Source organism: Aquarana catesbeiana, linkage group LG02 (assembly GCF_042186555.1).
Source record: "Aquarana catesbeiana isolate 2022-GZ linkage group LG02, ASM4218655v1, whole genome shotgun sequence".
In the NCBI taxonomy this organism is placed as follows: Eukaryota; Metazoa; Chordata; class Amphibia; order Anura; family Ranidae; genus Aquarana; species Aquarana catesbeiana.
Window position 1 is genome coordinate 256760934 of NC_133325.1, and position 72089 is coordinate 256833022.

The following is a 72089-nucleotide window of genomic DNA, read 5'->3' on the forward strand; positions in this document are numbered from 1 at the left end:
GTGCGGAGTCAAAGAGCCAGCAGGTGTTCACCAGAGCCTCTAGTGGTGAGGATGGACTGCGCTGCAGTCTGGCTCCAGGTCACGGCCCCCAGGGTCTCACAGCTCACGCTCACGGTAGACTACAGGAGAAAGAGGAAGGAGGCAGCAGACTGGAACAACAAGGATAGTAAAGGGATAAGCCAAGGACGAGGCGACTAGCAGACAAGGATAAACATAGAACACGCCAAAGGTCGGGGAGACTAGCAGACAAGGATAAACATAGAACATGCCAAAGGTCAGGGTCACAAGCAGACAGGGATAGTCGAGAACTGGCCAAGATCGGTAACTGAAATCAGACGTAGGAGACACAGCAAGTAGCACACGAAAGCTAAACACACAATGGTTGATCAGCAAGGTTGGCTTGCAATGGACAGGTTAATATAGTGTTCCTAATTAGAGGCTGAGGTGGAGCTATGCTGAGGGAAGTTTATATAAGCAGCCAGGTGAGAGTGGCTGGCCTCTAAACGTAAACACATGGAGGAGAGGTAAGCTGACAGACAAAGATTACTGCATAACCATGACAGATTGGAAGAAAGTGTTGTGGTCAGATGAGACCAAAATTGAGGTCTTTGGCATTAACTCGACTCACACATGTTTGGAAGATGAAAAATTCTGACTATGAGCCTGTGAAAGCCATCCCTACAGTCGTATGGTTGTTGGAGCTGTTTTTTACACTAAAGGTAAAGACTAAAGGTACAGACCGATATTGCCGCATTGAGGGGCTAATGGATGTGGTCATGTATTATAAAATATTAGATGATAACCTTCTTCCCTCAGCCAGAACACCGAAGATGGGTCATGGATAGGTCTTCCAGCATGGAAATGACCCAAAACATACCGCCAAGGCAACAAAGGCGTGGCTCAAGAAGAAGCACATTAAGGTCATGGAGTGGCCTAGCCAGTCTCCAGACCTTAATCCTATTGAAAATGTATGGAGGGAGCTGAAACTTTGCATTGTCAAGCTACAGCCAAGAAACCTCAAGGATTTAGAGAAGATCTGTAAAAAAGTGTTGACCAAAATCCCTCCTGAGATGTGTGCAAACCTGGTCACCAGCTACAAGAAATGTCTTATCTCTGTGCTTGCTAACAAGGGTTTCTCCACCAAGTACTAAGTCATGTTTTGCTTGGGGATCAAATACTTATTTCGCTCACTGAACTGCAACCTAATTTATAGCAATTGTATAATGTGTTTTTTCTGGATTTTTTGGTTGATATTCTGTCTCTATCATTTAAAATACACCTATGATAAAAAATTTAGACCCTTCATTTCTTTGTAAGTGGGCAAACTTACAAAATCTGCAGGGGATCAAATACTTATTTCCACCACTGTATGTATTCATGTGAGTTAGAGACCTTAAGCCTAGTACACATGGGTTGAATGTCTAGTGGCATCGACTGGTTCAATAGAAACCGTCCAACATTCGGGTCATGTGTACTGGAGCTGGTCCAATCAGTGCTCTCAGCCAGTGACTGAGGGTGCTGACTTGAGTGTTCTGGTGGGGGGGTGGGGTGTCCCCTTGTCAGAACACAATAACAGAGCAGGGAAGACAGCTGTACTAACATTGAATAGTTAGTACGGCCGCTCCTCCTGAGCTGTCAGTTTTTTGTTTGTTTTTTAATTCAGCCCTGTTGGGGCTGCATACTAGGCTTTAGATTGTAAGTCTCTTTGGGGCAGGGCCTGATGTGAATGTATAATATATATGTGAAATGCTGCGTAAATGAATGGCACAGTAAAAATAAATACATTTTTAGAAAGGGTCCTATGCTGCTTTGGTGCAATTTGGCCTCATAGAATATGCAAACTGCCACCAAAAACGCACTGCCAAATCATGTCAAAATTGCATTGCAGTAGTATGAATTGAACCTAAGTGTATGGCGCATAAAACAATCTTTTAAATCTTCCAATCGACAATACCATTGTACAGGGCCTTCTTTAATGTGGGGTAAATGGGGAGACTGCTCTAGACCCAGTCATTGTTGTGGGGCCCAAAATAGATACCCCTTGATCCCAAATTGCCCATACTTGCCAACTGCCATGGATTTCTGCCTATCCCTATGTTCTTGCTATACAAATTAGAGCTGCAGTCGGGACAGCTTACAGCCATTTCTTTCTTTTCTATATGCCCGCTGTATCTCAGTATTAGGGATTGCTGCCCACATCGAGAAATTTCCCCCCCCTGTACCTCCCCCTACCTCGCTCCCCCAGCAGTTTTTCAGGCACAGGCACTATCCTGCAGGAATAAAGGGAAATTCCCTAGGTGGAGCCTGATGGCTTCTGCTGTTTGAGTGGGTGGGATGGGGATGTGCCTGACCTCCAAGATCACCTGGAAGGTTGTGGTGTGACAATGAGCTTAGCAGAGGGAGACAAACCAGTCCCTCTGGAGGTAAAATCATCTTGTCATACTTTGTGGATTAGCTTGCAGGCATCCCTATGCTAAGTCTCATAAGTTACTGCAGCTTAGCATGGAAGTGCTTTGCTGCCTATTAGCTGATAAATGGTAAGCACTATGAGAAATTGGGCTCATTAATGATTGTCACTGTCTCCAGGTTTTAACTGCCCCCCTGGTATATGCCCTCCTGCTCGCCTTGGTGTTTGCCCACCTGACCTCCACTGGTGTGTGCCCTCTGAGACCTTATACTGTGCCCTCCTGACCTTACCTGATGTGTGCCCACCTGATCCTCCCTGGTGTGTGTTCTCCCAGCCCTCCTGAACCAGTGTGTACTCTCCTGACCTGCACTGGTATATTCCCTTCCAGCCCCGGTACTATGCCTTCCTGACCCCTCTATTGTGTGCCCTTCTGACCCCCTGGTGCATGCCTTCCCTACCCCCCCATCCCCAGGCGTGTGCCCTATCGACCCCCCTGGTGTGTGCTGTCCTGACCCCTTTGGTGTGTGGCGGTGTTGGTATGGTACTGACTCTATGTGTGCAGACATGTTTCTGGTGTGTCAGTATAATACTGACTCTCTATGTCTGCGGACAAGTTTCTGGTATGTCAGTATGGTACTGACTCTATATCTGCGGACATGTTTCTGGTGTGTCAGTATGGTACTGACTCCTATGTCTGTGAACATATTTCTGGTGTGTCGGTATGGTACTGACTTCTATGTCTGTGAACATGTTTCTGGTGTGTCAGTATGGTACCGACTCTATGTCTGCGGACATGTTTCTGGTGTGTCAGTATGGTTCTGATCCCTTGTCTGTGCATACGTTTCTGGTGTGTCAGTATTGTAGGTCCGAATTGCGGTTTGCGGGCGTTTTTTTGGTGTGTAAGTTTGGTACCTATTTTGTGTTTGCTGACATGTTTTTGGTGCATATGTATGGTACTTATTGTTTCTTTGCAGGCATGTGTTATAAATAAATGGATGGTAAAATGATAAAAATGGATAAAAGACTGGAAGCTTCAGCATCCAATCAGTAAGCTGTAATGATGTGCGGTAACCTCTATCAATCAATCAGTGAGCAATAATAATGCACAGTAACCTCTAGCAACCAAGCAGCTAGCAGTAATGATGTGCAGTAACCTCTAGCAAACAATCGGTAAATGGCAATGTTGTGCTGTAACCTCCAGCAACCAGTGAGCAGAAATTATGTGCTGTAACCTCTAGCAACCAATAGGTAAGTGGTAATGGTGTGCAGTAACCTCTAGCAACCAATCATTGAGAAGTAATAATGTTCAGTAACCTCTAGCAACCAATCAGTGAGCAGTAAGCATGTGCAGTTACCCTTTAGCAACCAATCAGTGAGTATGGACTGCAGTGGTAGCTGCTGCTCAATAATTCGGGGGGGGGGGTTTGCGGCAAACCAATGGCACTCCCCAGCGGGAGATGGACCCAAATGCGGAGAACACCGGGAACACCAGCAAACCCCCCCCCGCTGGAGATGGACAGCCCCCTTACCTTGGGAGGCAGATGTCCTGCCTGGGATGACTCTGATCTCCCCTCCTCCTCCCTCCCCTGCCCGAGTCGGGGAGTGCTGGATGGCTGAGCCACTGCGGTGAGCCATCCCTGGAGTCACAGTGGCACCTGGTGGGTCAGTCCGTCGATCTTCCCCTGCTTTTCCTCTGGCTGCGCATCTCCTCCGGCAATGCATCTCCTCCTCCTTGGCCAAACAGATTGGTTCTCCTTTTGGGCAATTGGGAAAGGGTCTCACAACACACTTCCTGATAGGCTGGGAGGAGAATCAGTGTAACACTAGCGAATATTAATTTGCTATTGTCACAGGACTGGGTGAGCTCAGAAAGCAGTGCTCTGTACCCCGAACCCACCCTTTTTTGAATCATGTGCTTCAAAAAAAAAAAAAAACCCATTGGAATCCATGCGTCCGGTGCCCTGCATGCAGTTTAGGGAGCTGGACGCATGGATGGGGGGCGGCGCCCATGCGCCCCTAATGGATGGCCTGCCACTGATGGATTGGTTATTTATGTTTACATTATTAAATTTTTTTTTGTGATAAGTCTACGTATTTGTTTCTTTGTGATGTTGGGATGGAAAGCAAAATAGTATGAAAATATTTGCTCGGGCTCTAATCAGTATTAAAGAAGGACCCTGTCATTGTATATACAATTGTTCTGTGTGTGGCTATCCTTAGACACAAGCTTATTTTCTATAAATAAAAAGTCAAAAAGGGGAAAGCCAGAGCTGTCTTTTGCACATAACAATTACACAAGGTAACCCCTATTTAGAACAAACACTCTGACATAAATATATGACTTGAGATCTAGTAGCGATGATAAATACCAAATTAGCAAATAGAACTAAGGGAAACAAATCACTGGGACTAGAAATAATAAATGAATCTCCATACGAAATTGATGTCATTGTAACTAAGTCACACTCACATAAAATTAATTAATCTAATGCAGAAACGTTCTCCATGCATTGTTTGGAGCCAAATCCATTTGCTACTGTCAGTAGACAGCATGTCCTTGCCTGCTTGCAGCAGTTGGATCTGTCTCCCTCGGTTAACATTGTGACAGTCCAACATTTAAACTTACATCTGGCACTGGCGCTTTACAAGACAGTCAGACTGGTCTGCTTTGCCACGAAACAGATTATCCTTTTACTGCCGATGGGTCATAAAACACAAGCATCGGGCCCCGGCATGTCATCTATGTGCGTGCAATGGATGATACATCATCTATATCAAGCTACAGATGGCAATGTTGTAAAAACCTAAGATTACAAGACCTCCTTGTTTTTCTAGGCAAGATGGAGGATGGGACCTCCTAAATAGGACTAGATTACAGATGGGACGATTCCATGTCTCGATCCAGGTGGAAAGAGATATTCCTTTTGCTAGCAATGGCTTCATTTTTTATTCCGGCATTCCTCGGGAAGGGGAAAACAATGCAATGTGTCGCCTTGTATCGCCATCTGTCGGCTCTCCCTGTCCTCTCTCACCCTCACATTTGGCTGTCACTGTCTGTAGGAAAAAAGAAAGACAGGATGGCTGGGCTTCATCCGGAACAAGTGTTATCTCCTCATCAGACAGCAGGCTGCCTCTAAGTAAAGGACAAAACCATGAGAAATTAGGAAAAGAGCAGCCACATATCGCAGGGATCTCATTACCCACCCATCCATCCATCCACCCACCCATCCACCACTCCATCCATCCAAACCCACCCATCCATCCATCCACCCACCCATCCACCACTTCATCTATCCAAACCCACCCATCCATCCACCCACCCACCCATCCACCCATCCAACGATCCACCCACCCATCCATCCATCCATCCACCCATCCATCCACCCACCCATCCACCCATCCAACGATCCACCCACCCATCCATCCATCCATCCATCCATCCACCCATCCATCCACCCACCCATCCATCCATCCATCCATCCAAACCCACCCATCCATCCACCCATCCATCCATCCACCCACCCACCACTCCATCCATCCATCCAAACCCACCCACCCGTCCATCCATCCATCCATCCATCCATCCACCCACCCATTCATCCACCCATCCATCCACCCACCTATCCACCACTTCATCCATCCAAACCCACCCATCCATCCATCCACCCACCCATCCACCCATCCAACGATCCACCCATCCATCCATCCAAACCCACCCATCCATCCACCCATCCATCCACCCACCCATCCATCCATCCATCCACCCACCACTCCATCCATCCATCCAAACCCACCCACCCGTCCATCCATCCATCCATCCACCCACCCATTCATCCACCCACCCATCCACCCATTCATCCACCCATCCACCCATTCATCCACCCATTAATCCACGCAGACATCCGTCCATTCATCCATCCATCCATCCATCCATCCATCCATCCACCCATTCATCCACCCATTCATCCACCCACCCATTTATCCACCCACCCATCCATCCACTCATTCATCCACCCACCCATCCACCCATTCATCCACCCACCTGTCCACCCATTCATCCACCCATCCACCCATTCATCCACCCATCCACCCATTCATCCACCCATCCACCCATTCATCCACACATTAATCCACCCATTAATCCACCCACCCATCCACCCATTCATCCACCCATCCACCCATCCACCCATTAATCCACCCATTAATCCACCCATTCATTCACCCACCCATCCACCCATTCATCCACCCACCCATCCACCCATTCATCCACCCATCCATCCGTCCACCCAGACATCCACCCACCCATCCACCCATTCATCCACCCACCCATCCACCCATTCATCCACCCATCCACCCATCCATCCGTCCACCCAGACATCCACCCACCCATGCACCCATCCACCCATCCATCCACCCATTCATCCACCCAGACATCCACCCATTCATCCACCCATTCATCCACCCACCCATCCACCCATCCATCCACCCATTCATCCACCCACCCACCCATCCATCCATTCATCCACCCACCCATCCATCCACTCATTCATGCACCCACCCATCCACTCATTCATCCACCTACCCATCCACCCATTCATCCACCCACCCATCCATCCACCCATTCATCCACCCACCCATCCACCCATCCATCCATCCATCCACCCACCCATCCATCCACCCACCCACATGCTCAGAATGCTGCTGCTGAGAACAGGGTGCTCCTGCCCCAGATAACACACTGACAGCATTCTGCATGGTCAAATCCGCAGACAAACTATGTAACGCTTAAATGGATAGCTTGTTGTCATAAATCATCTATTGCAACTTTCAAGGCAGGTGAAACAATGTATCAATTCTGCTCTGATGTCTGATACTACACGAGTCCCTGAGAGGCTTGTTATATAGCTCTGTAAAGGGCAAGTCTACAGTCATACACTGATCAAATCATACATGACCAAAGCCAGAAGTAGAGGTGGAAGAGTATTAGGGATACGCTGACATGTGCTTGGTGCAACAACTTACACAGCTTCACTGAAACTTTACATGTGGGTGACAATGACATACTTAGGTGTGGGCACATTGTTGGTTTAGATTGATATGTATATGTGTATAATTATGGCTAGACTGATATGCATAAATGTATAGGTGTGGGTAAATTGATTTGCATGTTTGCACTTGTGGGTAAATTTACATGTTTGTGTATGCTTGTGGGTAGATTTACATGTATGTGTGTACTTGTGGCTATATTTACATGTATGTGTGTGCATGTGGGTAGATTTACGTGCATGTGTGTACTTGTGGGTAGATTTTCATGTATGTGTGTACTTGTGGGTGAATTTACATGTATGTGTACATGTGGGTAGATTAATATATATGTGTGTACTTGTGGGTAGATTTACATGTATGTGTGTACTTGTGGGTGAATTTACATGTATGTGTACGTATGGGTAGATTAACATGTATGTGTGTACTTGTGGGTAGATTTTCATGTATGTGTATGCCTGTGGATAGATTAAAATATATGTGTGTGTACTTATGGGTAGATTGACATGTATGTGTGTACTTGTGGGATAGATTGACAGATATGTGTGTGTAGGTGTGTGCTGTTGGTGCATGTGTAAATGTGAGTAGTTGTTGTGGGCTCTAGATTGATGTGTGTGGGTATGTGTAATTGTGAGTAGATTGATATGTATGTGTAATTGTGAGTACGTTGATATGTATATGTGTAGTTGCACATGTGTGTGTGTGTGTGTGTATATATAGTTGTGGGTTCTAAATTGATATGTATGTATCTATGTGTGTAGTTTGGGCTCTAAATTTATATGTATGTGTGCGTGTTGTGTGTGTGTAGTTGTGGGCTCTAGACTGACATGTATGTGTGTGTAGTTGAGAGTTCTAGATTGAAATGTACATATGTGTGTAGTTGAGGGCTCATAGTTTAATATGTATGTATGTGTGTAGTTGCCAGCTAGATAGATTTTGTTTTGTACAGCATGTGTGAAGTTCTAGATTGACATGTATGTGTGTGTTGTTGTGGGCTAGATTGAAATGCACATGTCCAGTTGTAAGCTGAATTGATATGAATGTATGTATTTATGTATGTATTTATGTATGTATATACGTATGTATGTATGTATGTAGTTGTGAGCAGATTGATCTGTATGTACAGTATCTGTTTTGTTGTGGGCTGGATTGATATGTATGTATGTGTGTAGTAATAGGTTAAACGGAAATGTATGTGTGTGTGTAGTTGCGGGTTCTGGAATGATATGTATGTGTGTAGTTGTGGGTTTCAAGACTGATATGTATGTATGTGTGTAATTGTGGGCTCTATATTGATATGTATGTAGAGTATGTGCAGCTGGTGGCTTTAGATTAATAGTAATGCGTGTGCAATTGTGTTCTCTAGAATGAGATGTAATTGATATATACATATGTATGTAGTTGTAGGCCAGATTAATATGTATGTATGTATGTGTATAGTTGCAGGTTCAAGATTGATATGTACTGTATGTGTTTGAAGTTGTGGGTTCTAGATTGATGTGTATGTGTGTGTAGTTGTGGGCTCCAGATTGATATTTATGCATGTGTAGGTGTGGGTTCTAGATTGATATTTTTTTTTTCAAGTTGTGAACTCTTGATTGATACTGCATTTATGTGTGTGTAGTTATGGGTTCTAGATTGATATGTATGTGGGTGTGTAGTAGCTCTCGATTGATATGAAGGTTTGTGTAGTTGTGAGCTCTAGATTGATATGCATGTGTGTGGTTGTAAATTCTAAATTAATATGTATGTGTGTATATATTTGTATGTTGTTGTGGGTTCTAGATTGATGTGTGTGTGTGTGTGTGTTTGTGTGTGTGTGTGTAGTTTTGGGTTCTAGAATGATATGGATGTGTGTGTAGTTGTGGGTTCTATATATGTGTGTAATTATTGGCTATAAGCTGATATGTATGTCTAGTATGCGCAGTTTAGGGCCCAAGATTGATATGTATGTATATGTATAGTTGTGAGCTAAAATGATATGTATGTGTGTAGTTGTGGGCTAGATTGATACGTATCTGTGTAGTTGTGGGCTCTAGATTTAGGGTCGGTACCAGTTATAGGGTGCTTAGCTTGCTCCCTTAGGGCACCAGAATAGAAAGATTGTGAGGGAGGTAAAATTCAGATTTTTTTTTTCTTTTCGTCAGCTGTAGATCCCAATGGAGGAGACTGGCAAATAGATGTACTCCTTCTCTCAGTGTGGCCTAGCGATGTGCAGAGAGGAAGGAGGGAGCGAGGCAGAGCAGGCAGTGCCAAGAAGGCTGGAAGAAGCAGCTGCAAACTCTCACCCAGCCGAGTTTGAGCACTGGACTCCACTAATCCCCCTGCAGGGTAATCTATAATGTCTGTGCCAGCATCTGATACCCCCTCCCCGCTGCTCTAAATTCCTCCCCCCCAGTATGCCCCACCACCACTGCTCCATTTCCCCAGTGTGCTCCCTGCTCCAAACACTGCCCCCCAGTGTACCCCCCACCACTGCTGCAATCCCCCTGTGTGCCCCCCCCCAAGCTCTGCCAGTTTCTCTCTTATCCTCTCCTATCAGCTGCTGCGGTCCACAGGAGGATCGGATTTAGGACAGAGAGCGGGGGGGAGGGGGTTTAGTAAATAAGTCGTATTTACTGGCCCCTTCCTCCTCTGAATGAACACAATGAGTGATCAGAACTGATTGCTCCTGTGTCCATTCATAACTGAAGTATAGTAAACTGTATTTACTATGCTTCAATTTGTGTATAAAAGGAAGACACTCATCACAGAACACTTATGTTTCATTCATTGTCCAGTGTAGCTGAGGCTGCAGAGAAAGGGGCTTGGGAATCTTTGTCCTCAGCCCCTTTCTCTGTCTCAAAAGTGAGACATCAAGGGTCTGTTTAGACCCCTGATATTTCACCAAAGCCCCCCAACAGGGCTGTTTAGAATATAAATAAATAAAGTTCTAAAAACTGTAAAAATATATATATTTAAAAAATAATTGTAAATATAAAGTTAAGGTATTTTCACTTGTGTAGACATAAATCCTTGCACCGACCTTGTCTAGGTTGATGTGTACTTATGTGTAGTTGTGGTCTCTAGATTGATATGTATGTATGTGTAGTTGTTGGCTAGATTAATATGTATGTATGTGTAGCTGTTGGCTAGATTTATATATACTGTATGTGTGTGTAGTTGTGGGCTCTAGATTAATATGCATGTGTATGTACAATGTAGTTGTAGGCTCTAGAATGATAGGTATATGTAGTTGTGGGTTCTAGATTAATATGTATGTGTTTGTAGTTGTGGGATCTACAGTAGATTGATATGTATGTATGTATGTATGTATAGTTTTGTGCTCTAGATTGATATATATTGTATGTGTGTAGTTGTGGGTAGATGGAAATATATGTGTGTAATTTGGGTAAATTGATATGTATGTATATGTGTGGGCGTGTAGTTGTTAGCTCCAGATTCGTAGGTGGTTGTGGGCTAGACTGATATGAATGCATGTGTGTCTTGGGCTCTCGATTGACATGTATGTGTGTGTAATTGTTGGTAGATTGATATGTATGTGTGTATAGTTGTGTTTAGATTGAGTGTAGGTGTGTAGTTGTTGGCTCTAGACTAATATGTATGTGTGTTTAGATGTGGGTTTTAGATTAACCACTCACCGTCTGCCCACCGTCAAATGAAGGAGGAGTGGTGCAGTTCTCGTTCTGAGGCGATGTCATATGACGTTGCCCCAGAACGGCTGCTCTCGCATGCCCACATGCCCACCCCAATCTCTGCAAAGAGCTGATAATGCGGCTCTTTAACCATGTGATCGGCTGTGTCCAATCACAGCCAATCACGTGTAAATGCGGAAGTGCCGTTTATTGGCTCTCTTCGCCTCACACTGCCAGAGTGTGTGGCGAGGAGAGATGATCAATGGCATATACTCGCAGGGGAGACCAAGACAGGTAATCAGGGCTCCGATCATCAGTGCCCTGATTACAGTAAAGCCCCAGCAGTGACACCAATTAGTGCCCATCAGTCACATCAATCAGTGCCCATCAGTCACACCAATCAGTGCCCATTAGTGATGCCAGTCAGTGCTGCCTTTCAGTGCCCAGCAGTGCATGCTTATCAGTGCTGCCCATCAATTCCCATCAGTGCCCATCAGTGCCACCCATCAGTACCCATCAGTGCTGCCTATCAGTACCCACCAGTGCCACCTAGCAGTGCCCATCAGTGCTGCATATCAGTGCCACCTATCAGTGACCATCAGTGTGGCATATTAGTGCTACCTCATCAATGCCCATAAGTGCCGCCTCATCAGTGCCCATAAGTGCCGCCTCATCAGTGCCCATAAGTGCCACCTCATCGGTGCCCATCAGTGCAGCCTCATCAGCATACATTAGTGAAGGATAAAAAATGCTTATTTACAAAATTTACTGACAGAAACTAAGAAAAACTTGTTTTATTCTTTCTAAATGTTCTGTCTTTTTTTTGCTAGAGGTTGCTGCATATTCTTACTGCTCATTGATTAGTTGCAAGTAGTTAGTGCACATCATTACTGCTCACTTATTGGTTGCATCATCTTTTCACTGCCTGCACACCATGGACTGGGGAGGTGAGGGGACCCAATAATAAACAAAGAATTCTTAGGGATCCTATGTCTTCTGGGATCAGTGGCAATGCTGGGGGGGGGGGTCAGTGGAAATGCTGGGGGGGTTGATGGGATCAGTGGCAATGGTGGGGGAAATGTGATTAGTTAGGAGGCAGTACTCTGTGACAAATTCTGAATCATGTAAAGTAAAGCTGGAATACTTTGGCAAGTATATAGTGGGGGGTTCTACACTGACCACCAATGTAATGAGGAATTTACAATGACTCCCAGTGTGAGGGGGGATTTACACTGACCACCAATGTGAGGGGGAATTTGCACTGACCACCAATGTGAGGGGGAATTTGCACTGACCACCAATGTGAGGGGGAATTTTCACTGACCACCAATGTAATGAGGAATTTACAATGACTCCCAATGTGAGGGGGGATTTACACTGACCACCAATGTGAGGGGGAATTTGCACTGACCACCAATGTGAGGGGGGATTTACACTGACCACCAATGTGAGGGGGAATTTGCACTGACCACCAATGTGAGGGGGAATTTGCACTGACCACCAATGTGAGGGGGAATTTGCACTGACCACCATGTAATAGGGGATTTTACACCACCCACCAAAATAAAGAGGGATTTCAACTCTGAAACCAATGTAATATGGGCATTTACAACAACCACCAGTGTAAGGTGAAATATACAATGACCTCTATGTAAGGGGGAATTTACACTGACAACCATTGTTGAGGAGATTTGTACTGACCACCAATGTAAGGTGACATTTCTACAGCAACCACCAATGTTAGGGGGGATTTACACTGATCACCAATGTAATGATGAAATTACACTGACAACCATTGATGGCACAATATGGGTACCTTAAATAAATAATAATATAATAGATGAGCATCTTACTGAGACACAATGTACAGGGATAGGAACAATTGTGGACACTCACCAACAATCACTCAGGTTGAATTGGATGGACTGGTGTCTTTATTCAACCTTACTATGTAACTAATTTAATGGGGGATTTTACATCAACAACCAATAAAGGGGGTTGCTACACTGGCCATCAATGTAAGGAGGGATTTACACTCACCACCAATTTAAAGGGGGTTTCTGCATTGACCACCAATGTAAGGGAGGATTTGAAACTGACCACAAATGCAAGTTTGGATTTCTTTACTGATTACCAATATAAAGAGGAATTTCTACACTGGCCACCAATGCAATGGGGATTTACATTGACAGTTACAACTAATGTAATGGGGATTTACACTGACCACTAATGTAATGGGAATTTACAATGACCACCAATATAATGGGGATTTACACTGACCACTAATGTAATGGAGATTTACACTGACCACTAATGTAATGGGAATTTACAATGACCACCAATGTAATGGGGATTTACACTGTCCACTAATGTAATGGAGATTTACACTGACCACTAATGTAATGGGAATTTACAATGACCACCAATGTAATGGGCATTTACACTGACCACTAATGTGATGGAGATTTACACTGACCACTAATGTAATGGGGATTTGCAATGACCACTAAAGTAATAGGAGCAGTCACGGTAACCACCAAGATAAGAAGGGATGTACACTGACCACGAATGTAAGGGGGACCTTCACACTGGCCATTAGTGTGAATGAAATGATTGTACACCAAGCCTCAATGTAATGAGAAGATGTACACTGACAACCAATGTAACTGAGACATTTAACCTGTGTTCACATTTGTGTGAGTCAGGAACGCATGCAAAATTGCTTTCCTGGCACCACAGAAAAATGCTGCCCTTTAGCAGATAAGCAGCAGTGCCATTAATGACACCCTCATGCATCTGCTGAGATGTGCATATTCACATGCACCAAAATTCACGGTGCTGTAGCACTATGTTGTTTATAAATAGGGTTCCACCTCCAATTTGCTTACCTTTGCAGAACAGACTGATGTTAGGCTTAATGACTACAGTTGTAGGCAGAAATTTCAAGCATGCCCCTTTACCTCCAAAGTGGGCAGCATTCAGCAGAGGTGATGATGGATAAGACCTCAGGGGGCATGATAAACATATGAATGCCACCTCTATTTACATATCAATGCCACTGGTCCACGGCTATTTACATATTAATGCAGTCGCTATTTACATATCAATGCCGGTTATTTACATGTAAACACTGGGTCTGCAGGTGAGTCACCTGTACATGGCAATAGGGCAGAGCTGGGCAGCATTAGTAACAGTACTTCACTCTGAGATATTGGGACACAGCACGGGACTAAAACTTCAAGGGACAAGGGAGATTAAACTGGGATAGTTGCAAGTATGAGGCAGCTGCTTTGGGCTCCACAACAATGATGGGGCCCAGGGCAGCTGCCCCTTTTGCCCTGCCTTAAAGAAGGCCCTGTATATGTGCGTGTAGTTGTGAGCTCTGGCTTGATATGTATGTGTGTATGTGTAGTTTTGAGGTCTTGATTGATATGTATGAGTGTAGCTGTGGGCTTTTGATTTATATGTATGTATTTGTAGTTGTGGGATCTAGATTGAAATACAATATATGTGTGTGTAGGTGTGTGCTTTAGATTGGCATGTGTGTGTGTAGTTGCGGGTTCTAGATTGATGTGTGTGTGTGTGTGCATTTGTTTGTGTAATTGTGGATTCTAGACTGATATGAATGTGTCTGTAGTTGTCAGCAGTAAATTGATATGTGTGTGTGTGTGTGTGTGTGTGTGTGTGTGTGTGTGTGTGCAGTTGTGGGTTCTGGATTGATATGTATGTGTTTGTAGTTTATTGGTTTTATATTGATATGTATGTGTGTGGTTGTGAGCTCTAGTTTGATATGTATGTGTGTGTGGTAGTTAGTTATAGATTGGTGTGTGTGTGTGGTTGTGGGTTATAGATTGGTGTGTGTGTGGTTGTGGGTTATAGATTGGTGTGTGTGTGCAGTTGTGGGTTATAGATTGGTGTGTGTGTGTGTAGTTATTATAGATTGATATGTATGTGGGTAGTTGTGGGTTTTAGATTAATATGTATGTGTGTAGTTGTGGGTTCTAGATTTATATGTATGTGTGTAGTTGTGGGTTCTAGATTTATATGTACGTGTATGGTTGTGAGCTCTAGTTTGATACGTGTGTGTAGTTGTGGGTTCTAGTTTGATGTGTGTGTGTGTAGTTGTGCGTTCTAGTTTAATATGTGTGTGTAGTTGTGGGTTCTAGATTTCTATATATGTGTGTAGTTGTGGGTTCTAGTTTAATATGTGTGTGTAGTTGTGGGTTCTAGATTTCTATGTATGTGTGTAGTTGTGGGTTCTAGTTTAATATGTGTGTGTAGTTGTGGGTTCTAGATTAATATGTGTGTGTAGTTGTGGGTTCTAGATTTCTATGTATGTGTGTAGTTGTGGGTTCCAGATTGGTATGTATGTGTGTGTAGTTTTGGGCTGTAGATTGGTTATGGGTAGGTTGGTGTGTGTTGGATTGATATGTAATAGATGAGAGAATGTAGCAGGTTGTCAGGTTGATAAGTAGAAAGGCTGAGTGTGCTGAGTGTTGTCTCCCATCCTTCTCTCCATCCATCCCCCTACCTAGTGTCAGGCTCCTCCTCCTGTCCCCCCATCCCCCGTTCCTTTCTCCCGCTCTCCTCTCCTCTCTCCTCTCCTCTCCTCTCTCCTATCTCTCTGTTGTGTCGCTAGCTCCCCGCAATCCCTTCGTTTCTCCGCTCACAATGGGACGCCTAAAGCCGAGTGCTGCGTGCTCAGGCTGGAGTGTGGGCAGTGCGGGCCGGGGCTCCGTCTGTGTGTGAGCATTGCTGTACTGCTGCCTGTCTGTGTGCATTTGGCAGCCCAGCTGTGGAAGAGCCGCCTCTTCTCCTGCCGCCCTCTACACACTACATGCATTTGTCTGCCTTGCCGCGATGGTTGGGCCCCGGAGACTTAAGTCTGAGTGAGTATTTCCATCGGAGCAGCGATGTGCCAGTATTGTCTGCACTCCATCCTTCATTACTAGGAGCCACACGGGCTGCTCTAATGGTGCTGGATGGGCTGTAATGGTGCTGGATGGGCTGGATGCAGAAATCTAGGGCTCCAGCTCGCTGGGGGTGGGGAGGACAGCATCCTTGCTCCAAATAAGCATCCTCTTCTCCTTCAGCATCCTGGCAACCGGAGAGTTAACTCGCTTTTTAAGCGGAAGCCTTCTGTTCCCCGGTCTCGCTTTTCTGCTAAGCAATTGTAATTCAATTAAAGTTGCAACCCGACTGGGACTGCCAATGAATGATCAGTGGACATACACAGCCATGATTTGTGTTCCTTCATACCACCGCCAAGGATGACTAGATGTGGACAGCAAGCGGAAAGGTATGATACGACTTAGCTTGACATTGGCTCGCCTCTCTCTGCCTTGCCTGCTCTAGATATATGAGTTATCTGTGCCTGCTATAGATGTATGAGCCTGGTATAAATGTATGAGCCTGGTATAAATGTATGAGCCTGGTATAGATGTATGAGCCTGGTATAAATGTATGAGCCTGGTATAAATGTATGAGCCTGGTATAGATGTATGAGCCTGGTATAAATGTATGAGCCTGGTATAAATGTATGAGCCTGGTATAGAAGTATGAGCCTGGTATAGAAGTATGAGCCTGGTATAGATGTATGAGCCTGGTATAAATATATGAGCCTCCTATAAACGTATGAGCCTGATATAAATGCACGAGCCTGGTATAAATATATGAGCCTGCTATAAACGTATGAGCCTGGTATAAATGTATGAGCCTGGTATAAATGTATGAGCCTGGTATAGATGTATGAGCCTGGTATAAATATATTAGCCTCCTATAAACGTATGAGCCTGATATAAATGCACGAGCCTGGTATAAATATATGAGCCTGCTATAAACGTATGAGCCTGGTATAGATGTATGAGCCTGGTATAAATGTATGAGCCTGGTATAAATGTATGAGCCTGGTATAAATGTGTGAGCCTGGTATAAATGTATGAGCCTGGTATAAATGTATGAGCCTGGTATAAATGTATGAGCCTGCTATAAAGGTATTAGCCTGGTATAAATGTATGAGCCTGGTATAAATGTATGAGCCTGGTATAGATGTATGAGCCTGGTATAGATGTATGAGCCTGGTATAGATGTATGAGCCTGGTATAGATGTATGAGCCTGCTATAAAGGTATGAGCCTGGTATAGATGTATGAGCCTGGTATAGATGTATGAGCCTGCTATAGATGTATGAGCCTGGTATAAATGTGTGAGCCTGGTATAAATGTGTGAGCCTGGTATAGATGTATGAACCTGGTATAGATGTATGAGCCTGCTATAGATGTATGAGCCTGGTATAAATGTATGAGCCTGGTATAAATGTGTGAGCCTGGTATAGATGTATGAGCCTGGTATAGATGTATGAGCCTGCTATAGATGTATGAGCCTGGTATAAATGTATGAGCCTGGTATAAATGTGTGAGCCTGGTATAGATGTATGAACCTGGTATAGATGTATGAGCCTGCTATAGATGTATGAGCATGGTATAGATGTATGAGCCTGGTATAGATGTATGAGCCTGGTATAAATGTGTGAGCCTGGTATAAATGTATGAGCCTGGTATAGATGTATGAACCTGGTATAGATGTATGAGCCTGGCACAGATGTATGAGCCTGGTATAGATGTATGAGCTGGCACAGATGTATGAGCCTGTTATAGATGTATGATCCTGGTATAAATGTATGAGCCTGGTACAGATTTATGAACCTGGTATGGCTGGGCCTGGTATAGCTGTATGAGCCTAGTACAGATGTATGAGCCATGGTACAGGTGTATGGGCCTGGTATAGATGGCTGAGCCTGGTATAGATGTATGAGCCTGCTATAGATGGCTGAGCCTGGTATAGATGTATGAGCCTGCTATAGTTGTATGAGCCTGGTATAGATGTATGAGCCTGGTATAGATGTATGAGCCTGGTACAGATAGATGTATGAGCCTGGTATAGATGTATGAGCCTGCAATAGATGTATGAGCCTGGTATAGAAGTATGAGCCTGCAATAGATGTATGAGCCTGGTACAGATGCATGAGCCTGGTATAGATGCATGAGCCTGCTATAGATGCATGAGCCTGCTATAGATGTATGAGCCTGCAATAGATGGCTGAGCCTGGAATGGATGTATGAGCCTAGTATAGATGGCTGAGCCTGGTATGGATGTATGAGCCTAGTATAGATGGCTGAGCCTGGTATGTATGTATGAGCCTAGTATAGGTGGCTGAGCCTGGTATTGATGCATGCGCCTGATATAGATGGCTGAACCTGGTATAGATGTATAAACTCCCTATGCCTTGCCTGGTATATATGCATGAGCCTGGTATAGATGTTATGAGCCCTGTGTTCCTTGGCTGGTATAGATGTATGAGCTCTGTGTGCCTTGGTTGGTATAGATGTATGAGCTCTGTGTGCCTTGCCTATAGATGCATGACTGTGGTATAGATCTATGAGATACATGTGCCTTGCCTGGTATAGATGTATGAGGGCTTTGTGCCTTGCCTGGTATAACTGTATGAGCTTTATGTGCCTTGTCTCACACAGATGTATAGACTCTGGCTATTGCAATGCCTATCCTAGATCAATGAGCACTAGACATTGGCATGCCTTCCATACATGCATGAGCTCTGACCATTGGCATACCTGCTATTTATAGATGCATGGGCTCTGGCCATTGGTATGCCTTCTATAGATCCATGGGCTCTGGACAATATTATGTCTGCTACAGATCCATGGGCTCTGACCATTATCATGCTTGCTATAGATTCATGGGATCTGAACCTTATCTTGCCTGTTATAGATCCATGGGATCTGACCATTATCATGCCTGTCATATATGCCTGTTATAGATCCATGGGATCTGACCAGTATCATGTCTGTAATAGATCCATGGGATCTGACCATTATCATACCTGTTATAGATCCATGGGATCTGAACATTATCTTGCCTGTTCTAGATCCATGGGATCTGACCATTATCATGCCTGTCATATATGCCTGTTATAGATCCATGGGATCTGACCAGTATCATGCCTGTAATAGATCCATGGGATCTGACCATTATCATACCTGTTATAAATCCATGGGATCTGAACATTATCTTGCCTGTTATAGATCCATGGGATCTGACCATTATCATGCCTGTCATATATGCCTGTTATAGATCCATGGGATCTGACCATTATCATGTCTGTTATAAATCCATGGGATCTGACCAGTATCATGCCTGTAATAGATCCATGGGATCTGACTATTATCATGCCTGTTATAAATCCATGGGATATGACCAGTATCATGCCTGTAATAGATCCATGTTATCTGACCAGTATCATGCCTGTTATAAATCCATGGGCTCTGACCATTGGCATCCCTGCCATAGATACCTATGTGGTTTGCCATGTCTGTTTACATTGGCATGGCCTTTCTGGTTGCCGTTGGTGTGTCGGATGTGGGTGATCCAAGTTGCTGTAGGGTGATTGCAGACACGTCAGTGTATATTGCAGGGAGGAAGCCTGTATTCCATGCATAGCTATTGCTCTGACAGAAACCTGATAGCAGCCAGCCCAGCCATGCTGTCTCCCTTATTAGAGCTTCTGCCACGAAATGGCAATCACACGTAGATTATGCGTACATTGGAGGTTATTTTTATTATGTGACCGTCTCTTGGCCTTTTTTTATTTTTTATTTACCCCCCCCCCCCCCCTCCTCTTCCCGGAGGAGTACCATTAGTAACCATCCTCTCCTATAATGAGCCGCTTTAATGCTCAGGCTATTGACAATGGTGAAAATAGAGATGATCTATGCCATCCTCCTCGCTAAGCTAGTTTTCCAAGCCTGTCCAAAGTAAATGCTATTTGAGTAAAGCCTCGGCTCCCCAGAGCCCCCACGTATGTGCATTATCTGCATTTCCGATAAGCCTTGGCAGAGAATGTAATGATTAACCCCTTCAGGGGGGGCTGCAGAGCTCATGGATTATTATTAGGCTTCCCAAATGATGTCGTGCAGTTTGATCGCCCATTGTTTCCAATGGAAGAGGGGTGACAATAGCCTCGATCCCCCCCCCACCCCCCTACACAAAGTGCCATTTTGCTTGGCAGACAGTGCATGACGCCCTTGATTCTTCCTTTTGCCTCCTATCAATGACGGTGTGTTTATTTGTCCTGAAATCTTCTCTGAAAAGGCCGATCATAGGAATGTATGATGCAACGCATTGCGGTAGAACAGCCTTGATGTACTATGGAAGTTGCAGGCTCTGTTCATAGGGAGACCAGGGAGTGCGCTGTTCCATGGAGAGGTGCTGAAATAAAATAAAATAGGACGATCTAGGTAAAGTGAAGAAAGATCTGACAAGTGACAGCCATTTTCTGCATATTTATAGATCATTAGGAAGCTTTAGCACTGCAAATGTGTGTGATCATGGCGCTGTGTTGGGGGGGGGGGACATATGTTAGTGGGGATTAGCCTCCAAGAACATGCTATGTACATGCCTGGGGTGGCTGATGCTGCCGCCGTACTTATACGTGTTGTGTGTTTTCCTATGCAGGAGCTAAGATGTACCATTGCTGCTCTGCAGTCACGTTCGACCAGGACTTGAACAAGAAAATGCAGATGTGGATCCTCCAGACGATTGCATTTGCTTTGACATCCTTGGTTCTCTCTTGGGCAGAAACGATCGAATCCTATGGAGAGGTGTGTGACAATTGCCCTTGTGAGGAGCGAGATGGTATATTGTCGGTGAATTGTGAAAACAGGGGGATCATTAGCCTGTCGGAGATCACTCCTCCACGTTTTGCTATCTACCATCTCTTCTTATTTGGGAATCTGTTGAATCGGCTGTACCTGAACGAGTTTGTCAATTACAGCGGGGCTTCTATATTACACCTGGGGAATAACGACATCCAGGAGATCGACACGGGTTCCTTTAACGGGCTGCAGGCTCTAAAGAGGCTGCATCTCAACAACAACAAGCTGGAGCTGCTGAAGAATGACACCTTCCTGGGGCTAGAGAGCCTGGAGTATCTCCAGGTCGATTATAATTATATCATCTCAATCGAAGCCAACACCTTCAGCAGGCTTCACACTCTCCAGGTCTTAATTCTCAATGACAACCTCCTGTCCAGCTTGCCCAACAACCTCTTTAGGTTTGTCCCACTGACCCACTTAGACCTAAGAGGCAACAGGCTGAAGGTGCTTCCCTTTGTGGGCTTATTGGAACACATGGATAAAGTGGTGGAGCTACAACTAGAGGAGAACCCATGGAACTGCTCGTGTGAGTTAATTGCCCTGAAGGATTGGCTCTATAGCATCTCTTACTCTGCCCTAGTCGGTGACGTGGTTTGTGAAACACCTTTTAGACTATATGGCAGAGATCTGGATGAGATATCCAAGCAGGAGCTATGCCCTAGGAAACTCATCCCCACTTATGAAATGAGGCCCCCCATCCCTAGAAGTACCAACGAGTACTTCCACACCACCCCTGCGTCTGTCAATTCGGGGGCCACCATCTCCTCTTCTGTTTACAAAAACCCCAGCAAACCCAAAAGCACACGGCAGCCTGCCCGACCCAGAGTGCGGGCCACTTCCCACCACCCACCCAAAGAGAATGGTTACATCGCTTATCAGACCAAATCCCCCGTGCCTTTGGAGTGTCCTACAAACTGCACCTGCAACCTGCAGATCTCCAACCTGGGACTAAACGTCAACTGTCAGGAGAGAAAGATCCAGAGCATCTCCGATCTACACCCCAAACCTTACAACCCCAAGAAGATGTACCTGACAGGCAACGCCATTACTCTGGTCCGCAGATCCGACTTTCTCGACTCCACCGGCTTGGACCTCCTGCACCTTGGGAATAACCGGATCTCAGTCATCCAGGACCGAGCCTTTGGGGATCTGACCAATTTACGGCGGCTCTACCTAAATGGCAATTCTATAGAGAAGCTGAGCCCGGGCTTATTTTATGGTCTTCACAGCCTCCAGTACCTGTTTCTCCAGTATAACGTTATTAAGGTCATAGAACCTGGGACTTTTGACGCTGTTCCCAACCTGCATCTTTTATTCCTCAATAACAACCTCCTGAAATATTTGCCTAGCAACATCTTCTCTGGATTGAATTTGTCCAGGCTGAACCTCCGATCTAATCATTTCTCTCATCTGATGGTGAGTGGGGTGCTAGACCAGCTCAAGTCCCTGGTGCAGATCGATCTCCATGAGAACCCCTGGGATTGTACCTGCGATGTGGTGGGCATGAAACTGTGGCTGGAGCAGCTCAGCGTCGGGGTACTGGTGGACGATGTCATCTGCAAGACCCCTAAGAAACTCTCAATGAAGGAAATGCGAGCGATTAAAGCCGATCAGCTTTGCCCTGATTACTCTGATATCGTTGTTGCCACTTCTACACCTTCCGAGGAGCAGCCCCCAGAGAGCACCACCACATTTATTTATCCCATTAAAGTGGACAACAAATTGCCCAGCTCGGTGCCCTTGTCTGTGCTGATCCTGAGCCTGCTCTTGGTTTTTATTATGTCTGTCTTTGTGGCTGCCGGGCTCTTTGTCCTTGTCATGAAGAGAAGGAAAAAGAATCAGAACGAGCCAGCCAGCACCAATAACTCAGACGTCAGCTCGTTCAACATGCAGTACAGTGTGTACAGCAATAGACCTCTACCCAAAGTCAAGACCCCAGCCGGCCATGTCTATGAGTACATCCCCCACCCACTGGGTCACATGTGTAAAAACCCCATCTATAGATCCAGGGAGGGCAACTCTGTGGAGGATTACAAAGATCTCCATGAACTGAAAGTCACCTACAGGAACCACCTGGAAGAAGAAAGAGAAAGCAACATCAGGAGCCCGAGTTACAGTGTCAGCACCATTGAGCCTAGGGTTGAGCTTTCTCCTGTGCAGGATACAGATCGTGTCTACAGAGGGATCCTTGAACCCGACAAAGGACCTACCCCCGGGACTAACATTGAATACAAGTATAGCAACCCCCCACCGTTCACCTATACCCCAAAATATGAAGCAAAACGTCAGTTTCTGCATCCAGACAGATTAAGAGAAGCTGTGCTCTACAGCACTCCAAGTACTGTGTATGTGGAACCTAATAGGAACGAGTATTTGGAATTAAAAGCTAAACTCAATGTTGAGCCGGACTACCTCGAAGTGCTGGAAAAACAGACAACATTTAGCCAGTTCTAGACTCCTACATCTACACTATTATCTCTGAAACAAAGGACTACTCGATGATTTTGTTGCTTCAACCTACGGATGAAGTGCCTTGGCACAAGATTTTCAGCTGCAGCAAATTCTACTGAAAGGGTGTGCAATTTTCTTCTCTTCTCTCTTTTTTTTTTGTTTTTCTAGGACAACCATCAATTGTACAAACTGGGCACAACACTTACTGTTCGATAGCGTTCCTCCTATTTCTGCAGCCTGAGAATTAAAGAGTTGGAATCACTCCTGGTGCTAGGAGGTATCTATGAAGAATATACCATGCTATAACCCTTCAAGACAAGGGTGGGTCTAAATGACTTTTCTGGTGTTTTAGCAACCCCCTCCCCCCATGTTTAATATAAAGGTCAATTTTTACAGGATGTATTTGTATGCTCTCCAGACTTTTGAAGTTTAAGCTAAACATGTAAGCTATTTACGATCTTTATGCATCACCATAAATGGTGTGAACAAAATTCTGAAGTGCAAAGACATAGAATCTATAACTTGGGTAGTCAAAAATAATTTATTGTTGAAATATGAAATATTTTAATGTAGCACCTATTTTTATATGCACATTAGCATTTCTTCTTCTTCTTTTTTTTTTTCTTCTTCACTATTCTTGTCTTTGATTTGCTCAAATGTGTTGCACTACATAAAAGATGCTGAGATCCTGAGCTGGTATATGGAAATTTGGCCATGACAATTTACCATGTTAAAAAGTGACCAAAATTCTGAGTGTTTTATGGCATGTTTGTTGAATAGTATGGTCATATGGTGGTTCTATGAAAGGTACCTACAGAACGCTAAGCTAAATCTATAATTGGGCACTTCATAGAACTGAATAGTGAGGGATATACAGGGATATCTAGTTTTGAGAAGGAAAAAAAAATAATTTCATTTCATTAGTGAACCAAATGTAATTTTCTCGACTACTGTTGTAGCCAAATTCAAATGCACTGTACAGACTGGCGTGTGTCCTGTCACCTGGTAGGTTTGACATACAGAGATTTTGAAGCTTGTTTTATTTTCTACATTTACGTATTCTTTCTTTTCAAAGCAAGCAGCGTGCTGATGCATGTAATCAACATAAAAGATTAACATATGAGCTGCCATAGCCATTCAGCATGCATTCCTGAGACTAAGGATTTATAATCCTTTTATTTGGTTTCTGCCACTGGATTGAAATGGCACAAATTCAAGTTTTAAAGAATATCATTGTTAATGAATACAGTATGAATTGGCTACTCAGACCCTGCTGTATTCCTTAATCCTTAACGCCCAATTTGAAGCTGAGACATTAAATAATTAGGGATATTTTCATTGTTTAGAGCACATTACATTCGTTGTTTTAATTGCTATTAAAATTCCACGATTGTTTCATTTTATGTAGTGATCATATTTTTTTTCCCTCATGTAATATTTGAAAAACAGGGTAAGCTGTGACACTACACATATGCCACACACGCACGCAAGCATGCACGCACGCACACGCACACATACACCCAAGAACATCCATCTGAAATGGCACTGAGTGCAAAGTTCCTAATCAGGATTCCTTCTCCTCTGTTCATGGGGAACCCATGAGAGCATTTCTCTAGTATTTATGTATTAAAAACTTTATGATGTAAAAACTTGTTTGTAGCTTCCTAAAACATTTTATATTTTGCATTCTGAGACTTATTTCTCATATGCAATTACTTAAAGTAAACCTGTCACTGGGAAATACAGTAGAGAATGCCTTATCTGGGTGCAAGGAGGTAGCAATGAATAACAGGTGTCAGTATGTAACAGTCCATTTTTTTCAGCCTAGTAGCCTCCAAAATTGGGGTATGCAAGATAGCTTAGGCTTTTTCCCCTCTTTCTGCATCTTACAGTGCAATGTGGATGCCTTTTATTAGGTTGTGAAGGTATCTCCTGGCATCATGGGATGCAGGTAGGGCATGCCTGAACACTAATGAAAAGTGAAGAATTGCATACTGCATACCCCCGTTTTGAGGGCCTTCTGGGATTATAGGTAGTAGAATTTTGATAAATAACTAGTGTACATACTAGTACCTGTGCCTTCTTCCCCCCCACTATGGCAATTTATACTGCGTTTTCTAGTGACAGGTATTCTTTAATGAATACACTTTTCTAAATTCTTCCATGAAGATCTATTTGTTGACATAAAGTACTTTGTATTCCTGAATTTCAAATAATGTTAAAAACAGGGATATGCAACTTTTCCAACAACTGCCCTCAAAGTTACACTATTTTTATGAACTATATTGTAACAAACATCGGATTAACCTGCAACATAAATTATTCATTAGAGAAATTATATTTATCTTCATGTTTTATGCAGTGCTCTTGCACATTATCACATTTTAAACATGTTATTAGATGTATATATATAAAATAATTACAGTGATGAATAATGACATTTCACGGAAGACATTTTTTTTCTAATGCATTTTTCATTTTATTCATGTTTCTGTTGTTTTTTAAAAATGAAAAACAAAAACAAAAAATGCTTTTATATGCATCTGCTCATTGATTTATTTTTAAATCACCGGCATATTCTTTTTAAAATAATGAATTTATTATATATATATATATAAAAATGCTAATATAAGGCCAGTTAATTTTGAATTACTTTGAAAATATCACTGTTATGCTTTTTGTCTTCTAATACCATCCCACATGCAATCAAATCCTAAAATGTGTACATCATAAATAAATATCTATTTTTTTATGCACGCTTATTATTATGATTTTAATCAACATTTGTACAGTCTATACTTTTGTCTAAAGAGGATATTTACAATATTGCATATTCTGGAAAGTAAAAGGTCTTAATGCTATATGGTATTTCTGCTTACAATATAGGGGCATAGCCAAATTAAATATTCTAAAATAAAGAAATAAATAGTGCTCAACACAGTAACATATCATTAAATATAAATGATGTCAAATCTGCAACCATTATCAGAGAATTGTGTGTATTTTACTGAAATAGCAAAGAGAACACATTGATCATGTGACTATACCAAACATTTGCTGATGATATTTAGCTGATTCATGAGAAAGTAGAGACAGGATACTATAAGGCAGCTTTGTAATGTATGAAGGATGTTATTTTATTTACATTCATATATTTTGTTCAGTGATATGTACTTTATTTAATCTACAAACTTTTGGGAATTCAATGTAAAATTATATTTTAAGAAAGTAAATAATTCTATTAAAATTAAAATTGATTATACCAATCTGTATTTTAGCACTTACACTTTTGTTCATAGAGTTCCTTGAGAATCAAAGTGGCTAAATACAGAGTCTAATTTGCTCAGGGGTAATTTGCACCTTAGCTTATTTCCACTTAAAAGTTCAAAGAAATTAAAAAGTAAGAACAAGACCTTTCTCTTGAACCTAAGGTGAGCGAGCAAAAAATCCCTGAGAAATTCAGCCTCTATGGTTGGGCCTGCATGGAAAAAGTGCATATTTGTTAAAAAAAGGCATTGAAGAGAAGGTATAAATGGCAAAATTGTTTTACGGTTGTCAAATCTCACATCAAAAATGTGCAAAAGTAATTGACTAAAAACTGCAGATCTTAATGAGATTCCATGTACTTTTTTGTGCAAGGTTTCCAAAGTTGTAAGCTGTGCAGACTCTGGTGGTTTCAGACCAGATGTGATCCACTAATTGAATATCAGTGACTTAAATGGGTTGCTAATGTATTCTAACATAACGTGAACATTGGTGTGTGAATGGGTGTTTAAGTGTTTAACATATAGCAATTATAGTATTGTCCTCAGGTGTACTATGGAGGGGAAGTGATAATGTGCATGCCTTGCGGAATAAATCCTAATTTGTCTTTCACAGATGAATTTATATGGCTGTATATAGCGACCAAAAGCTTTTTAAATACAGTCATTGATCATATACCCTGTTCTGAAATTTTCCAGTATTTCTATTGAATAACTTAAATGAATTTACATGGCTTATTGTTTGGGTTGCAGTTTTGGAGTCTAGACTGTTCCAGCTTTGAACCAATTTGGTTAACCTCTCAGTTTTTTGCGTTTTTTTGTTTTTTTTGTTTTTTACACTGATCATTTTTATTATTTTAATTTACTTTGATTTAATCTTGCTAGCTGCAAAGGTTAAAGAGAGATACAGCATTGGTACTTATTTATTCCCTCTGGGATGATTGTGATATAACAAACCTGGTACTGCATGAAAGGTTTGAATAGCCCTCTATTGTTTGTGTAAAACCAAGTTACCAGGAATGGATATATGTATGGATGCTAATGTGCTTCTTGACAAAAGGAATGTTTTTGATGTGGTTCTATCTCTAATAATTGTTGTACCACCATTTTACCTCATTTTACTTTTATGGCCAACTTTATACCTACAGACTGTAATAATTGGGCAATTTAGACAAATATTGGTTAATGAATTAATCTGTCATGAGCAACCTGTTTTCACAAGTTGAAAATACATTTCTATAAGCTGTTTAGAAGAGATATACATATAGATATAGGATGTAGTGATGGCTCCCTCTGTATTGCAATCTATGTTAAGCTAAAAACCTTTTTTTTTTAAACATATTAGAGAATGGTTAAGAGGCCTGTCATTTTTTTCAGTTTGTGTTCCATTGAAGGGATCTCCTTTTATTTTCTGTCCCACAGACACAACAGGAAGTAAGAGGACTTCTGGCCAAAGCAAGGTGATATCTCCTCTTTGGTAGTTGTCAACGTAATAGCTTTACCTGCTGGGTGATGTCTCCTCATTGCCTGTTTCTGTGGCAACTAAAAAATGTTGGGTTTCCCATCTCTTTCTGCACTGAAGACAATGATCACAAAGACAAACCAAGAGGGGGACTCTCCCTAGCAGGGACACTGACAGTAATAAAAACCTGACAAAGGCTCCAATATTTCAATACCACTTTCTATTGAAAACTAAAGGAAAAGGTTTTTTGCTTAATATACATTTTAAAGTAGAACTATAGACAAAACGTTTTCTTTTTGGGTAGTGTATGGAAGGGTTATAACCCCTGTCAGTTGTTTTTGTTTTGCCATCTGTGTCCCATTGTGGGAGATTTCTCTTTACTTCCTATCCCATAGCCAAAACACAGGGAGAGGGATTAGATCACTTCTGTGAGTGGAAATCCTTCAAAATTAAGGGGATCCCTTACGCCCCCCCTCAAGTCAACAGAGATAGTGTCCTCATTGGAAGATTTCCCCTCTATTACTTTTCTGGGAACAACCCAAAATTAGGGATTTTCTTTTACTTTCAACTTCAATGGTAACGGTAAACAGGACAGATAGAAAGGGCAAATCACGCTAACAGGGACAGAGACAGCAATAAAAACTTAATAGGTGATCTAATCCCTCTCCACTCTGTCCAAAAAATAAATAAATAAAATTAATTAAAAAAAAAAATATGCAAAAGTTCTGGCTAGACAAGAACAAATGATAACACAAAACTATTCCTGCAGTTTTCCATTCCCATTGGGGTCAATTTGCTGAGCAATCTTTTCTTATCTTTATTTTGTATTTTTTATGCTGCAGACGAATTGTATCTCTTAGAGATTTATTACATTATTAAAGAATGAGATTCTGGAGGATTTCCACACTACCGTGCCTATGCTCTGATAAATTAATTTGTTCACTACTTGATAGGAAATACTGTAGTGGGACTGCCTTTTAGAAGAGGATCCATGATGTTGAAAAGTATATGAGATAGCATCAACATAACGGGCAGCACATGCACTTGCGGCATTCTTGCTATGGTGGTATCAGTCTATATGCCTGGTGAACTGGATTGTTATTTCTTTTAGAGGTAATGGGCATTTTATTTATCTTGACAAACATTAACATGGAATTTGCAAAATAATAAAACTGATTGGCAGATGTTTCTTGTTATCTGCTAAATGTAAATCAAGCCATTCCAAATCTAGTTTGAATCTTCACAGATCATTTTGCTCATCTCTACTGTTGCCTAGGTGTTATCATTCAACAGCCCTTATTATTGACACTTTATGCCAGTGGGTTCAGAAACTGATTTTTTTTTATAACAGTACTTCCTAAGGGATGTACTTTCTACTTAGCACATTTTTATAGCACATGTTTACTTTGGTTGTCTCTAACTGGAGGGAAAATATTATAACAAGAAGCATTCACAGATAAGCATATTATTGGATAAATTAGGCTAGCTTTCATTAATGCATAGTGTTATGCAGTATCTTGAAACTTGGCATGGACAGCAAATGTGATATGATATATATGATATATACCTGAAATTATAAGTATGAATATTTGTGAGCTGAATCATCTACTTGCTTCTTACATCTCTTTGGGACACCATTGACAAGATCCCCCATTGTAAACATTACCTCTCTAATATATTGTTTCCCTTCTGCTAAAACAAGTCAAATTTTACTCTCCCTGTTGTATTTTCCACACTGTAAAATAAAATAATAAAAATATGAACAGACTTGAAACTTTCTATGCCAGTTAAAAAGGAGGGTCACACACTGCTGGTATCATTAACAAGAAGCTTTGTTGGAGCCTGTTCGACAGAACACCATGGCAGAACCATGTTCTGTCTGAGCAATGTGCGACCCTCCTTTTCAAACTTGCTACTTGCTACTTGCTGCTTCATCTGCTACAGAAGTGCGAATAGGCTCCATGCCAGTCGGCACCTGCCCTTCACAGCTTAAGTCTTAAGTAATTACTAAAACCAGTAATAATTGAATGCAGGGGCAATTATTTAATATGATATAGTCTTACAGATACGATCTGCCCTTGGAGGGAAACCATAATGTTGATGCGGCCCACAATGAAATTGAGTTTGACACCCCTGCTTTAGGTGCATAGGCACACCTTTCCATTTTGGTGCTTTATTTCCCTGATGTGTTATCCATTTAAATGCATTAAAACACATCAAAACATATGTCAAAGCATGTGAAATCACATTGCCATGATTTTTAACACATTTTGCACTGCATCTCAGTGTGTTGATGTGTATTTTAACGCCAATTACAAATTGTGTTTAAATGTGTTTTAATGCATTTTCATTGATTTAAATGGAAAGCACATCAGACAAAAACACAAAGATGCATTTTTTGCCAAAAATGTCAGTTTCTCAGCTTCTATCCAATACTGAAGTTCTCAGCTTCCATCCAAGGCTGAAATACATGTTTACTGTTTAAAGCCAGCCATAGATGGTTTGAATCCTGACCAGTTCAGCAGAAACCGGCCAAGATTTGAACCATGTATGGGTACAACCTGCTTTCTGGATTTTACATGCAATTATTGCTAGTGGCTGTTATAGGCACTAGCAATAATCCCTATGCTCTCCCAGCAGGGGTGGCTTTCACCACCCCCCTGTCAGGAGAACACAATGGCTCAATGGAGGGATTCCCCTGTCAACACTGACTGTGTTGATGGGGGAATCAAGCAATTTTTTTTTTCCTGCAACTGCTGGTTGCAGGAAAAAAGTTCACTCTGTCTATGGCTGGCCTTACACACACATAAGAGGAGGTTAAGGCTCTTCGCTGCCATGGGTCTGCAGCATATCTCCAGAATTTGCAAAGTTCATGGATTGCAAATCTTTGCCCAAAAACTGTGCAGGTTGTCCTCAGAAATACAGAAAAACCTTTAATGCAGTACATAGTTTTTTCCATGCTTTTTGTTTGACAATAGTTTGCTTATTATCCCTACGAATGACCAGAACTTAATAACATGATTCACACCCATGTTAACTTTAATGGGGTTTGCTGCTACACTTGCAAAACTGTTCACTAACTAAACCTGGACAGATTAGTTCTCTAACACTAAAAATGAACCTGTACTTTGTACACACTAATGACCATTTTACACACTTTACTACTAATACAGAAAGGTTTCTTCACAGTAAGAGCTGTGAAAATGTGGAATAGACACCCTCAAGATGTGGTTCTGGCCAGCTCAGTAGATTGCTTTAAAAAGACCTGGATTCTTTTTCTTTGCATAATATAACTGGGTATTAACATTTATAGGTAAAGTTTATCCAGGGAAAATCTGATTGCCTCTTGGGGGATCAGGAAGGAATTTTTTCCCTTGCTGTAGCAAATTGGATCATGCTTTGCTGTTTTTTTTTTACTTCCTCTGGATCAACTGTGGGTATAGGATTGTGTTATGGGACTGTGTGTATGGGATTGTATATATATATTTTTTTTTTTTGGTTGAACTAGATAGACTTTTTTCAACCTGACTAACTATGGAACTATCTTAAATTCTAGCTATGGGGAAACATCTGACATTTCCTCTGTCTTTGTGAGTGAGTGGTGTCTGATTGCTGTTCCATGAAAAGGAATGTATGCAGTCCTGTGTAAAATTTGATTTGAGCCCTGTGTACATTTTAATTTGATCAGCAGTGTGAAACTTACACAGATATCTTTCACAGTCTGGCATCGGAGTTGGATAGTAAAAAGTACCTGCAGTAAAGTGAACCTGTTATATTGCCCATACAAGGTAAAGTTTGGGTTCACTTTATAGGTAATGCGGGTTCAGAGAGCCAGTGCTGATCTTCAATATCTCATTGTTTGGATTGAGTGTCTTTAGTTCTCATTAGTAGAAGAAAAAATTATGTAGAGGGAGATGATAAGGAAGGAGGACATCAAAGAATGTGTGGGTTTTTCTAAAATTAAGTTACGTGAAACCAGCCTATACAGGGGTTAAAAAAAAAGAAACCTACGTACATGACTGCTTATTTTAAACAAACCCAGGCCCACTTTACTTTATTTACCTTACATCCCCTATAGAACTTTTTTAAATTAGCTAAATACATTCCAGGTACATCAAAATAAAGGTTTGCAAAGCCTTAAGCCAGTCATAGATGGATCAAAATTCTGCTGGTTCAATAAGGACTGGCCAAATTTCAAATCATGTGTGGGAATCCCTGTTCGACAGAAGTCAATAGTTATGCCCCGTACACACGATTGGATTTTCCGACAACAAATGTTGGATGTGATCTTGTTGGCGGAAAGTCCGACCATGTGTATGCTCCATCGAACATTTGTTGTCGAACTTTCCGCCAACAAATGTTGGCTAGCAGGTTCTCAAATTTTCTGCCAACAAATTTTTGTTGTCGGACTTTCCGATTGTGTGTACACAAGTCTGTCGCACAAAAGTCCACGCATGTGCGGAATCAAGTACGAGCCGGAAGCGCTCGGTCTTGTAAAACTAGCGTTCGTAATGGAGATATCACGTACGTCTTGTACGTCACTACATTCATAATTGTTGGCCCACATTTGTGTGACCATGCAAGAGAAGCTGGAGCCAACAACTTTTGAACAAAAATCCACAGTATTGTTGTCAGAAAGTCTGATTGTGTGTACAGGGCAGTAGATTGACTTTAGTCGAACTTGAATGTTGGAAAACTTTTGTCGATCAGCAGCTGTAGGGGATTGTATTCTGACAGCGCAGAGTCCCACTGTCAGAATACAATGTCTCAGCTAGGGAGATTCTTTCATTCACCATGCTTGTGTGGATCGAGAAATTTGTTTATTTTATTTGTTTTGTTTCAATCCATTGGCTGAACGAAAAAAAAAATTACCCATTTTTGTTTCCCTTAAAAATTGGCCAAAGCCTGAGTGAAAATACCTGTCCACTGCCAGCATGATATAGAGAATGGCCCTTGTTGTCTGTGGAGAAGCAGCGACCTATTTGCAGATGTGCATCATGCCCCAGCAGAGTCAGAGTTGGAGCTCTCCAATCAGCAGGGAGCAAGCAAGAGCTTTGCTGACTGCGGATCTGTAGGTCTGACCCAGTATTGGACTTCTACAATGAGACCATTGCTTTCCTACAGAGTGGACAGGTTCTACTCTGTAGATACTTGCAGGCGGCAGGGTTTTTTGCTCAGACTATGGCTGCTTTAGAAAATTACAAACTGTAAGGCATTGAACAGCTTTTGGTGTTCTGGAATACAGTATAGTCAGCTAATTTAAAGTATTCAAGTAGGCTTTAAAATAAACCTGTCCTTAGAGATATGTAGGCTGCCATTGCTGACCTCTCCTGAAAAATGTAGTTGCCCAGCTGTCATGTTGATCCAGTCAATGAAGTTGTTTCATCAAAAGAAAATAGGCTGTTTACTTTGCAAGTGGTATTGCACTTTGCAAGGGAATATACTCCAAAGCTTAGCGAATACAGTGAAATTTTGCTTTGGAAAGGTTGCTCAAGGAAGATAAAAAAAATAACAGTTTGCTTGCATATAATTGGATAGTTAATGTTGGCAGATCTTCACTTCATTCGCTCTGAGAAAAATTCCCTTGCAAAGTGCAATTTCCCTTATATAATTAAAATAGAACTAACGGCAAACCTATTTTTTTTTTTTCATTTTGGATAGAGTAAAAGAGATTTATAACCTCTGTCAGATTTTTTTTTCATCTGTGTTCCATTTGGGAGATTCTTCTTTACCCCATAGTCAAAATGGAGAGTAAAGGGAAATCCCCCTAAAGGGGGGCCACCATTGGACATTTTCCTCTTTATTCCTGTTCTACTGAGAACCCAAAATGTTGACTTTTCTTTGACTTTCACTCTCGGTGATAATGGCAAACAGGACAATTAGAAAGAGTGATTCTCCCTAACAGGGGCACAGATGGCAATAAAAAAAAAAGACGGGTTTTCTAATCCCTCCCCACTCTCTCCAAAATGAAACAAAGCGTTTTGGCTTTAGTTATACTTTAACAGTATATTTGCCTTTAGTAAATAAACCTCATAAAGTTAAAGCATTTAAAATTTAAAAACACCCAATCTTTATAATGGGGGGTTATATAAAATAATAATAAAAATGCCATAAATCTATCCCCTATTTTGTAGACAGTATAACTTTTGTGCAAACCAATCAATATATGCTTATTGCGTTTTTGTTTACCAAAAATATGTAGAATACATATCGGCCTAAACTGAGGAATTTTTTTTTAATATTTTTTTGGGGATATTAATTATAGCAAAAAGTAAAAAAATTGCTTTTTTTCCAAATTTTTTTGTTTATAGCGTAAAAATAAAAACCACAGAGGTAATCAAATACCCCCAAAATCAAGCTCTATTTGTGGGAAAAAAAGGACGTCAATATTGTTTGGGTACATCGTCGCACGACCGTGCAATTGTCAGTTAAAGCGACGCAGTGCGAATCGCAAAAAATGCTCTGGTCATTAAGGGGGTAAAACCTTCCGGTGCTGGAGTGTTTAAAAACCCTCAGAGATGGATGGTTTTGGTAATCAAAATATGTTCCAACACTGATAAATGACTTCCGTTACTTATATCTCAAGCAGAGGGTAATATAGCAGACGCATAAAAAAGAAGGGGAAACCTTCCATGGTAAAATACACATACGTACATAAGTACACTCACATACTTGACATTAATTGCCTATAAACCAGGAAATGCAGCTTGGTCTGTGCGCTCCAAAGAGCGGAAATTACATTGCCTGGAACTCTCGCCCTATGTGTTTTGTCAACAAAAGTGGACAACTTCAGAAGCAAACTCGCTTGTGAACATATCACAGGGAGTTTGATAAATAACACATGTTGTGACTATTTGGAACTGACTATGATTAGCATGCACCACTAAGCACGTATTGTGTTGGACTCTAATATATAATCACTGTCATTTTTGATTTGTATTAGTGCATGCACTACTTAGGAAAATTATTGTTTAAATAGTATTATGGATTTATATTATTGGTTGACTAGTGCTGTATCTTAAAGATTTTTTTTTTTTCTGCATCAGCTTGTTATATGAAAGGGTAGAAAGGCAGCATTTGATTTGTCTAATATTTCTGGCACTCTTTAAAATAGGAACTGCCACACATGTGATCAGTTATGGCACCAGCCATTTCATGGTTTGACAGTTATCATTTACGGTATGCCATGATTGTAACGGTTTTGGGAAACAGTTTGGGTTTAGTTCCACTTGAAGTGAATTTAGATTTTTTTCCTATGGCCCACTGTCATTTTTCATTTGTGCTTTTATCATCACTTTGTTTACTAAATAGGCCTGCCATAAATTTTCAATTAACATGAACTTCAAAAGTGAAAATGTTTTAATTTCTAACATAGTAATGTGTATGGAAACATTTTACTGTAGCTTTGATAATAGAAATAGATTTTTGATAAGTGCTTGCCATCTGTACTGCTGTGCTTCATTGACAACATCCTATGTTCAGGTCTAGAATTTGTGTTCTAGTCTTTTGTTCAATCCCATTAGTATTAAAGCAAATTTCTCTCTAAAAGCAATACTGATCCATGAAGTTAGAGGATATGTTTTATTAAACTTTCCCTTCTGTTACCATTGTTTTACTCAAGTGGAAGAAATAGATTTGGATTAGCTAGAACAAGATCTGATTTTATTTGCTTGCTGGAGCATGGTTAGTCTAGGTAGTTTAGTAAAACTTTGCCTAATGGAACTCTTCAAACATGTTTTTTTTTTAGATTTTTTTTGTGTGCTTAGCTGTGCTACCAGGAGGATATTCTTCTTTCCTCTACTTCTGGTGGTAGTATGACAGGCAGTTTTTTTTTTAACTTAAAGTGCTGGTATTTATGTTCTAGCAGATTATCCTTAAACATATATAATGATCACATTCACCAAACAGAGGAACAAAGAAGTTCAATTGTCAGCAGAGCACTGGTTGTCATGATAAGACTGAAGATGGGGTGAGACTTCCCCATCATGGTCATGGAAATCAGTTAAGACTTGCATGTACTTTAATTGAACCTAACAGATGCATGAACAAATACAAATTTGAAAAAATATAAATAAAAAAAAAAATAGCATAAAAAGATAGGGAAATTAACAAGTTAATAAAAAATAAGTAGGGTTAATTAGGGATTAACCCATATCTAAACCCAAAAACAAAAAAATAATATATCGTAGATTACAGTCCTTTGATTTAGCTTACTTTTTTTAAGCATTGTCCTCTTTCTTTTTACTTGCTGATCCTAACAGTAATCCTGCTATATCTCAGCTCCTTTTACAGACCAAGCTCTCCAGCAAAAATGGCAGGTAAAGAGTTGAGATAAACCATTTAACACTTGCGGGGGGTGTTTACAAAGGTCAACCTTTATTTATATTGGTAAAACCTTTATCAAAAAAGGGAAAAAACCTTCTGTGACTGCTTAAAATGTGTTAGCTGAAGTTTTATATATACATTATATTAAAAGAAAAAAGACACTTTAAAATAGGCTATTTTTTATTTTTTAATGTTAACACATACCATATGCTATCAGTTTATGAATGGGTGAGTGGTTGCCACACCGACAGCAGAGCATGGTAATCACTAAGAGCATCTCTAAGGCTGTGCTGTGCCAATGTAATCTGCAGGACTGAACTGTCAGTTTGGCTGCTCGGTCCGGCACAGTGCAGCTGATTGCTGGGACAATGAGGCGGCAGGAGGGGCTTCTATCACAATGATGCCCACTACCACCAAGAAATAACTCCTGAGGCAGGTGTCTTTTCTGCTTCTGCCTCATATTGGTACTGAAGCAGAGGAATTAATTGGATGTCTGAGCAGCCAACCAGTGTCTCTGTCCCAGGCAGATACTACCCCAAACTGGAGCTGTAATCAATAGGTACCAGTCTGCCAGCACCTGAAATGAACCTATCTATTATTTCATTGGTATTACTTTCTGCTAACAGCAAGGCAGAATTATTAAGGCATACAATTTTAGGATAACTTTAAATAAGAACTCATAAGTGAAGCAGCAAAAATATATAGCACAACTTATGTTTTTTTTTTTTTTTCTATTGTGAAAGCATTACAGGGTATCTGTTATAGGTGGATGACCATTGGACACACTAGGCAGGGCAAAAACCTTTCTCACTTACAATACTAAACAAATAATGTGTTATCAAAGACAATTCAAGCCTCACTTCAGAGACTCAGCTCAGGCTCATATCACCTACACTTCCAGGGTCACTTTCTCCAGTGTACTTTAGCAAGGATGCTTCCTCTTTCATGGTCAGAACATTTCCTAGTTAACAGGATTAGTTCTGCTTTATTTCTAGTGGTTCTCCAGATGTACATCCTCAGTTCTTAAGGTGACAGTCCTGACGCTGTTTACCTCATCCCAGCAACACTCTCACCTTTCTCCTCGGAAGTCAGGCTTACTTTATATACAGAGTGCATTCTTTAAAGCTGAAGTTTTTCTTTAAAAAATCCTTGCAGCTTTAGTCACATCATTTACGTGTAATAAAGTATGTTCCATGTGGTGCAGGCACCTGGAACCTAGAGAAATGTTCACTGCAGGGATACCTGTCCTCTTCCTGTCTCTGAACTACTGGTGCAACAATGGTTAACAGCTTTGGGTTTTCAGACAGAACAGCAATATAGATGGTCTAATGGGGACAGGCCCCTCCTTTCTTCTCCTCCACTGAGAAAAGATCTTCCATTGATTACACTTCCTGTAACACAGTAAGTGAATGAGGGGGACTCTGATCAGTCACAGGATTCTCTCCCTCGTTCAAAATTGGGTTACAAGCAATGTAATCAGTGAAAGAACTTTTCTCATTGGAAGAGGTAGAAGGAGGGGTTGTGTCTCTGTCTGACCACCTGTAACGCTGTTTTGCCTGAACACCTGAAGCTAATAGCTATTGCAGCTCTGGAAGTTCAAAGACAGGAAGAGGACAGGGCATCCCTGCAGTAAAGATTTCTCCAGGATCCAGCTGCCTGAACAACATGTCCTGTTATACATGGTATAACAATTGACTTCTGTTGAACTGGACTATTGGAAAACTTTTGTAAATCAATGGCAATCAGCTGCTGATCAGTGTATTCTGACAGAGAACTAGTCGTGCTGTCAGAATACGCTGGCACAGCAGAAAGGATTCCTCCACCCACTTTGCTTGTGTGGATGGGGCAATCTGTTAATTTTTTAGCTGATTAAGAAAAATAAGCATCTATGGATGGCCAGCCTTATGCAGAGTGAAGTTTTCTTCAATAACCTTGTAATGTCTTAAAGTAAATTTGATATTTCCATAGTAGGGTTGATAATTCATGAGCTGGTATTCTCAATCAGCCAGTCTGAGTTTCATTTCTGATAGCCTAACAATGTAAGGATTAACAAGTTATGAAGGTGCTTAGTATCTCTCAAAGAAATGTTCCAGTATGTTGTGAAATCTCAGTAATTGTTTTAAGAGCTAAGCTGCATGCAGATGTTTAATCCCTCAGTAGTTTCAGATTAATATCTTTATGACAAAAGTCTCATATGCAGAACAGTGAAGTGAATATGCTGCAAATTAGGTGGTTGCAACCCAAAGGTTAATCTCAAGGAACTGTGCAATTAAAAAATGTAATTTAGCCCTACGATATGTTTCGCCATGAAGTATTCATGTTGGATAATCATGTTTAGAGCTCTCCTTTTCTGCTTTAATCCAGCAGAACGGCCTGTCTATGATCTTCCTAAAGAAGTACCATCTAAACCTTGGGACTGTCAAAGGTTTATGAGATCTACTGAAACAATGAAGATTTTCTCTCTTTGGTTCACATTTAGGCCTCATTCACATAGTCAGCCGGGGGGGGGGGGGGTTTAGGACAAATAGGTGGTTGAGATGTGGATTTATTGCCCACCTGAAGGAGAACATGCAGCCCTGCTCACAGCCATACATATACTATGACCATGATGCAATGGCATAAATTATACACTCTTAGACCCAATCAAGCGAACAGTGCAACGCTGCAACTGCCAAACAACCAAGTGTAATACACAACATTTTCATGTGGACTTTCAGTGATAAAACAGACAATGACACCAATCAAAGAATAACACAAAACTTTAAAAACATATTTATTCTTTTTGCTTTTTGTTCCATGTACTTTGAGAGTTATCATTACAGGCCATACCACTGGAAAAATCGATTCTTTTGCATTCAACCTTTCTGCTGTTTGCATGGTATGTTGCACAGTGAAACTCACTGTATCTGCATACAGATCCCTCCAAATGTGCATTATTCAACATCTGTGTGGAGTCATATTAAATGGAGTATGCGGGAGGTGGAGGGTGACAGTAGCATGGCTTAGCTAAACTCATTAAGGAGCTGTCTTTTTTTCAGCATTAATTATGTTTCTTCAGTGATTACATGAGTGCAGTATAGAATCATAATTTATAGTTCAAGGCTTTAAGGACATTCAATTAAACAGGTATAGGATACACATAATCATATATTTCTCTCTAGAGCATTTACACAGACCCTGTGATGGTTTTCAAAACATAGCAAATATAAAGGCAGGGGTTAATGTGTTAAGTCGTTTGCATCTCTTTATTTTTAACCACTTCCTGCCCGCCATATAACAGAATGACATGCGCAAAGTGTTTAAGTTATCCTGACTGGATGTCATATGATGTCCAGCAGGATAAGCCGCAATCACGGGGGCGCGCAACGCAGCAATCGGTGGCGTGGTATGTCAGTCTGACACACCACAGCTCAGATCGTGGTAAAGAGCCTATGACGTAGGCTCTTTACCATGTGATCAGCTGTAACCAATCACAGCTAATCACAGCGTGTTACCAGGAAGTGCTGGTAAATGGCTTTCCTTAGTTAGCTGACAGGAGAGCCGATCGGCAGCTCTTCTGTCAGAGGGGGGGTCTGTGCTGATAATCAGCACATTGATTGTCAGCTTAGCCTTCATCAGAGGTGCCCACTACATCTGCCAATCACTGACCATCAGCTGCCAGTCAGTGCCCACCAAAGTGCCAATCAGTGCCCATCAGTAATACCTGTCATGGCCATTCACAGATGCCAATCCTCATCAGTGCTGCCCATCAATGCCATCTATTAGTGCCCATCAGTGTCGCCTCTCAGTGCCCATCAGGGCCACCTATTAGTGCCGCCTATCAGTGCCAATCAGTGTAACCCATCCGTGCCCATCAGTGCCGCCTATCAGTGCCCATCAGTGCTGCATATCAGTACCGGCTATCAGTGCCCATCAGTGCTGCATATCAGTGCCGCATATCAGTGCCGCATATCAGTGCCCATCAATTCTACATATTAGTGCCTCCTCATCAGTGCCACCTGATCAGTGCCAACTTATTAGTGCCCATCAGTGAAGGAGAAAACTAAATTTTATAACAGAAACAAAGAAAAACTTATTTATTTTGTTTAGCAAAAAAAATAAAACCCCAGTGGTGATGAAATACCACCAAGAGAAAGTTGGAAGAAAATGATCAAAATTTAGTTTGAGTACAGTGTTGCATGACCGCGCAATTGTCATTCAAAATGTGGCAGTGCTGAAAGCCCTCCCATGGAACACATTTAACCCCTTGATCGGCCCCTAGTGTTAACCACTTCCCTGCTAGTGACATTTATACAATAATCAGTGGCTATTTTTAGCTCTGATCACTGTATTTTAATGGTCCCAAAAAAGCATCAAAAGTGTCTGATCTGTCCGCCGCAAAGTCGTAGTCCCGCTAAAAATCGCAGATCACTGCCATTAGTAGTAGAAAAAAAAATGATAAAAATGCCATAAATCTATCCCCTATTTTGTAGACGCTATAACTTTTGCACAAACCAATCAATATACGCTTATTGCGATTTTTTAAAAAATTTTTTTACCAAAAATATGTAGAAGAATACATATTGGCCTAAACTGATGAAGAGATTATTTTATTTTTTTTAATGGGGGGGATATTTATTATAGCAAAAAGTAAAATATTGCTTTTTTTTTCAAAATTGTCACTCTTTTTTTTATTTGTTTGGGTACAACGTTGCAGGACCATGCAATTGTCAGTTAAAGCGATGCAGTGTCGTATCGCAAAAAATGGTCTGGTCATTGAAGGGGCAAATCCATCTGGTCCTTAAGCAGTTAAAGGAGAATTATACTAATAAAAAAAAAGATTAGTTAAGCCGTCCTTTTTTTTTGCCACTACTATTCATTTATCCTGGCTTTTGAAATTTACAAATGCAAACATTTAGAAGTTGGATGAAAAGTTTAGCTCAGGGAAACACTTTTTTTTTAAAATAAGTAGTGCATTTTATAAACAGCAATATAGATAAGACCAAAATGAGGGATAAATGATGAGGAAAGAGGGACTTTGTTCCAAATCAGGGACAGTCAGGGACAGTTGGGAGCTATGACAAAATACTAATAAATCACTATAGATATCCTAAATAGATAACGAAGTAGGGTCTGTTTATTTTTAGACTTCCTTTATTTTATTGAAATGTTGGACAGAATTTTCTATACAGGTGGCCAACAGTGGAGAGAGGGATGAGTCACTGCTCAAACTCATTCAACTGTGTATGCAGACTTCAGACTGTGCTGCACATACAACTGTTTTTATTTTCAGTAAACCGCAAAAAAGGATGACCAGGAAAACACGTGAAAAGAAGCTTAATGCTCTACCTAAATGCTCTACCTATTAGCTAAAAATGGGAATACTAAACATTTACATGCAATATTTCATTTATATCTGATTAAATCACAAAAAAAAATACATTTTTTAGTCCTAACTATAATAAATAAAGAAAATCTATACAAAACCACTATACTTTAAGGAGCTAATAGGGGGATTCATTAAATATGGAGAAAAGCAAATGAGAACAAAAGGCTACACCTTCTACATGTTATATTACCTTTCAATCCTGATGGGTCACTAAGGGCAATGCCTTTACTTTATTTCTCATTTGTTTCTCCAGTTTAAAAGTTTAAAATTCTGTTACAATTAAGAAAAAAAAAATCACAATAATTATATACTGAGATTACAGCATGCAAATTAGATGTTTGGAGTATTTTAGTTTAGAATATGTTTATGCTGTGAACACTATAATAATTATCTGAAATTTTTTCACAGTCTGGCTATCAGAAAGTTAACATTTAAACCAGAATTGTTACATGCTGAGAAAAAGGCATGTGCAAGTGATGTTTGGTTCAGTAACTCCAAAGAGACTGAACTGACAAGAGTGAAAATACAAACACTCAAATACAAAGTCCATCAAGTCTAAAATGTTCTACATTCTAATTGTGTTGGTCCAGATGAAGGCATTGAGGAATTGTGATGAGCGCCTTGCCCTCTGGATGCTCTGCTGGCTAACCACTGTTGCTTATAATTAATGTGTCATTCCTTCTCCAACAAAGTTAAAACTATGCCGAAAGTTGTCACTGCAGGCAGCTATGTAGAAGAAATGAACTCCTTAACGACTTTTTGTCATTGATGTTTTACATGGTAGGGAACACATCCAATCAAGCCAACAACAATGAGTAAATAAATTACTCAACAGAAGGGTGAAGTCATCCCACAATACAGCAAATGTACTACCAGTTTGTTATAGTACTAGTGTAGAGGAAGGTGGGCTCTGACTGACAGACAAGATCTATTGACTTGTGTTGGGTCCCAACATAGTGACTGATGACATGTTTTGACATAACATTGTGTTTTGGCATAGTTGTAGCACAGTTGCCTGCTTTGACTTTCTTTTGCTAGACTAACAACATTTTTTGGCTCCAATAAATGTTTTTAAGTATTTAAAAAAAATCTTTACATACTTTATCTCTATTCCCTACAAGTTTTTTGTGTTGTTATACTGTATATGTCATTTACATGTAACTGTGGCCAAGTTATGGACATTTAAATATCTACATATTCTTAGCAAGTAGTAAATGAGCTTTAAAAACCCTCACTAATCTCTGTAGCTGCAGTCACTGTGGAGTATTTGATACTCAATTTTCATAGCATACTTAATGAAGAACATTTTCTAAGCCAGTTCAGCTCCTCCTGCACCATCCTACAGTAATCTTCAATGTAAACACAGAGCATGAGCTCTGGATAGGTAAGCAGAGTGAGCTGAGCAGCCTGAGAAAATGAGTCTGATTTACAGAAAAGTTTGGTTTATCGTCACTCAATACATTATAGCTGTGTTTACTTTGAATACCCAGTCATGTACAGTAAAAAATAAACAATCAAGAATTTGCTTTTCCCATTAATGAATGTTTTGGAGACAGTGGTTTCCACACTGTGTCCCTTTGCTTGTCCTTATCTGTCCACTGGGGCCCTATTCCACCAACTGACAAAATATTGACACAGTTGGTCAGCTTAAACATGTATTGCAATATATGTAACTAAATATTCCTGTTTTTTCATTGCAATATTTACTTTGAAGGGCGTATCAGTGTGCAGGGTCCATCCAGAATTTGTACCATTCCACCAACAGACACCTTCAATAAGGCATCTTATTAAAACAAACATTGGGGCATTGATGCTGAGGCATTTTCTACTCTTATTGGCCACAGTCTGCTCCCCCCACCTAAATCCTGAAGGAGAGTTAACTGTCACTTTGCTTGGAAAGTTTGGAGACCCCTAATTTAGGAGAATCTTTGGGGATGAATTACCACACAGTGACTGAATCTACATGTCATTGTGGGTTTGTAATAACCGCTTGCCGACCAGCCGCCGTCATTATTGAGCGGCAGGTTGGCTCAATCCTGCGAATCGCTGTAGCTGTGCGTCGGTCCCGTTAACAGACATAGCAGGCGGTGCGTGCACGCTCGCTGCACGGTGGGTGAGCTGATGTGTGTGGCCGGCGGCCGCGATGTCTGCCGGCCACCTGTGATCGCGCCACAGAGAGCCAGAATGGGGATCTGTCAATGTAAACAAACAGATCCCTGTTCTGTCAGGGGAGTACAGAGTGATTGTCTGTTCCTAGTGATTAGGAACAGCGACCTCTCTGTACTCCTAGTCAGTCCACTCCCCCCACAGTTAGAAACACCTCCCTAGGACACACTTAACACCTTGATTGCTCCCTAGTGTTAACCCCTTCCCTGCCAGTGTCATTTATACAGTAATAAGTGCATTTTTATAGCACTGATCGCTGTATAAATGTCACTGGTCCCAAAAAAAGTGTCAAAAGTGTCTGATCACCGCCATTACTAGCAAAAAAATTATTATTAAAAAATTACCAATAAAAATGCCATAAATATATCCCCTATTTTGTAGATGCTATAAGTTTTTTGCAAAACGATCAATATACGCTTATTACGATTTTCTTTACCAAAAATATGTAGAAGAATACATATTGGCCTAAACTGTTGAAGACATTTTTTTTTGGATATTTATTATAGCAAAAGGTAAAAAATGTTATTTATTTTTTTAAATTGTTGGTCTTTTTTTGTTTATAGTGCTTAAAATGAAAACCCCAGAGGTGATCAAATACCTCCAAAAGAAAGCTCTATTTGTGGGAAAAAAAGGACGTCAATTTTGTTTGGGTACATCGGATGCAATTAGGGGTTTAAAATATTACTATGGCAGTATCCTGTTAACAAGAAAGCAACATTATTCTTACCTGCTCGGCAACCCTTTTGCTAAATGTCACTGTCTAGAAGAGCTCTCAGCACTGATTCTATTTTGTACTTCTATGTATGCGAAAATGCATTGCCCCTATATCACTTCTGTGCCCTTCAGTGACTAAGGGTTAGCGGGGGAACCACAGCAGCCATCAGCAGCCATCAGGGACATATGTTAATTGTAATTGCTTATATGCCCATAGTCTAACCACAGTTTTACTTTAAGCCACTGTGGTTGAGTATACAGTGAATTTCAAATATGAAGGTTTTGGCATAAATAAAGCCACATATGTATACAAAACTTGCATACATCTGTTTATAACTCATTACACAAATCAGTAAAGGATACAGATGACTAGTTTCCCCAGTTCAGAGCCTGCAACCATATTGTGTTTAACAGCCAACAAGCTTATGGTGAGATGGGCTTAAAGGAACCAAGAACCAAGTTGCAATACCAATTTCAGGTATTATGCAGAAATGAGATCTAAATTCAAATTCAAAATGTTAGTGCACTTTCCTCTAATTTGATCTAAATTGATTTGACAGTTTATGTGTATTCAGCTTATCAAAGTAGGGCATGAAATTTAACAAAAAAGGCAAGATGGATTGTATAATTTTGTCTTGTGTATGATGACATAAAGTTTAAGGTGTCATTAAATAGTTTTTGAAGTGACCTTTAAAACTACCTTTTTAGAAGGTGACACTGCCTCTTTGTGGCTTAAAGTTAAGCACTAGGCGATACCTTTGTTTTGGATAAGTAAAAAAAATGTTCAGATCACTGTCACATTTGTATTTCTTTTTGTGTTTTTGCTAGGAAGATTTTTCATTGTTTTCTGACATTGGAAGTGGTGGTCCAAGGGATAATGGTGGCTGTTTGGTCTCCAAAATGGCACCAGTTTGCCATGTATTGGATTGGGCTAAGCAAAAATGGCACCTGTTTGCCATGTATTGTATTGGGCTAAGCAAAAATGGCACCTGTTGGTCTCCAATACGGCACCCACTATCTAACACAAAGGAAATAGGACATATATCAGCTATATAAATACTCGGGGATGCAGGGCTGTGTAATAATCCTTTGATAAAGTCAAGTGGGCATTATGAAAAGGATCAGAATGGGAATAAAAGGGAGAACACCGGAAGCACCACCTAAGTGCAGTATTAAAAGCTGAGTTTTAATGGCAAGGTATACAGACACTTACAAGTGGTAAGAAGGATATAGGCTCATCTGTATTGGTGGTCCTGGGGGCTCCTTAGGTTGGGAAGGGGTGCGTGGCTGTGTTGATAGTTGGTCCGCAGCACGTCCTGTGGCCACCAGGAGAGAGACCGGGACCAGCGTGGAACGCACAGAAGGGACATCACGGGCCACAGGATCACATTCGGAGGAGCTATCACAGGGAAAGAGGATGGGCAGGGCATCAGCTCTTTTTATTGGCCTGGGTTGGCAGTGACTCAACAGTACTATTTATATGTCCGTGCTGTTGGACAACAGAACCCCGTGCGGACTTATATGTGAGAGCAGCCACACTGGAAAAACAACGTTTTCTGAATGGTTGCAATGGGGCTAATGTGTCAAGATAATTTTAAACGACTGACAAAAAACAAATATTAATTTATTAATTGATAATAAAGGATCAATGATTAAAAAATAATATTCAATTAACAGAAAAACTAAAAAAAAAAAAATATATATATATATATATATATATATATATATATATATATATATATATCTATATATCTAATAAAGAAATAAAAATTCATATGGACATGTTCAGGTAGCTCAAAGAAAATAACATGGCTAATTAATACTCACTGGTAAAATCAAGCCTTATTAGTAGGTATTACTCAACCACAAGAATAAAGTGCAAGATGAGGGGCTAAAATATAAGGGTTAATGTGTCATAGGAATTAATCGCAGATACCCTCACATGGTTAGAGACCATGGGTATTTTGGAGAAACACACATATATACCTAAATGGCAAAAAAGGGGGAGGGTCATGTCTGTACAAAGCAGGACCATATGCACACACATACCCCCCTTACACACACACACACACATATATATATATATATATATATATATATATATATATATATATATATATATATATATATATATATATATATATAAATATGCGTGCATGTGCGTACATACCCATACATGCGCATGCATATGTAAACACATATACATACAAGTGAATATCCAACATGTAGCATATGCTAGATATGCACGTGTATGTATATGTGTTTACTCAGACACATTAATAGTGATTTTTATTATTAATATTATTCCCTTTTTACCACACTGTACCTCGCGCTTACAGTAACTGTTACCATTATCAGAATGGGGACTATGACATTATTGTGTCAACCAGAAAGTGCCATTGGATTGCTAGAAATAGGTGCTGGTGAAGTTTAGGTTTTAGGGAACATTGTACCCAGATACTGTAAAAACATGGTGCACTGCTGTTTGAATGCGCTTATCGCGTGTACATATTTTAAGCTTTTAACAAAGGGATTTGTGTTATTACGGTAAAGTGCTTTGCCAGTGCTTCATTTTTGAACAATGGAAACAGTGAAGGTTGCAATTGAAGGTGATTGATATAGAAACCAGTGGAGAGATTCCTAAGAGGGAGAGAATGAAGAAGAATCCATGGGGGTAGCCCCCTTAACCACTTGCCGACCGCCACACACACATATACATCGGCAGAATGGCTTGTACAAGCAAATGGGCATACCTGTACGTCCCTTTGAAGTTGCCGTCTTGCGGGAACACCCGCTGATTGCCGTGGAAGCATGCACGCGTGTCCCGCGAACTCGATGTTCACCGGCAGCCCGCGATCGTGAGACGGAGAGGCAGAACGGGGAGATGCCTATCTAAACAAGGCATTTCCTTGTTCTGCCTAGTGACATGACAGGGATCTACTGCTCCCTGTCATCGGGAGCAGTGATAGCTGCCATATCAGTGCTAGCCCAACAGTTATAATCACTCCCTAGGACACACTTAACCCCTTGATCTCCCCCTAGTGTTTTACCGCTTCCTTGCCAGTGCCATTTATACAGTAATCAGTGGCTATTTATAGCACCGATCGCTGTATAAATGACAATGGTCCTAAAATAGTGTAAAAAGTGTCCGATCTGTCCACCATAATGTCGCAGTCCCGATAAAAATCGCAGATCTCCGCCATTAGAAAAAAAAAATGAATAATAAAAATGCCATATATCTATCCCCTATTTTGTAGACACTATAACGTTTTTGCGCAAACCAATCAATATATACACTTATTGTGATTTTTTTATTTTTTACCAAAAATATGTAGAAGAATACATATTGGCCTAAACTGAGGAAAAAAATTGTTTTTTTTATATATTTTTGGGGATTTTTATTATAGCAAAAAGTAAAAAATATAGCTTTTTTAAAAAATTGTCGCTTTTTTTTGTTTATAGCGCAAAAAATAAAAACCACAGAGGTGATCAAATACCACCAAAAGAAAGCTCTATTTGTGGGAAAGAAGAAGACATCCATTTTGTTTGGGTACAATGTTGCACAACTGCACAATTGTCAGCTAAAGCGGCGCATTGCCTAATCGCAAAGATTGCTCTGGTCAGGAAGGGGGTAAATCCTTCCGGGGCTGAAGTGGTTAAAGGGGCAGGTGCAGTTGATCTATTGTTTGCAATAATAGGTCGACATGTTCCGGTGAGAGCACATGAAGCATGGTGGTGGGATTCACTTATGATGCATGTGAAGGATTGAGGAGGATTTTTTCTTTCACCACTGTGGAGAAGACACTCTGAAATCACTCATTTGATAGACATTTCTGTGTGATTTTCACAATATATTTGTGGTTTTGTGGAGGATAATAAGAGTTATTGTTACTTATCACAAAAAAGTGTGTTCATATATGCAACCATGGGATTTTTTTTTTGTTAATTGTAGTGATATTTAATTGAGAGTTAAACTTTGTAAAATTGTACTGAAATATTGAGGTTAAACAATAATTTATCATGCAATAAGATACACTAGGAGGCACAGGGGAGTTGTACGGCGCTTTTCATTTTATTTATTTTATATTGCTGTGGGAAATAACTGTGTGGGCAGCAACAGATGAACGGAGGTCAAGTTCTACTATCAGGTGTGCACAGAGAATAATTTGAATTCTTGTTTCCTGTCAGTTTGATTGGTGTTGGAGAGAGTAGAAAGTCTGAAAAAATCCATCTGATAGAGATGGAGAAAAATTACAATCCAATGGAGGTTCTAATGCCCTGTACACGCGACCTGTTTTGCCGTCGGAATAAACTCTGAAGGTTTTTACGACGGAGTTCGGACGGAATTCCACTCAAGCTGTCTTGCATACACATGGTCACACCAAATTCCGACCGTCCAGAACGCGATGACATACAACACGTACGATGGAACTAGAAAACGGAAGTTCAATAGCCAGTAGCCAATAGCTTACATCTCGTACTAGCTTCAGAGCATGCGTCGTTTTTGGTACGTCGGAACAGCATACAGACGAGCATTTTTTCCGATAGTAATTTGTTCCGTCGGAAAAATATGGAGCATGTTCTCTATCTAAGTCCGTCTGAATTTTCGACAGAAAAAGTCAGATGGGGCATACACACGGTCGGAATATACGATGAAAAGCTCCCATCGGACGCTTTCTGTCGGAAATACCGATCATGTGTACGGGGCATTAGTGTTCTCCTTTCTAAAAAAAAATCGGACTGGATTTGAGCTTTTACCTTGGCAGTCTATTTTACTTCATATCATTCTTAAAATGTTTGACTTTCCCACTATTATGCACTGTACACATGGTCGGACATTGATTGGACATTCCGACAACAAAATCCATGGATTTTTTTCCGACGGATGTTGGCTCAAACTTGTCTGGCATACACACGGTCACACAAAGTTGTCGGAAAATCCGATCGTTCTAAACGCAGTGACGTAAAACACGTACGTCAGGACTATAAACGGGGCAGTAGCCAATAGCTTTCATCTCTTAATTTATTCTGAGCATGCGTGGCACTTTGTGCGTCGGATTTGTGTACACACGATCGGATTTTGTTGTCGGAAAATTTTATAGCAAGCTCTCAAACTTTATGTGTTGGAAATTCCTATGGAAAATGTGTGGAGGAGCCTACACACGGTCGGAATTTCCGACAACAAGTTCCTATCACACATTTTCCATCGGAAAATCCTATTGTGTGTACAGGGCATTAGTGTTGCTATAGAGCTGTGTTTTATGATGTGCTCAAATTGCACTGGTTGTAATTACAACCAAGTTTTGCCTTCTTCTAAATATATGATAAGCGTATTGATATGCCTAATCATTTCATTTTCAATAAATACTTCTCCCTTTAGCACTTTCAGCAAGTCCACATGTGCTCCACCCAAACTAACCATGCATTACATGATTATCCCTGGTCTAAAAAGGGATGTTGCCATCTTTAGCTGCTGATAGCACAGCTGAAGCAGTTAAAACATTAGCAGGTAGCATGACTCAGGTACTTCTAGTATTTTCTAGTATTTTCTCACTTTTTAGTGGCAACAGAGAGTTGAAACATTGAGCAACAGGATAACACTATAAGGACTTTGCAATCTGAGTATCATTTAATTCTCCTTGTCTTCAGCCTAAGCATCTACTATCCTTCAAAAGTAAAAGTCTGCTAGTCTCTTTTATATATATGTGTATATATATATATATATATATATATATATATATATATATATATATTCAGCCATTTTTTGCTTTAGGAAAGTAAATGGTTTATCCTAATATCTAAATCATAAGCTATAACTGAGGAGATAGGTAAGCTTTTCAGAATCAGAATACTTTCTTAATCCCAAAGGGAAATTATTCCCTTTGACAATATTATACAGTGGGGACAGAAAGTATTCAGACACCCTTAAATTTTTCACTCTTTGTTATATTGCAGCCATTTGCTAAAATCATTTAAGTTCATTTTTTTTCCTCATTAATGTACACACAACACCCCATATTGACAGAAAAACACAGAATTATTGACATATTTGCAGATTTATTAAAAAAGAAAAACTGAAATATCACATGGTCCTAAGTATTCAGACCCTTTGCTGTGACACTCATATATTTAACTCAGGTGCCGTCCATTTCTTCTGATCATCCTTGAGATGGTTCTACACCTTCATTTGAGTCCAGCTGTGTTTGATTATACTGATTGAACTTGATTAGGAAAGCCACACACCTGTCTCTATAAGACCTTACAGCTCACAGTGCATGTCAGAGCAAATGAGAATCATGAGGTCAAAGGAACTGCCTGAAGACCTCAGAGACAGAATTGTGGCAAGGCACAGATCTGGCCAAGGTTACAAAAAATTTCTGCTGCACTTAAGGTTCCTAAGAGCACAGTGGCCTCCATAATCCTTAAATGGAAGATGTTTGGGACGACCAGAACCCCTCCTAGAGCTGGCCATCTGGCCAAACTGAGCTATCAGGGGAGAAAAGCCTCTGTGAGAAAGGTAAAGAAGAACCCAAAGATCACTGTGGCTGAGCTCCAGGGATGCAGTTGGGAGATGGAAGAAAGTTGTAGAAAGTCAACCATCACTGCAGCCCTCCACCAGTTGGGGCTTTATGGCAGAGTGGCCCGATGGAAGCCTCTCCTCAGTGCAAGACACATGAAAGCCCGCATGGAGTTTACTTAAAAAACACCTGAAGGACTCCAAGATGGTGAGAAATAAGATTCTCTGGTCTGATGAGACCAAGATAGAACTTTTTGGCCCTAATTCTAAGCGGTATGCGTGGAGAAAACTAAGCACTGCTCATAATCTGTCCAATACAGTCCCAACAGTGAAGCATGGTGGTGGCAGCATCATGGTGTGGGGGTGTTTTTCAGCTGCAGGGACGGGACGACTGGTTGCAATCGAGGGAAAGATGAATGCGACCAAGTACAGCTAAAATAATGAAGGAGTGGCTTCACAACAACTCAGTGACTGTTCTTGAATGGCCCAGCCAGAGCCCAGACTCAAACCCAATTGAGCATCTCTGGAGAGACCTGTCCACCAACGTTTACCATCCAACCTGACAGAACTGGAGAGGATCTGCCAGGAGGAATGGCAGAGGATCCCCAAATCCAGATGTGAAAAACGTGTTGCATCTTTCCCAAAAAGACTCATGGCTGTATTAGATCAAAAGGGTGCTTCTACTAAATACTGAGCAAAGGGTCTGAATACTTAGGACCATGTGATATTTCAGTGTTTCTTTTTTAATAAATCTGCAAAAATGTCAACAATTCTGTGTTTTTCTGTCAATATAGGGTGCTGTGTGTACATTAGTGAGGAAAAAAATGAACTTAAATGATTTTAGCAAATGGCTGCAATATAACAAAGAGTGAAAAATTTAAGGGGGTCTGAATACTTTCCGTCTCACCTTTACCTCAGAAAACGTTATGACATTCTGCTTGCAAAATCACTACAGCCTAAACTTGTCCACACGTCAAGAGAGAAACATTAGGCTGTAATTAGCGTTCTTCTTTTGCATACATTCGTTTTTTAGCTGAGTAAGGGCCCTTTCACATAGTTACATAGTAGGTAAGGTTAAAAAAAGACACAAGTCCATCAAGTCCAACCTATGTGCTACATTGGTTTTTCTCCAATCAGCTGGTACCATTCCAGTCAGTAAACTGTCAGTAAAAATTAGGAACAATGGTCTGGCAATTACTTGACTGAGTTCCCTAAGTACCTACCCTTGGGTGCAAGACATCTGATCCCGGTGATTTATTAATGTTAAGTTTCCCAAGTCTAATTTTAATTCTGTCCTCTGTTAACCATGGAGGTACTTCCTGTGATGTGTCATGAGGATAAACACTGCAGTTTTGGTTACTGAAGCCCCCTGATTCCCTTGTGAAGATTGAGGAGAAGAATAAATTCAATACCTTTGCCATCTCCCCATCCTTTGTAACCAGATGTCCTTCCTCATTCTTTATGGGGCCAATATGGTCTGTCCTCCCTTTTTTACTGTTTACGTACTTAAAGAATTTCTTGGGATTCTTTTTACTCTCCTCCACTATGTGTCTTTCATGTTCTATCTTAGTCGTTCTTATTGCACCCTTTCATTTCTTGTTGCATTCTTTATAAAGTCTGAATGCAGATGATGATCCCTCAACCTTGTATTTTTTTAAGTCCTTCTCCTTTGCTTTTATATGCATTTTTACATTGGAGTTAAGCCACCCAGTACTTTTGTTCGCTCTTTTAAATTTATTACCCAATGGGATAATAATGGCCTTATTTAACCACTAGCTGCCCACCCACTGTCATATGACTGCGGGACGAGGCAGCTCTCGTTCTGGGCGGATGTCATATGACGTGACCGCCTTCCCAAGCCACCAGGGGGTGCGCCCGCCACGTCACCGGGGACCCGATGCGCATGCCCGGCAGCTGCGATGTCTGCCGGGCACCCGCGATTGCCCAGCAACCGAGCAGGACCGTGGATCTGTGTGTGTAAACACACAGATCCACGTCCTGTCAGAGAGGAGAGGAGACCGATGTGTGTCCCTTGTACATAGGGACACCGATCGGTCACCTCCCCCAGTCAGTCCCCTCCCCCACAGTTACAATCACCTCCCTAAGGACACACATTAACCCCTCGATCACCCCCCTAGTGTTAACTCCTTCCCTGCCAATCACATTTACACAGTAATCAATGCATTTTTATAGCACGGATCGCTGTATAAATGTGAATGGTCTCAAAAATGTGTCAAAGGTGTCCGATATGTCCACCGCAATATCGCAGTCACAATTAAAATCGCAGATTGCCACCAATACTAGTAAAAAAAAAAAAATGCAATTAATCTATCCCCTATTTGGAGACGCTATAACTTTTGCGCAAACCAATCAATATACGCTTATTGAGATTTTTTTTTTACCAAAAATATGTAGACGAATACATATCGGCCTAAACTGAGGAAAAAAATTGTTTTTTCAAAAAAAAAAAAAAATTGGATATTTTTTATAGCAAAAAGTAAAAAATATTGTGTTTTTTCAAACTTGTCCCTATTCTTTTGTTTATAGCGCAATAAATAAAAACCGCAGAGGTGATCAAATACCACCAAAAGAAAGCTCTATTTGTGGGGAAAAAATGATACAAATTTCATTAGGATGCAGTGTAACATGACCGCGCAATTGTCATTCAAAGTGCAACAGCGCTGAAAGCTGAAAAATGGCTTGGGCAGGAAGGGGGTGAAAGTACCCTGTATTGAGGTGGTTAATATGCACCTAAAGCAAACCAATCTCTCCTCCGTGTTCTTTGTTCCTAAGATTTTATCCAAATTTATGCCTTCTAGCAAGGTTTGTAGTTTAGGGAAGATAGCTCTTTTGAAATTCAGTGTCTTTGTATTCCCCTTATGTTTCCTATTTGTGTGATTTATACTGAAGCCAATTAACCTGTGATCGCTGTTACCTAAATTGCCCCGTATTTCCACATCTATGATCAGGTCTGTATTGTTGGTAATCAGTAGATCCAGGAACTGGCGAGCCTTAGATGAATGCATGGTTTCCTCCGCCCAGTCTATGTATGGATAGTTAAAATCCCCCATTATGATAACACTTCCCATCCTTGCCCTTGCTGCTAATCCAAATTGTGATAGGAGATCTGTCTCCCCTTCCTCCCTCAGGTTAGGGGTCCTATAGCATACTCCCAGTATTATTTTCCCCTTAGCTTCATCCTTTTGGAGCTCTACACATAAGAATCCCACCTCCTCCGTAGCTCCCTTAGTGATGTCATCTCTCACATTCACTTGTACATTATTCTTGATATATAGGCATACCCCTCCCCCCTTTTTACCCTCTCTATCCTTGCGATAAAGGTTATACCCTTGAATGTTTGCCAGCCAATCATGAGAGCTGTTGAACCAGGTCTCTGAAATTCCCACAAAATCCAAATCCTCCTCGTACAACAGTATCTGGGCTTTCCAATTAGGGCCACCTGTCAGTTTTTCAGGTGGACCTGATCAAAGCTTCCTCAGTCCTATTGAGCGGCTGATGTCAGCGGTGAGATGTCTACTGACACCCGCTGCTATTATAGTTGCCACCTCATCCCTTTAAAAACAAACACATAATGATTACACAGGTTCTGTGGCTGATTAAGACGGTAATTATACACACTTGGTGCCTTATCTGAATTAAATTAGCCTCAGAACCTGTGTAATTCATATGTGTTCGGGTTTAAAGTGATGAGGTGGTAACCTTAGCTGCTATCCGATCCTGTCCGTGAAAACCAGATGGGTGGTGACCCTTTTTTCCATCCATCTGGCAGATCAGATGAAAATGGACAGCCAGTCCATTTTCATCCGATCTCCCTATAGAGGAGAGCGGGACTCTGACAGGTCCATAGTGAGCAGATCGTTCCCTCATGGAGCAAAGCGGAGACCGCCAGTCGGACAACCCGTGTAAAAGGACCCTAAGGCATGAATATTTCAGAGCCCAAACTTGCAGCACATGAAAGTCAGAGAAAAGTCAGGATTCCTAATCTCTATCCTTGTTCAGGGTCACTGAATAACCACTTCACCTCCAGAAGGTTTAACCCAGGCCATTTTTTGCGATACAGCCTGGGTTTAACCTTCTGGAGGATATTGTGGTGAACAAGTCGGACACCTAACTCATACTTTTGACACTTTTTTGGAGACCAGTGACATTATTACAGTGATCAGTGCTAAGAATATGCACTGTACTATGTCACTGTACTAATGACACTGGCAATGATTGGGTTAACATCAGGGGCGATCACAGGGTTAAAGTGAATAAACCTTCATTTTTTTTTTAAATAACAAACATTTTATACTTACCGTTACAGTTTGTTTTGCACAGTTTGGCCCCGAGCTTCATCTTCTGGGGTCCCCCGGTGGTGCTTGCGGCTCCTCCTCACATCGGTAAACCCCCTAGGAGAAGCGTCCTCCCGTGGGGTTACCTTGCGGGCACGCTCCTGAGTCCAACATTTGTGTCTATAGACACAGAATGCCGGACTCGGCCCCGCCCCGGTGCCCACGTCATTGGATTTGATTGACAGCAGCGGGAGCCAAAGGCTGCGCTGCTATCAATTTATCCAATCTAGACCCAAGAACCACGGGCAGAGAGGAAGAGCGCGTCTCTGCCGAAGAATCAAAGGGCTCAGGTGAGTAAAATGGGGGGGCTGGGGGGCCGGTCAGTGTCAGAAGTTTTTTCACCCTAATGCATAGGATGCATTAAGGTAAAAAAAATGAGGGTTAACTGTGTGCCTAGCTAATGTTTTAGTGTAGTGGGGAGATGCTTTTACTAGCAGAAGGCATGGATCAGTATTTCTGCTTTACAGAAACACAGGATCCATGTCTTCTGTAATGACAGAATGACAATCTGGAGATCAGGTCCATGGGACCCACTGTGTAAAATCATCAAAAATTGGCGCACACTCATGGCCAAAACCTGGAAGTGCAGAATCATGTATATATTCTGCGCAGCATGGCCGCCCTGTAGCAGTAAAGCTGCTATAGGGCAGTTGGGAAGTGGATAAGAAAACATTTGGTTGCCACCCATCTGTTTTATTTAAATCAATGTAAGGTTTTGTAATTGCTATGCAGTGTTCTTTTCAGCACAAACTGCATAGCAAACCATACTTGCATCCACTATGCTGCCCTCTCCACTCTGCCTATTGTAATGTTGGACTTAGTTATCATTTTCTCTTTTTTTGTTCTTTGCTTTTTTAAATATTTGGCTCACCGACACTCAAATTACCCCTTTTTTTTCAATACCAATTTATATTACCCAAAAAAATTCCACTGCTAAAAATCTAAAAGTCTGATGTATAGTATCCACCTGCCGACCACCCTATAACAGTTTTACTGCGACAGGGCGGAAGCTGTGCGCAGGGTCTTGTATTTATACGTGATCATGCACTTCCTGGTAGTGGGTGTGAGTGCGCACCACTGGAGGCACACTCCCGCTGTCATTACACATTACATTCCCGCCATTACTAGTAAAAATAAATAATAAATAATAAAAATATCCCATAGTTTGTAAATCTTATAACTTTTTCACAAACCAATCAATGTAGACTTATTAGGATTTTTATTACCAAAAATATGTAGCAGAATATATATTGGGCTAAATTTATGAAGAAATTTGAATTAAAAATAAATAAATTTTATACTTACCGTTACAGTTTGTTTTGCACAGTTTGGCCCCGAGCTTCATCTTCTGGGGTCCCCCGGTGGTGCTTGCGGCTCCTCCTCACATCGGTAAACCCCCTAGGAGAAGCGTCCTCCCGTGGGGTTACCTTGCGGGCACGCTCCTGAGTCCAACATTTGTGTCTATAGACACAGAATGCCGGACTCGGCCCCGCCCTGGTGCCCACGTCATTGGATTTGATTGACAGCAGCGGGAGCCAAAGGCTGCGCTGCTATCAATTTATCCAATCTAGACCCAGGAACCACGGGCAGAGAGGAAGAGCGCGTCTCTGCCGAAGAATCAAAGGGCTCAGGTGAGTAAAATGGGGGGGCTGGGGGGCCGGTCAGTGTCAGAAGTTTTTTCACCCTAATGCATAGGATGCATTAAGGTAAAAAAAATGAGGGTTAACTGTGTGCCTAGCTAATGTTTTAGTGTAGTGGGGAGATGCTTTTACTAGCAGAAGGCATGGATCAGTATTTCTGCTTTACAGAAACACAGGATCCATGTCTTCTGTAATGACAGAATGACAATCTGGAGATCAAGTCCATGGGACCCACTGTGTAAAATCATCAAAAATTGGCGCACACTCATGGCCAAAACCTGGAAGTGCAGAATCATGTATATATTCTGCGCAGCATGGCCGCCCTGTAGCAGTAAAGCTGCTATAGGGCAGTTGGGAAGTGGATAAGAAAACATTTGGTTGCCACCCATCTGTTTTATTTAAATCAATGTAAGGTTTTGTAATTGCTATGCAGAGTGTTCTTTTCAGCACAAACTGCATAGCAAACCATACTTGCATCCACTATGCTGCCCTCTCCACTCTGCCTATTGTAATGTTGGACTTAGTTATCATTTTCTCTTTTTTTGTTCTTTGCTTTTTTAAATATTTGGCTCACCGACACTCAAATTACCCCTTGTTTTTCAATACCAATTTATATTACCCAAAAAAATTCCACTGCTAAAAATCTAAAAGTCTGATGTATAGTATCCGCCTGCCGACCACCCTATAACAGTTTTACTGCGACAGGGCGGAAGCTGTGCGCAGGGTCTTGTATTTATACGTGATCATGCACTTCCTGGTAGTGGGTGTGAGTGCGCACCACTGGAGGCACACTCCCGCTGTCATTACACATTACATTCCCGCCATTACTAGTAAAAATAAATAATAAATAATAAAAATATCCCATAGTTTGTAAATCTTATAACTTTTTCACAAACCAATCAATGTAGACTTATTAGGATTTTTATTACCAAAAATATGTAGCAGAATATATATTGGGCTAAATTTATGAAGAAATTTGAATTAAAAATAAATAAATTATTGAATATGTCTTATAGCAGAAAGTAAAAAATGTTGTTTTTTTCAAAATTGTCAGACTTTTTTGTTTACAGCACAAAAAATAAAAAACACAGAGGTTATCAAATAAAACCAAAAGAAAGCTCTATTTGTGGGAAAAAAAGGACATCCATTTTATTTGAGTACAGATTCACACGACTGCTCAATTGTCAGTTAAAAAAACAGTGTGGTATCACAAAAAAATGGCCTGGTCAGGAAAGGGGGTAAATCTTCCGGAGGTCAAGTAGATATTATTTATATAGGGTAGTCTTTTTTTTTTTTTTACATCCACTATCTAAACATTTCCTTTAACATGATTTATATAATCAGCATCAGGGAATTATTATTCCTTTTCCGGATGTAAAAAAATGATCATTGGGAGTGTTATACTTATGCATCTCCTCAGCAAACTGCTTAACCATTCCCCAACTCTGTTCTATACCCTCTTGTAAAACATTCTTCAGTAATACAACATATGGTTTGGGTCTCTTTCTCCCTTTCAATCACAGTGTCTTGATGTGGAATTATATGCTTATTAATAGGTTTGAAGTATACTTTTTTGTTTCCAACTTATATCCTTTCTTATAACCTTCCTCCAGTAACTTGCCTAAATCAACCAACTCAGGCAAAGTATTCCTCCATTTCTTGTTAAGTAGATCTTTAAAGCTAAATTCCAGGTATGAATATTTTTGCATTGTTACATTGGTCCAGATTAACCAGTGTAATGCTATATACACACGATCGAACATTCCGACAACAAAATCCATGTTTTTTTTCCGACGGATGTTGGCTCAAACTTGTCTTGCATACACATGGTCACACAAATCTTTTCGGAAATTCTGAATGTCAAGAATGCGGTGACGTACAACACGTACAACAAGCTGAGAAAAATGAAGTTCAACAGCCAGTGCGGCTCTTCTGCTTCATTCCGAGCATGCGTGGAACTTTGTGCGTCAGAATTGTATACACATGATCAGAATTTATGACAACAGATTTTGTTGTCAGAAAATTTGAGATCCAGATCTCAAATTTTGTGTGACGGAAATTCCGATGGAAAATGTCCAATGGAGCCTACACACAGTCGAAATTTCCAACAACAAGCTCCCATCGAACATTTTCCATCGAAAAATCCGACCATGTGTACGGGGCATAAGTATGCATGATCCATAAATCCATAACTTTGCTCAAGATGCACTTTCTTTATCATGCACAGGCTGGCTAGCTACTGAGGCTTCACTCTCCATCAAAGATATGAAACATTTTTGCTGTATTTATTGATTTCAGCAAAATGACTGCATACAAGCCTCCACAGAACAAATAACCTTTCTTGATGTGTTTCACTACTCCTGGCTTGCTCACAAGGATAGAGAAAAGTCTCATATCCTTGTGAGCAAGTCAGGAGTGGTGAAACATATCAAGGAAGGTTCCCAGATAGCAAGCAATTGTGCTGCAACTTTGAAATTGACTTGCCAAGCTATTGCTAGACTTGCCAGGCTTCCCAAGTTTGTTGCACAGTTGCAGCAAGTCCGCATTTCATGACCCCAGAACAACATTCTTTGCAAACATTCTGCAAGTCTGCTGCAAGTTCTGGTTCACCACTGCAACTTTTCTCTTGCTATAGACTTGCCACACAAATTTGTTACAAATTGGAAAAGTGTCAGCTAGAACCTATGCTTCAAGTGCTCTGCAAGTGTACAACTTGCCAGTGAAAAAGTGTTATATGCAGTTGTTTTGCTGACAATTAATAAATACAGCAATAGGAACTAAGTTTGAAGTGTGGCTGACAATTTTTCATATGCATGTTCCATATCTGACCGATCCATGTGCAATCTGCAATCTGTGCAATCTGCAAATCTAGGTAGCAGGCACCACTATTACCACTAGCTTCTGGGTCCTTTAATGAATGGTTGTTCTGCTGCTTAGTAAACACAGAAGGGTGCTCACACAGCATGGGCACCATTCAGAGAACACTTTGCATTCTGTCAGTCAATGCAGATTTTTCTTTCATTGGACGATCGTTATGTCACTGCCCCATAACTTCACATTATCCAATAGGAGAATGCTTTGCAATCACTGATAAAACGCAATCAATACCATAAGTTTTCCAACATGCATTCTGTGCATACATTCTCAAGATGCAGCAAACCTTGAGAAAGTACTTGTGACAAAATGTATTGGGTTGAAAATTGAATCAGGTGTCAGGCTTAGAACCAGGAAGTTGAGATCTCCTGTAATTTGATTCTGGATGTTCTTTACAAACAACTTTGAGAATTACCTATATGATATTTGATCTAATATGATGAATGGGGGAACTGGGATTGTTGAGAACCTGGTGGATGAGAATAACATCTGGTGGCCACTGGAGATCTCATCATCCTGCTTTATATGATCGGCTTAGTATTAAAGTGTCATACATGTCTTTTGAGGGTTCAATTTGAATATTAGTTTGCATACAGAGGTGGATTTTTCAGTAGAAGCACGTAGCACTTTCAAGTTTTGAAGAAATTGGACTTTTAAATAGAGTTTTTACACTGTAGTGTGCATGTGGGATTATTTAAGACCACATAATAATTATTGATTTATTTATGTATAATTATATTGCACATAATGTCAGAGTTTTTATTCAGAGTGAATATAGGAGAGCTTAAAGTAAAAATATAGGCACAATGTCTTTTCATTCATTTTGGATAGAGTAAGAGAGGGTTATAACCCCTGTTTTTTTGCCATCTGTGTCCCATTGGGAAAATGTACCTTTCATTTCTGTTCCATAGCTAAAATAGGAAGTGAGAGGAAATTCCTGAAAATTAATAGATTCCCTTGTGGCCCACAAAGTCACCAGAACTAGTATCTATCCACATTGGAAAATTTCCCTTCTATTACTTTTTTTTGGGACAACCCAAAATTTGGGATTTTCTTTCACTTTCACTTTTAATAATAATGGTAAACATGACAAATAGAGAGGGTGAATCTTCCTAACAGGAGCACCAAAAGCAGAAAAAAACTGAAAGGTGTTCTAATCTATCTCCACTTTGTACAAAACTAAAACAAGTTTTGTCTCTAGTTATACATTAGGGTATTGATATACAGTTTTTTTTAAAGATTACACATTATATAATACGGGTTTATTGCAATTCTCCTCTAATATTTTGAGAACTTCCTTTATTCTAGGCTTAAAAATTCAAATGTTAATTTTTTTCCTAGTCTTTAACAAAGCACAGACCTAAATATTAGAACCCATAAGTACATTCCCTGTCCAGGCAGATATACCCACTACCATTTTTTAACCAAGGTATTTTGATTTACCTGGGTAAAGCTTAGGATCCAAATTTTTCATTATCAAAATATTTTATTATAGATTTCAGTATGGAAGTAACATTGTACAAGTAACATATTGTAGTAATAATACAGTCTTGTAGAAGATGGTCATTTACATAAATAATCTAATATTATATCCTTAGAGATAATAAATTGATGTCAAGAACAAATTAAAATGTTGTTGATAATACATAAGGCTATTCAAGATATTGTGTATTAATATAAAAGTAATAGTCATTTATTATGATCTTGACAATATCAAAGAGACTGTTAAGTGGAAAACACGAAAAGAAAAAATATACAAAATAAACAAAATGGGTGCTATAAAATCATAAGGTATACCATAAAAAATAAAAGGAAGGAGAAAGGAAAGAAAGGAAGTATAGATGGAAGAGTGGAAAAGTCCACAAGGTGAGACCATGATCCATTACTACTATTTAAGGAAACATAAGTTTTAAAATTCTTCATTCAAGCTACCACGGCAGTAGTACTTGATTGTCAAAGGTTTGTGGTATAGTATAGTTTATCCAGGGTTGCCACGTTCTTTCAAACTTAGGGATCGTGTCCATATCATTAGCTATCATTTTGGCATGGGTCATAGTATTATTCATTTTAACTAATGCTTCCTTTACTTAGATTAGAAGATTTCCATGCCATTCCATATTGTGGTTCATTATGGTTGGTTTGAACCAGTGAATGTGAATATAGTACAGAAATAGTACCTCTAGAATGTGGGTTATTCTTACAAATAGCTTCAAAAGTGGACAAATGAGTTAGAGATGTTACAGTATTTAATAATGATGTGAAAAAGTTTTTGATTTGGAGGTATCTAAACAACTCAGATTGTGGTATATTATACATTTCACTTAAATTCAGAAAAGGAATAAATGATGAAGAATTTACAAATTTGTGCATGTATATTACATCTCTAGATGTCCATTCTTTGAAGGATTTGGGAAATACCCATGCAGGGTAAAAAGCAGGATTTTTGAAAAAAGAGAGTAGAGGATTATGTTAGGATTGTAATTGATTTTTAAATTTAAATCTATCCCAGAGGGAAATAAAATGTTTGGTAACCGGGTTTCTTATCTTTTTACGATCTTTTGAAGACATCCAGAGTAAGTTGGAGATTGAAATAGGATCGCATTCAGCAGCTTCAATAGATACCCAAAGTGGGACTTCATGATGCACATGATATTTAATAATACTTGCTATATGTGCTGCCCTATAATAGTATGCAAAATTAGGACATCCTAAACCCCCATTTGTTTTAGGAAGATAAAGTATATTTTGCTGAATCTGTGGTTTGGAAGATCCCCAGATGAATGACATTGTTTTTCTTTGTATAATTCTCAGATAATATGCTGGAATTGGAATTGGTAAAACTCTAAAAAAATAAAGTAGTTTAGGTAACAATGTCATTTTAATGGCATTTATTCTTCCAAACCATGAGATTGGGAGGTGGGACCAGGAATCAATCATATTTGATATGTATTTCAACGCCTGAGGATAGTTGGCTGAAAATAAATCAGATAATGATGATGTAAGTTGTATACCAAGGTATGGGATTGATCTGTCAGTCCATGTAAATGGGAGACCAATTTTTGCAGAAGATAATTCCAAATTTGAGAGGGATATATTTAGAGCTAGACGTTTTTTAGGTTTAATCTAAAGGCCTGAAATTGCAGCAAAATTATTAAGAGTTGGCACAAGATTAAGGCCAGACACTTGCGGTGATGAAAGAAATAGGAGAATATCATCAGCGAATAGACAAAGTTTGTGATGATATCCTGCTACTTCAATTCCAGTAATTGTAGGGTCATTTCTAATTTTTTGTGCTAGTGGTTCTATAAGAAGGGCAAAAAGTAAAGGAGAGAGTGGACATCCCTGTCTAGTACCTCTTTCAATACTAAAAGAGTCAGATTTATAACCGGCATATTTGACGTATGCTTTTGGTTTATTATAAAGTGCAAAAATCCAATTGTGTAGTTTGGACCAAATCCCCATTTCTGTAATGTATATTGCAGATATTGGCAGGAAATAAAGTCGAATGCTCTTTTGATATCAAGGGAGAGAAAACAAGCAGGAATATTGCGCGTTTTAGCAATGTGGGCCAATAGGACTGCTCTGCATATATTATCACCTGCCTGACGTGAAGGCATAAAGCCAACATGATCACAGTGGATAAGAGTACCAATAATCTTTTTTAGCCGAGCAGCTAAGATTTTCGATAATATCTTGATATCAATGTTTATCATAGATATAGGGCGATAGTTTGTGCTGAGGGTGTCATCTGATTGTGGCTTCGGAATCATACAGATAATAGCCATTAACGATTCTTGTCAGAACGATTTATTATTTAAGAGGTCATTAAATGCTTCTGCAAGTATAGGAGAAATGATATCACTATAACTTTGATAATACAATGTTGAATATCCATCAGGACCCGGTCTCTTATTTATTTTTAATTCTTTAATAGCTTCTGTAACATCATTGACTGTAATGTGGTTTTCTAGTTGCACTTTTTGAGCTTCAGTCAATTGTGGGATATTTATTTGTGAAAAAAAGGAATCTGCCTCATTAGTGCTAAATGTATTTATTTCAGTATAAAGATCTTTTAGATGAGATTTGAATTTGTACAATTTTTTTGTGGATTACTAGTATATATATATTATTAGCCAATTTAAGTTTTATAGGTTTGAAAGATTTATTAATGGATTTTAAAGCCTTGGCTAATAATGTACCATGTTTGTTAGACTTCACATAGAAAGTATGTTTAGTTCTATGAATTGATTTATCGGTGGAGTTGGTAAGAAAAAGTTCATATTCTAGGCGTGCTTTCTCTAAACGAGTTCTAGCAGAAGAAGTGGGATTATTTTGAAAGGACATAAATGCTGAATTAAATTCCATCTCTAATTGTTTTGCTAGATTTCTACTTTCTCGTTTAATAATTCCTGATTGTTGTTGAAAAATGCCTCTAAGGACCGGCTTATGCACTTCCCATAGTGTAAGAGAGGATATGTCAGTACTGGTATTGTTTTTAAATAATCTTTTAATGCTAACTCAATGATTTTGCGGTGAGGTGGATGTTAAGTAATGTGTCAGGGAGGTACCAGGTTGGGTCATGTGCTCTAGGTATAATAGAAGGAATGGTGGTACATACCACATTATGGTCCGACCAAGGAATGGGAATGATGCTGGACATAAGTATTTCTGGCACCATACCTATTGTTATAAATATATGATCTATTAGACTAAATGTTTGATGTGGGTTTGAGAAATACGTATAGTTTCTTTTTGTTGGATTAGATTCTCTCCAAGAATCGATCAAATTGTGTCTGGAAAGAAGCTGAGAAAGAGACAATTTGGTTTTGTATTTTGGTGAAGTATATGGGGTTTTATCCAGAAATGGGAGGAGTACTTGATTGGAATCACTGCACACAAAAATTGAAGTCATTCTATGTGTATTTATAACTTGAAAAAGATGTGATAAGAATGGTAAAGGTTGATGGTTGGGGGCATAATAAGAAACCACTGTTACAGGAGTATCCATCACACATCCTGTTAGTATTAGATAGCGTCCTTTTGGATCTTTGATTTCAGAATGTAATGTGAATGGTGTAGTACGATGAAATGCTATGAGAGTGCCACGCTTTTTGATGTTAGCCGAAGCTGTAATTACTTGTGGGTAAGATTTACTAAAAAATGTGGGAGTTGTAGTCGGTGTAAAGTGTGTTTCTTGAAGACAAACAATGTGCTCCTTCTTAGATGGAAAAGGCCTAAATGCTTTTGTTCGTTTGTGTGGAACATTAAAACCCAGGTAATTTAGTGAAAATATGTTTAAAGGAGCCATGTCAAATGATTCCACTTGCTAAATATAGCTTTTGAATTAAACATAGTGCAGTAATTTCTGTACTTACCTTCGCGGACAAGAGAAAGAAAAAAAGGATAAGAAAGTTCAGTATAATCGATTTTAGAGAAGAAAAAGGAAAATAAATTATTATATAGTATGCAAATACAGTGAAAAAACATAGGGATACAAAAATTGCCCATGATGAAGAGTTAAACTCCTCATCAGGGGGTAAAGGGCCTTCATCGAGTCTCCACATAGTAATGTGGGGATCCGAGGAAAGCAGGTTGAGGCACATGAAGCTTCTGTGCGCTCGGGAGTCGCCTAAAAAGAATGATGTACATCTCAGGGATGTAATAGTACTAGCCCTAACTATGTATTTTAGAGTCATATATATATTAAGATCTAAAATGATAGAATAAAAATGAAATGAGAGGAGAAATGCCTCCGAATGGTATCTTATAGAACTAAGGTTATGAAAACAAGATTATCCTCTATGTTAATGTAACCAAAGTGTGTTCAAAACAGTGGAAACAAATTACCCACTTTGTTATTTAGTTTCAAAACTTAAGATAAATATATAGTTACAAAGTAACTCACAATACTTTTACTAGATATCAATAGCATGTGGAAGATCTGTAATTACTTAGTCCATAAGTAATAGTGGATCCTAGACTAAGAAAAAAGAAAAATTCCAATAATTCAATAAGGGATTATGAAAATATATGATCTGAACAACGATTTCAATATGTTTTAATATTGAACTTAAAGAAAAAAAGGATCAATTAGAATAATAAATTATTTCTGTAAAACTTAGAAATAATTCATAAAGTTATATTAATTTATATTGCATTTTTCATTGCATCCCAACTTATAGTTATAAATCAGGGAGTTATATGGGATAATAAGCAAAATTAAAGCAGCACTTAAATTTTTCTTAACCCTTAAAAGGTACTATTTTAGCAAAAACAATGAATTTTATGACAAAAAGGAATTTCTTCAGTCCATGGAGTCATCTTGGCCTTGGGGTGAGGTTGCAAATCGACCTCTTTTATGTGAATGGTAATTTCCATTTCTCGCCTCAGAATGAGTTGCATTTTGAAGGGAGGAGGCCAAAGCTGATCTTCTTTGTGTAGCAGTGTTGGGTGAATTCCCATCTGTTAAATTGAGGTCTTGGAGAGCTTGTTGGAGTTCATCAGCTGTTCTGCAGGAGACTCTTGTGCCGTGATGCGTGAAGCATACAGAAAATGGAAAGCCCCATTGGTATTTTATATTATGACGTTGTAGTTCCATTAATTGGGGCTTCATTGATCTCCTTTTAGATATTGTTAATTGGGAGAGATCAGCAAAGATTTGGTAATTATATCCTTGGAACATGAGGCTGTTCTTTTCTCTAGCTGCATTTAAGAGCATTTCCTTTGTCCGATAAAAATGGAATTTTGCTATTACATCTCCTGGGGGGCCATCCACTTTTTTGGGCATAAGAGCCCTATGTACTCTGTTCATTTCCAGCCTTTCTAATGGTATTTCTGGCTGTAGTTCTTGGCACAGTGCTGTAATAGTTGCTGGTAGATCTATGACCGATTCATGTATGCCTCTGAATCGCAGATTTGACCTTCTGGCACGGTTCTCATAATCCTCCAGTCTATTCTGCAATGTAACATTTTCTTCCTTCAGGTGTTCAATTTCAGATATAAATTCTTGGGTAGTGCTTTCAATTTCCTCCACTTTAAGTTCCAGTGAGGCTGTTCATTGTCCCAATTCTCTTATTTCCTTAGTTAAACTAGTAGTTATTAGTAGTTATTTGCGCTGAGGTTTGCTTTAAAGCTTTATTAAGCATTTTTTCAAATTGTTTCAAAATGCTTGAGGGTACTAGACTCTTGAATTGTTGTATGTGACACTGTTAAATCAGTCTCTGAGTCAGAGTCCCCAGGGGAGATAAGTTGTGGCATCTTAGGCTTATTTCTCTTCTCTGAGGTAAATTTGCCTGAGGAGACTGGCACTTTTTTACAGTATTCCGCGCCTGTATGCTGCTACTAGGGGTCTGTTTAATCTTAGTTCTGGCACCCCCCAGCACCATTTTAGATTCAAAATGTTCCCCTCACCTCTCAGGAGTAGATGCCTAAAATTTTTGATAATTTTATGTCGGCGGGCTGTCTGTATGATGCGGCTTTCTTTCCCTCACGGAGTGGAGCTCTAGCCTGATATGTCCGTCCCACTAGCCTCCACGCATGTGCCCCCAGGATCCAAATTTTTCAATAATTTCCATAGTTTTTGAGTAAATACGCACGTACATACAGACACATACAGTAATAAATCATCTGCATAAAATCAGATATTCGCTGTTTTTGTTCTTACTGATACTCCCAAAAGATGAAGTACAACTGCTAAAGGTTTCACTGCTTGGTTAAAGATCAAATGTGAAGGTGCACACACCTCTCTTGCTAAGATATATATATATTAGGGCGGTTACTGATTACAATTTTTGTGTTTGATTAATCGATTTTTTTTTAATCGATTAATCGACTAATTTCGATTAATTATAACGCACATACAGATCCAACTACTTTTAGCTGATGCCATGCATAGCTTCTCCCCCGTCAATGTTACGTTCAACCAGAACTTCCTCAGCAGGGCGGGGCTACGGCATCACCCTACAGTCTATTTAAATAGCACCGTTGTGCATTAGGGGGACCGATGGAGAGCCAGAGACATCCATCACCTGCTGAGACAGCAAAGTCTCAGCTCTTTGGAAAAAAAGTGCCGTCATCATAAATGTTTCTTGATTGCTGGATAACCAATCAATGTCAGTTCATCGTCAAACTGACTTACAGGCAGGAAAGCCCTCAGATATGTTGATTAGGGATGGGCTTTATGTTTGGGTCGAACATGAGTTCGACTCAAACATTGGCTGTTCGCCCGTTCGCCGAACATCAAACGATTTGGGGTGTTCGCGGCAAATTCGAAAGCCGCAAAACACCCTTTATAAGTCTATGGGAGAAATCAAAAGTGCTAATTTTAAAGGCTTATATGCATGGTATTGTCATATGTATTGTCATAAAAAGTGTTTGGGGCCCCGGGCGTCATCTGATGATGCCAGTTCCTCTCCTCCCCTCCTGTGTACCGATTGGTACACTGTGAGCGGAGAGGGGGATGGATGGATGGCTGCAGCGTTGTGGGCTGGATGTGTAGTGCCCACAGCGCTGCACAGAGACATCCAGCCATCCATCCATCCATGCCCAGCCATCCCCACTACTCTGCATGCCCTGCAATGCCCTCTGCAATGCCCTGCAATACTCTGCCATACCCTGCAATACCCCTGCAATACTCTGCCATACCCTGCAATACCCCTGCAATACTCTGCCATACCCTGCAATACCCCGCAATACTCTGCCATACCCTGCAATACCCCGCAATACTCTGCCATACCCTGCAATACCCCGCAATACTCTGCCATACCCTGCAATACCCCGCCATACCCTGCAATACCCCGCAATACTCTGCCATACCCTGGAATACCCCGCAATACTCTGCCATACCCTGGAATACCCCGCAATACTCTGCCATACCCTGGAATACCCCGCAATACTCTGCCATACCCTGGAATACCCCGCAATACTCTGCCATACCCTGGAATACCCCGAAATACCCTGCAATACTCTGCCATACCCTGCAATATCCCGCAATACTCTGCCATACCCCGCAATACCCAGCCATACTCTGCAATAATCAGTGATACCCAGCCATACTCTGCAATACTCAGTGATACCCAGCCATACTCTGCCATACCCTGCAATACCCTGAAATACCCCGCAATACTCTGCCATACCCCGCAATACCCAGCCATACTCTGCAATACTCAGTGATACCCAGCCATACTCTGCCATACTCTGCCATACCCAGCCATGCTCTGCAATACCCCGCAAAAATCTGCAATACTCTGCCATAACCCGCAATACTCTGCAATACCCCGCAATACCCAGCCATACTCTGCAATACTCGGTGATACCCAGCCATACTCTGCCATACCCAGCCATACTCTGCTATACCCAGTCATACTCTGCCATACCCAGTCATACTCTGCCATACCCAGTCATACTCGGCGATACTCTGCAATACCCAGCCATGCTCAGCCATACTCGGCCATGCTCAGCCATACCCGGCCATGCTCAGCCATACCCAGCCATGCTCTGCAATACCCCGCAAAAATCTGCAATACTCTGCCATAACCCGCAATACTCTGCAATACCCCACAATACCCAGCCATACTCTGCAATACTCAGTGATACCCAGCCATACTCTGCAATACTCAGTGATACCCAGCCATACTCTGCCATACCCTGCAATACCCTGAAATACCCCGCAATACTCTGCCATACCCTGCAATATCCCGCAATACTCTGCCATACCCCGCAATACCCAGCCATCCTCTGCAATACTCAGTGATACCCAGCCATACTCTGCCATACTCTGCCATACCCAGCCATGCTCTGCAATACCCCGCAAAAATCTGCAATACTCTGCCATAACCCGCAATACTCTGCAATACCCCGCAATACCCAGCCATACTCTGCAATACTCGGTGATACCCAGCCATACTCTGCCATACCCAGCCACACTCTGCTATACCCAGTCATACTCTGCCATACCCAGTCATACTCTGCCATAACTAGTCATACTCGGCGATACTCTGCAATACCCAGCCATGCACAGCCATACTCGGCCATGCTCAGCCATATCCGGCCATGCTCAGCCATACCCAGCCATGCTCAGCCATACTCGGCCATGCTCAGCCATGCCCAGCCTCTGTATGTGGCCAGGCTGTGGAAGTCTCATACATGTGGTATCGCCGTACTCAGGAGGAGTAGGAGAATCTATTTTGGGGTGTCATTTTTGATATGTACATGCTATGTGTTAGAAATATTGTATAAATGGACAACTTTGTGTTAAAAAAAAAAAAGCGTTTTAACCACTTCCGGCCTTCCGTCATACGACGTCCTTGACTTTGTGCGGGGATATCTGAATGATGGGTGCAGCTACAGGCATCATTCAGATATCATCTTTTTCAGCCGGCGATTCTCTACACCATAAGAATGATCATAGCGGCTGTTACACTGCTTGATCGTTCTTACGGGAGGCGAGAGGGGACGTCCCCCCCTCCCGCCGCCCTCCAGTGCTTCTACCGACTCACCGCTACGATCGAAGCCAGGATCTTTTTTTTTTTTTTTTTTTTTAAATTTCAGGCACAGCCTAGAGGTGAGATGTGGGGTCTTATTGACCCCATATCTCACTGTAAAGAGGACCTGTCATGCCATATTCCTATTACAAGGGATGTTTACATTCCTTGTAATAGGAATAAAAGTGATCAAAAATTTTTTTTTTTTGGAAAAAAGTGTCAAACTAAAATAAATAAAGTAAAATGAACAATAAAAAAAAATAAAATTTTTTTTAAAGCGCCCCTGTCCGTGTGCTCGCATGCAGAAGCGAACGCATATGTAAGTCTCACCCACATATGAAAACGGTGTTCAAACCACACATGTGAGGTATCGCTGCGATCGGTAGAGCGAGAGCAATAATTTTGGCCCTAGACCTCCTCTATAACTCAAAATTTGTAACCAGTAAAAAATTTTAAAGCGTCGCCTATGGGGATTTTTAAGTGGCGAAGCTTGGCGCCATTCCACAAGCGTGTGCAATTTTGAAAGGTGACATGTTAGGTATCTATTTACTCGGTGTAACTTCATCTTTCATATTATGCAAAAACATTGGGCTAACCTTACTGTTTTGTTTTTTTTAAAGCAAAAAACATTTTTTTTTCCCAAAAAAACGCGTTCGAAAAATTGCTGCGCAAATATCGTGCGAGATAAAAAGTTGCAATGACCGCTATTGTATTCTCTAGGGTCTTTGCTAAAAAAACATATATAATGTTTTGGGGTTCTATGTAATTTTCTAGCAAATAAATGATGATTTTTACATGTAGGAGAGAAATGTCAGAATTGGCATGGGTGCTCCAGAATGCCTGAAGGTGCTCCCCTGCATGTTGGGCCTCTGTATGTGGCCACGCTGTGTAAAAGTCTCACACATGTGGTATCGCCATACTCAGGAGTAATAGCAGAATGTGTTTTGGGGTGTAATTTGTGGTATGCATATGCTGTGTGTGAGAAATAACCTGCTAATATGACAATTTTGTGAAAAAAAAAAAGAAAAGAAAAAAAAAAACTTGATTTTGCAAAGAATTGTGGGAAAAAATGACAACTTCAAAAAACTCACCATGCATCTTTCTAAATACATTGGAATGTCTTCTTTCCAAAAAGGGGTCATTTGGGGGGTATTTGTACTTTTCTGGCATGTTAGGGTCTCAAGAAATGAGATAGGCCGTCAGTACTTCAGGTGTGATCAATTTTCAGATATTGGCACCATAGCTTGTGGACGCTATAACTTTCACAAAGACCAAATAATATACACTAATTTGGGTTATTTTTACCAAAGTTATGTAGCGGTATAAATTTTGGCCAAAATATATGAAGAAAAATTACTAATTTTCAAAATTTTATAACAGAAACGAAGAAAAATTTATTTTTTTACAGATTTTTCGGTCTTTTTTCTTTTATAGCGCAAAAAATAAAGAACCCAGCAGTGATTAAATACCACCAAAAGAAAGCTCTATTTGTGTGAAAAAAAGGACAAAAAATTCATATAGATACAGTGTTGCATGACTGAGTAATTGTCATTCAAATTGTGAGAGCACCAAAAGCTGAAAATTGGTCTGGTTATTTAAGTGCCCAGTGGTCAAGTGGTTAAAAGTGCTAGAGTTAGTGCCGGCTATAATGAATTGTC

The 72089-nt window shown here is 40.4% G+C and overlaps 1 protein-coding gene across 3 annotated transcripts; it reads left to right on the top strand.

Annotated features, from left to right (window-relative positions):
* The first annotated feature begins 15632 nt into the window (after positions 1-15632).
* Positions 15633-26510, top strand: SLITRK5 (SLIT and NTRK like family member 5). 3 transcript variants are annotated; one of them, XM_073614367.1, is made up of 2 exons: positions 15633-16384; positions 20616-26510. In XM_073614367.1, exon 2 carries the CDS (start codon positions 20624-20626, stop codon positions 23267-23269), a length of 2646 nt encoding a protein of 881 aa, XP_073470468.1. In that variant the 5' UTR covers positions 15633-16384; positions 20616-20623; the 3' UTR covers positions 23270-26510. The 3 variants fall into 3 exon arrangements, with proteins under 3 accessions (XP_073470468.1, XP_073470467.1, XP_073470469.1); XM_073614366.1 differs by having other exon boundaries at positions 15633-15974; XM_073614368.1 differs by lacking the exon at positions 15633-16384 and adding an exon at positions 20215-20398.
* The last annotated feature ends 45579 nt before the right edge of the window (positions 26511-72089 follow it).

Bases quoted from the DNA above. Each gene is read 5' to 3' on its own strand.
- SLITRK5 (XM_073614366.1), top strand. From the start codon at position 15,923: ATGCATTTGTCTGCCTTGCCGCGATGGTTGGGCCCCGGAGACTTAAGT. The intron at 15,975-20,615 runs GTGAGTATTTCC...TTTCCTATGCAG, and splicing joins CCCCGGAGACTTAAGTCTGA to GAGCTAAGATGTACCATTGC.